Source organism: Pleurodeles waltl, chromosome 8 (genome assembly GCF_031143425.1).
Source record: "Pleurodeles waltl isolate 20211129_DDA chromosome 8, aPleWal1.hap1.20221129, whole genome shotgun sequence".
Lineage (NCBI taxonomy): Eukaryota > Metazoa > Chordata > Amphibia > Caudata > Salamandridae > Pleurodeles > Pleurodeles waltl.
The window spans coordinates 884,056,698-884,128,786 of NC_090447.1; positions in this window are offsets into that span (position 1 = coordinate 884,056,698).

A 72,089-nucleotide genomic window follows, 5' to 3' on the forward strand; every position below is an offset into this window, starting at 1 on the left:
CAACGCAGTGGAATAATACAACTATTCATTTCTCTAAACAGCCATTATTTAAACAGTACAACCTAACATGTGGCTGTGCAACTAGATCCAAGACCTCGCTAATGTAAGGCCTACAATTATTAAAGCAAATACATCATACGTAATCATTAATATAACATATTACTACATTAATCTAAACATAACCTTGTTGTTTCATATTAATAAGCAATTAATAAGAACACTTTGTGATTTCTGATGGCCACTCAGATAGACACATTTTTCAAGTTGTGTATTATTTTTCTATATTAATTCATTTTCTATGCAGATTCATAATTCACAATAAAATAAACATTCACAATCCCTCCTCTGGTGACTGAATATGTCATCACACTTACACCTTCCCACACAAATTTTTGCTCTGCTAAAATTTGTCCTCCCTATCTCTTTTAATTCTTCATCCCCTTTTCAAATTTTTCCCTGAGCAGTTTTCCCATTTTATTTTCTTCCCTACTCTGAAAATGTTTCATTTTCTTTAACTTAATCACATGATACAATTTACATATTCCCATGCTCCAATTCAGCAAACCACAATAATCAATATCCCTTTGTATTATTTTCAATATTATCCCCTTCCCTAGATTGCCAAGCCAATTTCAAACAGAAGCTAATCCTTTGCCAACTTTTTCCCAAACTCCGGGTTCTTTCAGCTCTTTCAAATCAGAACTATCATTAGTCAGATTTCTAAGTAAGCTTCTAATTTCTTTACTACTATCGGTAATATACAAGCAACAAGGCCTAGAGTTCAACATTTTGCAAACTCCGCCATCCTTTGCTAAACAAATGTCTAATTCAAGGCGGTTCTGAAGATTCATAGATCTTACCGCAGCCATTTCTGTATCCATTAGGATCATGGCTCCTGAAACATTTGTCAGCATGTTATCCACAATAGTAGACAACTTCCTAATTTTTATAGTGTTTGGGATAACTTCTACTGAAGGAATTATTGCTCCAAATATATCTCCAACTATACGAGGAGTTTCTCTCTTTTGTCTAATGTGATGTAATTCAGACATTTTTCGGTAACTTTTCCAAGTCCTTAAGTTGAAATATCTTTGGGAAAACTATCCCTAAGTAACATGTGCCAACCATCCTCTTGGAAGACGGTAATATGCATATGTTCCACAGATGTAATGAACTCCAGGAATTGACGTATCCTGTCCATTCAACATGAACGTCCATTTACTCTGAAGCAAAAACACATGTCTGCATTCACTCATTCCCACAAACAACATATCAGTTCTAGATTTAGGCCTCTATACACAAAGCTTTCCTACGTGTTGTGCATCTAAAGCTAACTTTCCTTGTGTCTTTATTTCACTAAATACATAATAATTTCTAAATGTCCTTTTCTCTAAGCCCTTTCCTAATTTCTCTCCTGTAATGCCTTTCTTCTATCATCTGTCTGATCTAAGAATTTATTTTCTATGGTTGTAAGCAAGCATGTAAGGTTGTTTCTATGCGCATAAGCTGTACCAAATGTCAATGTAGGCTCAAAGAATCCTCTCACTAATTATATGGCGTTCTCCTTAGCTACTCTACTCAGGTACTTTAATATAGGGACGAACGAAAATACGACATCATAATTGGAATAGAAATACTTAATATACTCCTGGTTATAGAATCTTGTTAGAAATAGGCTACAACTTATCCCATAAGTAAGGGGCAAACTATGATAAGTAACTTCTTCCTCAACTGATGAAGGAAACTGCGTGCAATCATAACAATCTCTTGCATCATTGTCTCAGCATACCCACTCAATAATTGATAGCAAACTTTAGAAGACAGTTCTTCTTGGGCATTATCTATGTGCAAATATTTCTCAACTAATCTAAACTTCTCTACTTCTGTGAGCGCAATAGTTGTCTCTAAAGCTGAGGTATGGGGGCCACACTCTTATCAAAAAGAGTCATACCCACAATCAACACCAAACATAGGGGGTCATTCCGACCCTGGCGGTCCATGACCGCTAGGGCGGAGGGCAGCGGAAGCACCGCCAACAGGCTGGCGGTGCTTCCTGGGCGATTCTGACCGCGGCGGTAAAGCCGCGGTCAGAAAAGGGGAACCGGCGGTTTCCCGCCGGTTTCCCGCCGGTTTCACGCTGGTTTCCCGCTGGCCCAGGGAATCTGCAGCGCCGCCATGGGGATTCCGACCCCCTTCCCGCCATCCTGCTCCTGGCGGTAATTACCGCCAGGAACAGGATGGCGGGAACGGGTGTCGTGGGGCCCCTGCACTGCCCATGCCAGTGGCATGGGCAGTGCAGGGGCCCCCTAACAGGGCCCCATAAAGATTTTCAGTGTCTGCTTTGCAGACACTGAAAATCGCGACGGGTGCCACTGCACCCGTCGCACCCCTTCAACTCCGCCGGCTCCATTCGGAGCCGGCTTCATTGTTGAAGGGGCTTTCCCGCTGGGCCGGCCGGCGGTCTTCTGGCGGTCGCCCGCCGGCCCAGCGGGAAAGCCGGAATGGCCGCCGCGGTCTTTCGGCGGGAACCGCTTGGCGGGCGGCGACCGCCGCGGTCAGAATGACCGCCATAATATCATGCATACAATCGCCAAACCAATACCTATATATCAACACCTATTCTGCCTAACCTGCTGGCTAAGGCTACTCATGATCTGTAAAGAATCAGAAAGTAGAAGAGAAAAATTATAACTATGCAGCAAAAATCAAAAACAAAATTCTTCGGTCTTTTTTTCGCAGTTATTTACAGCTTTCAGTCTTTCTTCCAGGATCCTTTTGTCAAAAATAAGTAGCTTGTCAAATTCTGTTTAGCAGCCTGTCAAATCAGGTTATCAAAAAGTCTTTTCTGGTTACTTTCAATAGTCTTTTTTTGCACTTTCTCAGACTTACAGTTCTCAACAGCTCAGTTCATTTATTCTCTTCAAGTGGCAAAATATTGACCTGGATTGACTCAATCAAAACAAAAAGACGAACATTCACTCTGCCAATCATTTGTTGTTGCATACGCCCATTCAGGGCCAGCGTACCTTTTGATTTGCAATCCTTTTTCTCTTCAATTTGCGGTCTCCATTTAACTCTCCATAATTCAAATCCTCTCTCCTTGTCGTGTCTTCTCCTTTCTCAAGTGTTGTCACTATGATTTTTCTTTTCTATTTTTTTGTTATCGGCCACCTGTCTCCTTTCAGTGGACCTTTCGTTAATGCTCTTTTTAGTGTCAGACTTGTAGTTTCTCTCTGCTCTGCAGGGTCTTCTCTGAACGTACCTGCAACTGGTTCAGGAGGAGTCATGCCACATTGGCTTTGATCCGCCTCAACTCTTTCCTCCTCGGGGTTTGTTGTTTGCTCTGTTTGTCTCTCAAGACCGTCTGCTTCTGGGAGAGACCTCCTCTGACTAGACTCTCTTGCTGCCTCAGTTGAGGTTGGTTCACTTCCACTTTCCTGTGGGTCTCCTCCTTTGTCTCTCACAGGAGTGGCTGAACCGCTTCCAGTTTGCTCAGATTCAGATTTAGTCCCAGTTTCTCCTTCTCCTGTCTCCAGTTATGGAGATTGTCTGGACGTTGTTGGTAGTCTCAACAACTCCTCTTTATTGTCCAACGGGCATGCCACTTTTCTCATCTGGCTTGCGTGGATCCAATTCAGAATGCCAGTGTACTTCAAAGCAGTGATAGTGATCAGCACTACCTGGTAGGGACCCTTTCACCGAGGCTCCAAACTCGTCTTCCTCACGTGCTTTCTGGTCACAACCCAGTCACCTGCTCTCAGGGTGTGTCCTTGAACTTCAGAAGGTTGCAGTATGGTGGCTTCCATCTGACGAGAGAAAGACCGGACCACATCAGCCAGACCTTTTCCATAGTTCCACACCATATCATCCGTTATGTTCACAAGAGCATTTGCAGGAACCACTGGAAAATTTGTTACTCTGCCCATGAGGATCTTATGCAGTGACCGCCTTGTCTTCCTGTCAGGTGTGTTTCTCATTGTCATCAGAATTAACAGTAGTGTGTCGAGCCATTTCAGATTCATAGACGCACACATTTTCACCATTCTTGATTTCAAAGTACCATTCAGCTGTTCCACAAGTCTTGATGCAACTTCTGCTTAATGTTTAAAGCTGAACATAGTAATTTAATTACTTGATTGTTGAAGTGACTTCCTCTATCTGATTCTAAAGACACTGGATACCCAAAACGTGATATCAGTTTTCTAAGCAGTAACTTTGCTACTGTCAGGCTGTCATTTCTTCATGTAGGGTAAGCTTCAATCCAATGGTTAAAGATGTAAACAATCACCAACACATATCTCAATCCTCCACACACAGGCATCTCTCAATACAATCCATCTGCAGTCTGCTGACTGGACCTCCTGCTCTTCAATATGGCTCAAATTGACCATTGTCCCTTTGCCCATATTCATCTGTTGGCAAATGATGCAACAATGGCAAACTGCTTCAGCAACCTGTTGAAACTCTGGATTGGACCAAGTTTGTTTAAACACTTGAATCATAGCATCCCTCTTAGCATGTGCTTGGCCATGATAATATGTAGCCATTAGTGTTCCATAGTTCATCTTCACGCTCAGCACATTTCAATTTGACCCATGACCTTTTTGGTTCCCTTTCAGCATTATCCTGCAATGCTTTCAATTCTTCTAAGGAATCTATGACATGTAATACATAACTTGGGCACATCTCGTCTTCTTCAGATAGCAATTCCCATTTATCTTTGAACGATATACAGTTCAATACGCAAAACCTTGCAACTTGATCCACATATCCATTTCCATTGACCCAAAATCTTGTGATTTCAGGTGTGCCCTGCATTTCACCACTGCAATCTTTTCAGGCATTTCAATATCTTTTAACAATTCATGAATTCTCTCACCATTACTGATTGGTGAACCAGAAGAGGTCAGGAAACCTCTATGTGACCACAACTGGCCAAAGTCATGTTAATATACTCCTCAGAGCCAGGATGCTTCAAGAATACCAGAAATTATGCACACTGCATATTAGTGTTCCCGTGCTATTTCTTAAACAGGATCCATTGACAAAAATAATTTAGTCATTTTCCTCCAATCAGGTATCTCTAATATCAGGTCTCGTTTTTGTGCACAGATCAGTTACTTCGAGACAATCAGTTCAACATCTTCCAATTTGTCAATTTCAACATTCTCTTTTGGGAGTAAGGTTGCTGGGTTAAGCACTGTTCACCTTTTCAATTACATATTTGGGGACCTCAGGATGCTAGTTTCGTAAGTCAGCCTGGCACCTGTAAGGTATTGCGTTTTGGTTTGTGTAAGTAAAACTTCAATGGAGTGAGGGACCATTATTGTCAGGGGTGTCCCATAACAGTGCTCTCACTTTGAGTGAGGCTCAGTCCAACCGCAGCTTCTGAACACAGACACCCTGGTAAAGCTGCTGCACCAGGGTCCAAAGTAGCCAAAACATATGCTACTGGGCGTTTACACCACCATGGGCTTGGGTCAAGACAGGCAATGAACATGCATCACTCTCATGAAAAAACAATGTGAAGGGTTCTGTGTAGTCAGGCATTCCCAAAGCCTGGGCTTTGCACAGACTTTCTCTCAACTCAGAAAATGCTTTCATACAGGCATGATCTAACACTATGGGGCATATTTATACTCCGTCTGCGCCGACTGTGCGTCAAAACTTTTGACGCACAATCAGCGCAAACGTTGCCCTGTATTTAAACTTTGATGCCCGAGCCCGCGGGTGACAAAATTCCGCCGTGTCCGTCATTTTTTGGATGCGGCAACCCACCTTGCGTTAATTATATGCAAGGTAGGCGTTCCCGTCAAAAAAATGGCTTAAAGGGCCGTGCGTCGTATTTATGCTTTCAGGCAAAAATGACGCACGCCCGGGAGGCGGAGCCAGAAAATGACGCACAGCCCGATTTGCATAAAAAATTAACGCCTGGGTCAGGGCAGGCGTTAAAATGGGGCAAACACACCTGTATTTAATCAGAACACACAGAACAAACAGCAGAGCAGCAGAGCAGCAACAGGGAGCCATGGAGGTGATACTAATCCAGTGTGCACGCAGACGCAGAGCCCAGCAGCAACAACAGCAGCTACAACAACACCAGCAGGGACCCCAAAGGCAGCGCAGAAGGCAGGAGAGGATATTCCACCCAAGAACCACCCTTCAGGGCCTCAGGGAACACAACATCATCCAGAGGTACCGGTTGAACTGGCAGGCCATTCAGCAGCTGCTGCTAAACATTGAACAGCAGTTTGCCCCCACTTTGGTAACACCCCGCACCATCCCAACAGAAACAAAGCTGCTTGCCGTACTACATATGCTGGCAAGTGGCTCTTTCCAAACAACTGGTGCCCTGGTTGGCGGAATATCACAACCATCATTCTCCGCCTTTTTGCTCAAAGTCCTGGATGCCATCATTCGACTGACACCCGCCACATCTGCTTCCCTAACACACTGCAGAAGCAGCAGGAAACAAAACAGGGGTTCTACCTCATCAGTGGCTTCCCACACGTCCTTGGTGCAATCGACTGCACACATGTACACCTAGTGCCACCTGCTGCAACTGAACACCTCTAACGCAACAGGAAGCACACACATTCCATCAACGTGCAGGCCATAGTCGATCACCAGGGATTGATCACCAACATCGTGGCTAAATATCCTGGGAGTGTACATGACGCATACATCTTCCGTCTCTGCACCATCAATGAACACTTCCAGGATGGACGGTATGGCAATGGACTACTTGTTGGTAAGTACAAAAACCTACTTATATACACAGTGCACAGCAACCCTGTAGGACACACAACACATACACCACAACAGCAACATGTGAACAGGAACACACTGAGGTCGTGACATCGCTCGCCATGTTTCTTAAGTCACCATTGAACCTGTCACACATCGGAAATTACTGTACAGCCTAATGTTAAGACGTCAAAGATCACAAAGTGTGGAGTGGGTTGCCTAAATGTCACCTTACAAATTGTAAGTGTCCCAATGACCTTTACATTAATCCATTGCATAAGTTTAAAGGTATGGAATGTCCAGGCTACATTGATATGAACGTGTTAACAACACTGTCAATTTTAACTGTGCATGGAACTATCATCTCACCCCCAGTGAAGACACACGGACACCTGTATCACAAGTCACAATGCTAGGGAGGGCACACTGTACTGCAAATCCCAAAACATACTGCTAACAAACGGTTAGCAGACAAACACTTGTTCAGCCAAGGAAACAACACAATGCAGATGGTACAGCCTACAAGCATAGGATGCCACATTAGTACACAAAATAGTCACAGACAACACAGGACAACGACTGCCATTAAAGGTCTTTTCAATAGTACCAGCTACATCAACATGATCCCATTCATTTTCTCTTGCAGCTGATCAGGGGTATGACATCCAGCCATGGATTATGACACCATTTGGCAACCCAAGTACTGCTGCAAAGCTTGCATACAACGACGCCCATAGGAGGACACGCAGCATTGTCGAGCGGACCTTCGGCATCCTCAAGTCAAGGTTCCGCTGCCTCGACATCACTGGTGGTAGCCTCCTATATCCCCCGAGATGGTCTGTAGGATCATCCTCACATGTGCAATATTGCACAACATTTGTATCAAAAGAAACATTCCCCTCTTGGAACCAGAGCCACACATGCCTGAAGAGGAGGAAGAGGAGGATGCTGGCCTGCAACAGGAGGGGGAACTACAGAACACAGCCGCTGGTATACGCAGGCGGCAACAGATTGTAAATAATTTCTTCTGAATATGATCACCTTCACCACTTAAGTTAACAAATTGAAATAAACACCTATTCTAATCACCATATCATGGTCTGGCTATTCCTTTTTGTACACCTTCATCTCTTCTTTTCAGAATAAGAGTGTTGCCTCATGGAGCATTGCTGAGATACTGAGTAGGACACGGAACATCCCAGAGCTAATGTGATGCCTAACATACAATGGTCACATACACACACGCTCTTAATGACATATATCATGTACATATCTCCTTTGAAGGCCAATAGCAGAGGACCACAACTATTTCACACATACATGTTGAAAGCAAGGTCCAACGCAGCATATGGCACACAACTAAGACACCATCACTCAAGAAGGGGAAAACAAGCCTCATACATGAGGCAGTCAATTTGCTTTGGCATCAGTAACAGGAATGCCTGACCAGACCCTTGACAGCAGTAAGTCCAACTGCATCCATTATTTGCAAGGACTATCTGTGACTAGAGTTCCCTAAAAGTAAACATAGACAGCACAAGTGCCACACATATGACATGCATTGCGCACATGACATTCCATGTACATGTCAGCCCATTTCCTAACTCCTGACACACCCATGCACCTGGTCACAACCCACCTGTCGGAAGAGGTCCCTGGAATACTAAGATGTGTACCCTGATATTACCACCTCTACAAACACAGACCAACATTAGCAAACCAGTGTGCTACACCCTTTCCTATGGTATGCCAAGGTCATAGAACATCTGACTGCAAGGACGTGAGGTCAATTTATACACTGTCGTCTAGTTTCAAAGCCCTGTTAGCACATGTAGATTGCTTCCCCTTGTGAAAATGTATGTTGGCCCTTAGAATGCAAGTCTCACCTACAGGACTGGTGAGAAACAGATGAAGCCCACACCTGTGATCATCTCCACGCACAACACCCATTTAAAAAAGCACTGCCCCTGATGATGCCTGGAACAGCATAGGAGTTGCCATTATGTCAAATACACCGTCAAGCATTGATACTAATTAAGCCGTGTAACACAGCCACTGGGTTCATTTGTCACCTTCAAAAACACAGGACAAACACAGTTTGACATGTCAGCTCTCTAGTTTGTCCTCAAAACAGACTTAGTCAGACCACTGATTACATAACTTGTCAAGTAACTGGATCCTGAATCACCTTGCATTCTGTCAGCCTGACTGGCAACTGTCTGTGCGTCACACTAAAGTATCCCTGTGTCTACATATGTTCCACACTTGCGTTAGCAAACCTCTCATTTATCAGGGGGCATTGGGCATGGGCTTCTTCCATGCATACACAAATACATTGTATAGCATCATCTGCCTTTTAACTGTACAATTTGAGTTACATCCTCTTGGAAAAGCAAAATTCATGGCCCATCCCTTGTCTGGGTTGCATTTATGCATGAATGACAAAGTGTGACAGTGTTCCAGGGCCGTAGGCAGGGATTGGGTATGGGGCTTTCAGCACAACCAGCAACCTCTGATAATGTCCATGAAAAATACACAAATGTCAGGACCATGACAGTTCACACACAGCATCACAGTGCGCACAACATAGTGATGGGCCGTGTGTGGTGAATAGCTGCGAAAATAATCAGCACAGAGGCTATGATGTTCCCAGATGCAGTGGGAAGTGCAGAGGACAACCTGTGTACAAATGTTGTAATGACACCTGCCAGAACATGACACCTGAGACATTATCTCACTCGGCACACCAAGGTTGCCCTGTTGACTGTCTCATTACACGTCTTTAGTGACAGGGTTGGACCATCCACATGTTGGTTCACATGTCCACATCTACTTTACTCACATTGATCAACCAAGGATACTCAGTAGATACAGGAATAGCTGCCACTGACTCATGGACCGAACTGTGACAAATTACACTCCAAACAATATACAGGATCATCATTGGACCACACACATGAACAAGACACCTATGTGCAATTGATCACTGGAAATAAGTGGACACGTGCTGTCTTGTATGCTGGTCCACCACAGTCACTTGATAGTTGGGGCTCACTTCTATGGCCTCAACTGCGGTGTCATCATACATATGAGATTCACCCTTGTCTGTCTGTGCAAACAACATGGTACCCACTTCCTCAATGCATGTGTATGACTCACTGTGGGATTCTCCAAGTAGTGCCTAGGAAGCTCTTACCAATACTCTAGGACATAGGATGTAGAAAATGTGGACCATTGACATGAACAAGCATCTGCCATCCATCTGGTGCATGCTATGTCACATGTGGTGTCTACGTGACCCTAAAACTTGGAAGTACACTTTACGGGTGTTGTTACATGTAAGACTAACACATGCCCTTGCTCATTTTCAATTTGACGTGCATCTAAGGATTGGACACATGGACGTCACATTCATACAACCATATGTACAATTATGCTTCATGTGATACACACACACTTGGTCAACCAACACATTAGTTGTCAAAGCACACACTTTGAGCCAAAGGCATTTAGGTATTGTACATATGTGCGTCACATTGCTATCCTCTCCTAATGCCAAACATGCACAATTTGTTCAACACATATATGCAGGCCACACTTATGACCATCTATTGCGTCAGCCAACTGTAAAAATACTGTGAAGGGTGTAGTGGATCATGTTCCGCTGCAGTATGATGTCACACATGTGAACATACACCATCAACACCATACTGTCTTCAATTAGCCAATCTCTGATGTGTTCCAAATGTAAAATAACCAAAAAACAAGTAAAAATGCTCCAAACCAGTTAATGCACTGTAATTTTGACGTCCCTAGCGGCGTGCGTCATTTTTTGACAACCAAAACTGTATTTGCGTCATTTTTTTGACGCACAGGAGTGAAATTTATCCCGCATCCAGATATTTGTACAGTCCATGTATCATTATGTGGATGCGGGTTAATATTCACGTCTGTGCGTCAAAAAAAATGACGCAAATACAGTTTTGGTAAACAAACAATTATGCATAATGCGAAAAAGGCGGACTTTTCATACAGGCAGTGATGTAATAGGATATCCTGTTTACAGATCATGTACAGTGGGTGTACTTTCACTTTGCAGTCTATGATCCTTCTAGACTGTGTGGCTGTGTAGAGAGTGTTGTCCTGAGATTTCGTGCTTTTTTGTCCTGTGTGCTATCTGTAAAGTCCATTTGTGAAATAAATATTGTTTGTGTATACTGTACTACTGTGTTTTGTCTACATTTGTCCATTTATCTTGTGTTTTTCTTGTTCGTGGGAGTCTGTTGTGGGTAGTGTTAGTTTGGGGATAGTTGGTCTCTTTTAGTGTTTAGGTTTACTTTTTTTCTGTCTTTGTACCCCTACTTTCCCCCTTTTCCCCTTTCTATTTCTTTTACCCCTATTCCATATCATGACTTATAAGTATGTCTGGTAGGCCACGTCTTGGAAGGATGGGGGAAGAGGAGTTGGGGGGCTTCATCTGGCTGGTGACGCATTTCTTGCCGCTCATGATCCAGGCAGGTGGCAGGGTGATACAGGGGTATCCGACAGAGGCGCGCAGAATCTGGTGGGGAAAGGTGCTGCATCACCTGCAGCGTGTGTATGCCAGCCAGAGGAGTGACCACCAGCTGAAGCACCGGTGGGCTGACCTCATCACCAGGGAGCAAGATCTCTTGGACCACCCGGGAATCATGATTGGTGGCACTGTTGGTGAGTACGAATTATGTTAATGTGCACGATTAAATGCTCTGTAGTGACATGAGGGGATTAGTGCAATGTCTGCCAGCTAACTTGCTGACTGTGTGTAATGCTGGGGAAATATAAGGGGATCATTGATGCACTATGGCAAGGATCACAATTGCTAGCTGTCAGGTAGCATGTGCTAAGCAAACTTACAGGTTACTTTTCCATGAAGGAAATTGGTGCGGCCTTTTTGTCAGAACAGCTAACAAAATATGAGCCAATCATGTCTATATCGGGTACTATTGACAGAGAAGTACAGATGTACCAACATTTAGGCCAAATATGTTGACGCAATTGATAGACTGACTTTAGAATCACTACATGATGCTGAAAATGAGTGCTGCCTTCACGTCAAGTGATAATAGCAAAGTGGCTCAGACATATGTCTCATGTGAGTCTGGTGAGTGTGGAAGGAAAGCGTTCACAGAAGTACTATGAATGTGTGGGATTATTGTGTTCCTTGATATTTTTGGATACATGTCAGTTCTTGATTTGAAAACATTGTGAAAAGGTGTAAGGTGCCCTAAGCTAACATCTTAAGATGTTTGTTGGAATTAGTTGAGCCACAATCCAAATATGGATGGCAGTCCAAGTGTATGCACATGGCCTCACATCTCCATGGTTGGTGCAAATCAATAGCTGGGCCACATCAATTGACTATACTGTAACAACAGGATGGCTTACAAAAGTCCGTGCCCCTCCCTCTGTACATTGGGCCTATGTGCAATAAATGTGTCATGGCCACAAGGCATGTTTGAGTGGTAATGCAGTCCTCAAGTAACCAGGCTTTGGATGTCTCTCTTGGATGCACATGATGAGACGATTACACTCCATATTTTTTAGTGCTCACCAATTATGGGGCATGTTTGCAACCACATGATAGTTAGGGCCAATGTATGTGTGCAGATATGTGTGTAACTGTCACAGGAGACCCATGCTATGTACAAGTTGGCCGTGATATATCAGATCCAGTACCATCATGTCTGAATGGCTGCCATTTCATTATTAAGCCTACACATTGTAAATGTTTATGAAATTGTTGCACTGTGCACAGATTTTGAGCACATTTCTTCCTTCCATACCTTACAGGTGGACCGGCACCCTACACTGTGGGAGAGGTGGCGACATTTGAGGACCCCGACCACTCCAGTAAGTGTTGATATGTCTGTTATGTGTTGTGTTTGCTGGTTATGGACTCGTGTGAGTTGGACGCTTGGCAAGGTGTGATGCGTTGGGCAAGCTTTTCTCTTGTTCCATGAGTGGGAATGCAGTTCTCACATGTTTTGAGTTTGCCAATGCGTATCCAATGGTATCATGTAGGGATTGTAGGACATCCCTGTAGGCCCCACTGTGAGTACAGGGGATAGTCATGTGTATGACACTTGTGTCACCAAGAGTCGCAATGGAAGTCAGCCCCAATTTAGTCAGCCTGTCAGACCCACATTCTCTAACATTGGTAGAGCTAATAGCATCTGCTTCCCTATTTACCTACGTTATTTTGAAACTGTAGGTAGAACCGTCTAGCAGCATGTACTTCCACATGTAGTGCAACAAATATGTGGAACCTGAGTGCAATGGCCTAGGTGTGCATGCAATTCATGATCATGGGTGTTCTAGCAACTCTGTGTCTGATGTAAGTCAGGCCTCACTGGAAGTATATGTTGTGTACTAAGTTCTGCATTTCCTGACATGTCTGACCCTATGAGTGCTCTAGGGTTTGCTGACTCCTAGTAGTAGATAGAACTTACCTGTGGTGTGTCTGTAGAGACAAACATGTGTGGAGTTTCCTATACAGTCCTCGGTGTACCTGTTGTGGGCAAATTATAGTTGTGCATCCACCTCCCCGCCTCAAACACGGCCATGGGTTTGTGAATGGGGTACCTAGTACTGATGCTACCAGTATGTTACACATACATGTAAATAAGTCACGGTTTGGTTGCATACTAGTATACACACTCAGGTTTGGCACTTGGTACTATACTAGCAAGTCCAGTTACAACTTGCAGACCATGTGGCTTTAGTTTTGCTTTCCGTACACTGACATTTGTAGCCCAGCTTTTGGCGGAGAATATGCAGCATGATTCTTAGATGATAACTGTCAGAACTCAGATTGCAAGTCAAGGCCAGTTATTACCCATCTTTTAGGTTATGGATGTGCTTTGTGTGATGTGACCTTTGTAGTCTGGCCTGCCATATACTTCCTCAGGGACATTCAATGCTCTGTATTGTGATATGAGCTGTTACAAGTACAGTAGATGTAATGTCTGATTAACTTGCTGTGCCATTTCACACAATGCAGTTACTAATGTAGAATATCTGCATTTGTCTTCACAGCTGCTAACATGACTCCAGACCAGGTCCGTGAATTTCAGCGCCGGGCCCTGCGATATCAGCACATCCTGCTGGTGGAGTCGGGGTTCCGGAGGATGGCCGGCGATATCGCCATGAACGGGCCTCCGGGGCATGGCGAGCCTTCTCACAGGGTGGGCCTACTTTGCTCACCACAGCCACCACCAGCACAACCACCAATCAGAGCCAGGTGGCCCCACCCACAGCTGCCACTGTTGGTCCAACATCTGCTGGACTTCCTGGCCCCAGCATTGCCACCAGTGCAGGACAGCCCACTAGGCCTGGCACCACACCCACACAGACCTCCTGTACCGGTACCCAGACTGCCACTGCTCCATCTGTTGACCCTCCAGCCTTCAACAGAATGGAACATAAGATGGACAAAGTGCTGCGCAAGTTGAGCCACCTGAACGGGGACGTGCGGCACATTAACCGGCGAGTCAAGGACATTAAGAGGACCCTCCGGAGGCCTACCTCTAGACACTTTTTTTGATGGACATGATTCCCTCCCCTCCCTCCTCTTTCCTTGTTCTTATAGTTAGTGGGCTTAGGGGGCTTAGTGTTAGGTTAGTATAGGCTGTTAGTTTAGTTAGTGTTGGTGTGTGGGGGGTCCTCATTCTTTATATTTTTACTTATTAAGTGTGCGGGTGGGTGGGGGGGGCTATGTTGGGGTTCTTGTGTGTTAAAACAAAATATATAAAAACATTTTTTTTAAAGGAAAATGCCAAAAAAAAATATATTTGTTTAGGATAGTATAGTATGTGTTTAGGTTAGTATGTGTTGTCCTCCATGTGTCCCGTCTCATAAGGGGGGTGTGGGGTAGATGTTTAGAACGTTTCATTACATGTGATAAGTGTAGCTTAGGTTAGTTAGGGACAGTTGTGGGTAATGAGTAGTCAGGGTAGATTAGGGTAGGTAAGATTTTTCCTTCAGTTTCCTCATCTGTGGTTAGCATTTAATAAATATTTGGTAACCCCTTAATAGTATGTGTTGAATGGTACTTGATCGTGGGTTTGGATTCTGTGTACATCAATTTGGTACTATAACATCTGTGTCCTATGCTACAAACAAATCTCAACTGAGCTGTACGATTGGCAGCTAGCCCCGAGCTACCTTGCAATGTGTCGACCCTTTGTTGCAACCACCAATCACAGTTAATATGGATCCCAATGTGTTTCTGTTGATAAGTGTGTTTTCAAAGTCACTAACAGTGCTTCCAGACTTGATATTGGGGAAACAGTTTTAGGTCTGACTGCAGTGTGATGATCATGCACACCCTTTTAAGATGATTTCTCATTGGCAATCTTGTATTCTTGTCTTCATGACCCTCATACATCATTTGTGACACAGTTCGGCATGATTACCTATTTGTATGTTAACTCAGACACCTTCATTTTTGCAGTTTTTGTAGTGATTACTTAGATTAGTGTGGCATGTTTATTGTGTTATTTTTGCATGTTTACAACATTTTGCGACCACTATTTGATGACTTAGTTATCCCCTGAGGAAGCATTCTTCTGTCCAACACAGCATGGTGGTATATGGTTTCTCACTTCATCTGATTTGTCCCCAGGAAGGGCAGAGTATGATGCAATCATGAGCACTGTGCAGAATTCTCTGACTACATATTATCAGGACAGTTGTATTGACAAGCTACGTAATTTGACAGTAGGCACATTTCAGTTATCTACTTCACAGTTGATATGTCACATTACCCAGAGACAGATTTGTGTGTAAGTGCTATTTATTGAAACGTACTGTAGTGCTATCTGTACATTGTCCATGATTGTGAGTCCATTATAGTGACATATTAAATTGTGAACCAACACAAGGGGTTACGGAAATGCTTTTGACATGCTGGGGTTGATGTTTCAGACAGTGCAGAGGGACAGGATTTGGCAATGAGTAGGAGAGAGACAATCACTGGGCTGGGTGACAAGATATACAGTGGTTTGAAGAACAGTGCTCGAGTAAAGTTGTTGCAAGACTGGCAAGTTACAATGCGAAGGACCTTTGTAAATGTGGGCCATGTGGCAGGGACTAGTGCTTCTGGGTCATTTTCCTTGTGAATGTGATCTGTTCCATGTCTTCTTCTTCTGATGTGTGTGTTGCCTGCTTTGTCCTTGTTGTTGTTGGTTGTGAAGGGGCAACACACACCTCGGTATTAGAAGACGTGGAGTCAGACATCCCAGTCGCTGCTCCCTGTGAAGGTCTTAAGGGCAGTACTGCAGCAAGGAGGGTCTGCTGGTTCTTGAGAATAGCAGCCACATCACAATGGTAGGCAGCCAGGTCGGCCCTGAGGGAGTCATGATTGCATTTGTGCATGCAGTGGAAGGTTTGGGGTGCGAGGTGTTGTGGCAACTCCCTTACTGCAGTGGTGAATTCCTTGACAGTTTCTTGTAGTCCTTGCAGTATGGATGTTAGGGCTTGCATAGCTGCTGCCTGATCTGCAGATGACATCATGCACGAACGCACCCCCTCAAGGCTGGCTGCCATAGTTTGCATCCCCACCCGCACCTCCTTGGCCAGCTCCCGCTGTACTCCAACTACAGTTCTCTCAAAGCTGGTGCCAGTGTCGTCTGAGTCCTCAGCTGTATTGGAGCTGGCAGGTCTTACAATTGGGTTGGTGGGTGGATCCTCTGCGATAGCTGCTTGTTCTGTGCTCCTCCTTGTGACTGAAGGTGGGGTCTGGAGGGTTTCAAGGACCTTTTGGATAGTCTCCTGGGGAATGTTTATCGGCTCGTCATCCATGTCATCAGGGAAATCTGGGACAGGCATATCCGCAGAAGGTCCATCTTCCTCTGAAATGAAACAGGGTACAATTAGTGTGTCTATGTTGTGGCAATTTTGATGTGACGTGCCTGCCTTATGATGAATTCACTTTGTGATATTGTTTTGTGTTAATTTCTCCAGTCCTTCAGATGGGCATTCTTCCAGGCCTATGGCCCACCTGTGTGTCACATGTATGTTATTGAGTTATCAGACTTGTCAGCCTTATCACCTCTAGGTGTTGATTTATGCCAAATAGAGAATTGCCACCTTCTTTTCCTACTCGACCCTCCGTGTACATCCATTCTCATGGTGAGACCTTTCACTGGCTGTGGGTGTACTGATGGCCCTGGCAGCACACTTAACAATCTGGACCTGCCCCAATCTCTGATTGTTCACATCCACTTAAATGTAATTGACATGTGGCATATCCCATGCATGGCAATGTTATGATCCGATATGGATGTTGACATTGTTAATGTGTCCTGCTGATGTTGGGGAATGTGTGTTACATTGGATTGCCCTGATAGTCGTATCAGTGTCCTATTTCATCCTCTGACTGTGCAGGTGTATTTCAGTGACCAGTTACATGTGTCCCCTCCTCAATGCTGTTGTCTGAGCAGTATGACATTTGGGATGTTGCCTTGTTACCCAGGCACAGGATGGACCCTGACATATGCAGCATGGGTGTGTCCTTAGTGCTGTGTAGCTCCTATTGTTGTTTACATTGGCTGATGTTTGCGACAACTATGGGCATTGACATTTGAGAGTACTGGGGCCTTTGTCTTGTTTCTGGGGATTGTTGCTGTTGTCATCCTTAACCCATAATTTAGGTGTGTATGTATCCATGGGGAGGTTACTGCCATTGGCTACTTGAGCTGCATACAGAGCAGAGGTAGTAGTGGCAACTGTTGTCGCAGTTACATTCCAGTTGTCAGTATGGCTAGAGGATTGCTAATAGGGCCCTAGTTAATGTAGGGGGTATGTTGGCTGACGTGTGTCAGGATGTCAGTTTGACGTAGTGGCCTTACCTCCTTGCGTGGCTTTCCCTTTGCTCCATCGTTGGCATGACAGCATGCCCCATGGGACTGTTGTTGGTGTTGTGTAATGGTGTGCCCCAGGTCTTCTCAGAACGGACCATGCCCCCTTGCCGTGCCCCTTTACCCATGCCACTCCATGTATTAGATGACTTCCATGCATTTAGTGTTCGGTATCCCCCCCCGGTTGTAGATGACATTAATACATTATAATTCCCCATGCGACTTACCCTGCATGTGCGTTGTCTCCTGGTAGTCTGCGCTGTCTTGTCCTTGAATCCCTGTGACGATCTCCTCAAGGATGATGGCTGCGACCATCTCCTCCATGTGGTCCTGCGCTTGCAGTCATGCCAGCGTTTCTTGCACTCGATGACTGTTCTGCGTACTTCAGCCACACTGTTAATCTTGTCGACAATTTGTTGCCATATTGCCTCTCTCCTACTAATTGGCAACTTTGACGTGACAAACAGTTGGTGCTGGTGTTCCGTCACCTCTTTAACCAAAATTTCCTGCTCCTCTGCACTAAAGCGACACTTTCTTTTCTTCTTAAAATGTCCTGGTTCTTGTGGCGGTCCTCCTGGCTGGTTCCTGGTCTGCTGTCATCTTCCTGGGGTCTGTAGTGGCACCTGGGATCCATTTTGGCTCTCCTCTGGTGAAATGGCTGTGTTCGCTGTTTTTTTCTGACGCTATTGTGTCAAAAAAAAGGCGCATATCCGGTTTGCAGTGTCATAAATCGACCCACAGTCATTTCCGCCGTGTTAACGTCGTTTTCCTTTACGACTTGACGCCGCGGTGTGCGTCAAAAATAATGACTCCCACCTGTTGTTTGCGCCGCCGTGCATCAAAGTATAAATATGACGCCGCACGGCGCACCAAAATGGTGTTAGTTGGCGGTAATATTTTTGACGCAAAACTGCACCGGCGCAGTTTTGCGTCAAAAAGTATAAATATGGGCCTAAGTGATCAGTGACTTCTTTGTGAGTCAGCTTCTGCAATGGCTTTGAAATTACCGAAAAGTTGGGAATCCACTGGCAACAATAGCTTACCATTCCCAAAAACATCCTGACATCTCTCTGTGTTGCTGGGAGATTCATCTGCAATATGGCTGTGACCCTTTCTTTGAATAGTTTCCTAATTCTTTTCTCAATTAGGTGAGCCAAATATTTCACTTCTTTCTGACAGTACTTTAATTTCGATGGGGGACACTTTATTACCATTCTTCCCTAAATGATTCAGTATGGCAATCGTATCATACTTTTTATTCTTCTTTTGTCTTGGATGCAATCATCAAATCATCAATGTACTGTACCAATGTTGATTGGAAAGGCATCCCCAATGAGTCCAAGTTCTTTTTCAAGATCTGGTTGAAAATAGAAGGTGACTCTGAAAACCCTTGAGGAATTCTACACCAACAGTAAACGCAATCCAAAAATTTGAAACAGAATTTTTTTTTACTATCCTCATGAAGAGGTACAGAAAAGAATGCTTGTGACAGGTCTATTACGGTGAACCATTCAGCATTGCATGGGATCTGAAACAAAATCACTGCTGGATTTGGCACTACGGGGCAACATTTAATCACAATGTCATTTACTTTTCTCAAATCCTGAACAATTCAAAATTTCCCACAGGGCTTTCGCAATCCCATTATCGGTGAGTTACATGGACTGCACAATGCTTCCTTTAAAACACCTTGCTTTACAAATTCTGCAATTATGAGTGCAATTCCTTCAGGTGTCCTGTGTCACATGGTACAGAAGGATCTGGGGAAAAATCACATTTGGCTTGACTGGGACCTTAACTGGTTCAACACCTTTTATTAGACCAATGTCTTTTCCTGTAAAATCCCATACTTTCATTTTAACTGTTCCCTGTAAGTCAGAAGGGAGATCTCTCAATGTGAAAACTGAAAAGATGATAATCAAAGGGTACTCTTCATTCACTATGTCACAATCTGATTCTGGGGTCGGGTCATCTTCATCACCACTGTTTGTCTGAATTCCAATTCCCTCATTTGAGCAAATAATTTAACATCTCCAGTCTCTTCCTAGTTAGGATACTAGACTCGAGTCACAAACTGCGAATTTGTGTAATCCTTTAAAGTTGCTCATTTTAACCTGAACTGGTTCTGTAATTGGATTGGTCAAATATTGATTCAACAATCCTACAATCTGGACAGTTTTCCCTGAAAAGGGCAAGTTTGGAGCTTTTGCAGTTCTTATCGTACAGCGTGTAGCTCCTGTGTCAACTAAGAATGAAAATTTGTGACTCTTCCCTTTACATATGGACCTTTCTGATCTATTTCTAGGGAAGCTGCTAACACACATTCCTCTTCATCAGAACTCTCACTCACCCAATCATCGTTTATTCCATTCTCACTGTGTAACGGGAATTGGTGCACTGTGTTATTACTCTGATTAAACCTTTGACCTCTGACCTGCTGAGGAAGCTTCACATGCGGCTGCTCCATTGGGGCTTGAGGTATTTGCATTTGCTGTCTAGGTACCATATGAATTGGTACCTGTTGCATGGGATGAAAACCTTGCATCTGATTCACATTGCTTTGAAAATTTGGATTATGACCTCTCATTATCGGTCCTCTCATGTTTCAGAGAGAATTGATGTTGCTTATTTGCTGAACAACACCTTCCTGTACTAACGTCGGACACTCCGGCTTCCGTTGTCTGAGCCCTCTGCAAGCGTAACATGGCAACAATCTCTTCATTCCCTGCACATCATTCTGAACCACTACAGTATTCAAATTAGGACTACGATTTCTATTTCCAATTCCTCTACAACCTCTACCTCTTGCTTGATTCTGAAACACCACATTTCCCTGCTGCTGTTGCTGCAGAAAATGTCCCTGCATTTCAGTTTTTGCCACTTTAATCTTCATCACCATTGCTTTCTCTTTCAACTTTCTCTGCTTCAACTCAATCTTATCACTACAGCACTTTGCATACTGCAATACGTCATCAATCGGTTTTGCCTGCCAGCAAATCAAATAACTTTTAATCATCTGGCTAATTTCAGGTCTCAATCCTTCAACAAATCTGAACACAAAATGAATCATGTCTTTTGGCTCAATCATTTCTTTACCGCTGTAATGTTTAAACGCCTACAACAGTCTTTCATAATATGCATATATTGACTCATTCGCCTCCTGGGCTGTCCTGTCTACTCTCAGGAGTCAATGTTCTTGGGCGAGATTCTTGTTTTAAAAAATTCAATCACCTTATAATAATATTTCATTACGCCAGGAGATCGTGCACCTGTTGCTGGATCTCTCTTAGGTTCTCTTGTCGGCCAATCTATGCTCCTCTTGCATTCAACCCATAGGTCTGTTGGAGCTACTATCTCTAAAAGGGTGTTCAAATCCTCCCACAGGCAGTTTGTAAGTTTCAAAAACCTGTCTGTCTGTTGGTACCATTCTAATGGCTTCTCTCTCAACATGGGGTAATCATTTGTAAACAATAGAATGTCACTTCTGCTCCAAGGGTCAGGGACAAAATTCTCTCCTGGAATCTCTCTCATTGGTACAAATTTTACTGGGTTCTCAACCTGCTGCACAATTGCAGTAAGATTAGCAGAATCCAATTTCCTTTTGTCTCTTTTCTTCACCCATCTGCCTTCCCATTTGTCTAATGCTCCCTATGTTTGAATGCTCTGAAATAATTCCCTAAGGTGAATTTTAATTCCCAGAATTCTCATGTTTTCAAAATCCTTTGAATCAAAATCAAATCTGTAACTTCTCTTCAAGTGCTTAGTTTTCTCAACCTCTGTGTCATATTTCTCTGCTAGGTCTGCTAATTTCCGATGCCCTGTTCCTGCTTTGTTAGTAATCAGCTTGCATAAGTATCACAACTAATTTTCTTTGAATATGTCAATCATGTCTAATCCCATGGTTCCCTTAATCAGGTCTTTTGCCTCCAGTTTAAGTCGGGTCAAATTCAGGGCACTTTCTCCGTTAGGATCTCCTTGAGTGCTACTCAATCTCTCTAAACATTCAGTCACTTGTAAGGTAACATTGTGAATTACACCTGCTACTTTCTGTAATGTCAGATTCTGGGTTTCTGGCGTCACCATGCCTGGATTTGGACATATGTATGATTTCACCTCATTATTCAGAGGAGTCCTGAAAGGGCTTAAATCATGACCTGTTACGTCAGATGTCGGTCTCATGGGAGTTGTCAGTCTTGCATTTGCGTTATATCTCTCCCTTTATACATTCGGATTCAGAGTCTTCTGCTCACTGTTCTCCTTATTTCCCTGGGCAAACAATGGTATGACTTGACCTATGGTAACTGGTACTGACACTGCATCTGGGCTTGGTCTGACATTTGGCTCTCGTGGAGGCACTACTCCTGATTTGTTGAGGTGAACATTTCTGTCTATGATCCAGTTATAGGGGTGTATCTTGGAACTGTCTTTGTATTGGGGACATCAAGTTTGGGATGGACTCTATCTGGACCAGACTCTGCTTCTGGTAAACCTGTCCTATCGGCACTATCAAGTTTGTTGCAATATACACAATGGGCACATCTGGGTAAATTCTGGGAATATTCATCTGCGGCATCGGCCTTTGAATTTCCGAAGTAACTGGAACACTATGACTAACCTGTATCTGGCTCTGGGTTGATGCAACTGATATTGGAGCTGTAGGGTTAACACTTGTGTTTGAGCTTCTCTCAAGTGCTGCACATGGCGCGGGACGGTTTCTCTATAACTGTAAAATGAATTCATCATCATTGGACTCTTCATTGTGTGTCAAAGACTTTCTAGATCCTGTGGATTTCTGCTCTTTGTTATTAGAAGGATACAAATCCCTCTTTCTAGTGCTCTTTCTAGCTTGTTCGCACTCTCTTGTGTAATTGCAGGAAACAGCTTAATTCCCTGTAAAGTCTCAGTTCTCCAAAATTTCTAATCACTATCCCATCTAGCCTCTGCTAGTGTCTTTTCAGCTTTTCTCATTCTTCTGTAGAATTTCAATTGCTCTTGCTGTCTAGCCACTAGTCCCCAAATTGCTAAAGTTTCGAACTATGTTGGTCTCAGAAGAGGTTTCAAATCATACAGTATTCTTCTCAAATTCTCTAAGCTCCCATCTTTCTCTGTCACTTTATACCATTGTTTTAGCCAAAGACATGGCACAGCATCCTTCTCTTCTAATACAATATAGGTGGGTGTACCTTCTGGTGGTGTAATTTCTCCTATACTCGTTGAAATATACGTATCTCTACCTAGGGCACTCTTTAAAGCTTTGAAAATGTTCATTTTTGGTTATTTTATGCTACCGTCAATCAAATCACGAAGTGACTTTCAATTCCAAAATCCCTTTCACCGACCTTCTCAACCGATTACGCTTCATAGTTGTCTGCCAATTCTCGCTAACCGACCTATCCCAGCGCGGCTCTAATGACATCACACTCATATGTACAGCAGTTGACAAAGTCTTGCGGTTTGTCCTCCTAAACTCAGATTCACACTAACCTAATGCAAAGTTATTGTGAGCACTAAACAAAATCAAAACACAATTTATCCACTTACTATAGGTAAGGTAACACAATTGCTTTAGAAACCGTACAGATTTTTTACTGATCGCTTTTCGCTCTAGTAGCTACTATTTTTTTCTCAGTTTCCCTGATTAACAAGCAAAATTCGACCCGCTAATTTTACTCTCAACTGATCAGTGGGTCTGTCCTGGTGAATATAGGACTCGCCAGATCTCAGTTGAAAACCTTTAACTCACTTTAACACGCACTCTCAAGTTTGTCAACAACGCCCGATTGACATATTAAACCAGACAAATTACAATGAAAACCAAGTATCTCACACACTTTTCAATATACTCTGGAGTCTTAGACCTTGCAGGGCCCATAGAACAACAACCCTGTGGACAATTTTTGAGAAAGCACCACACACATGTGAAGTTCGATGGCTTCTCTACTCTCACACTTCAGAGTATGCAAACTCCTTCAACTACTTCATTCGGAGTACGCAAACTCCTTCAACAACTTCATTTGGAGTATGCAGACACCCTAAATTCTCACAAATATCACAGTTCACCTGTGATTTGCATTAGCTGTGCAAGCACAATACCTTTTCAATTCACACTGTCACTAGAACGCCAAGAACATCCTCAAACAATCATTGGCAAGCTTCAAGGTTCTGGGAAAGTCATTCTACGTTCTTAGGGACACCTTTTCTCTCCACTTTGTGTCATCGAATCTGAAAATCAGAACTTTCACCAATTTCTGATACCCAATCTGCAAATTCTTTTCTCTTTAGGGGATTAACCATTACCCTACTACAATCTCTGGGTACCAGCTATTTCTCAGGCAGAACTTTCGTTCGTGGTGGCCTCTTAAGGAATCTAACCATGTTCCAGGCCTTTATGACGGGCTCTTAAGGAGCCTAACCATCCTCTGCTACCATCTCTGTTAGCGTGTCTGACTTTATTTGGTTTCTTCTCTTTAGTTTTTAAGGGGACGCGTTAGAGGTTTGATGGATCTTTTGACTGCGCTTAGAGAAAATCCCACCATAGGACTCAGTTCCAATACCATACAATAACAATGTCAATCAATAGAATCATCAGTCTATGGAGTCAGTAATTTCCATGACCATGACCCCTTTGGCCATGAATAACCACACCTTTATGTAAAAGTTAGAATGTTTATTTCCCTATAATAACAATGCTAATATCACATAACTTAATCTCAATATCAAATGATAAACTTACAGAAACAACACGGGTTGACCAAATCTCCTAAAGAAATGCAATTTAAGCGAAGCATGTATAGTTACTGTGAGAAAACAGGGCTGATTGCAGAGGCCCCATAACTTTTTGCCCCCATTTTCCTCTTTTTGCTGGTGTTTTCCTGACTTTGATGGTGCCCTGGGTACTGCTAACCAGTCCCAGGGCCTGTGCTCTGTGTAAAATGGATATGCAAATTAGGCTAATTATAATTGGCTAAGTTAACCTACCTGTAAGTCCCTAGTATATGGTAGGGCATGTAGGTTTAGGGACCACAGCATAGGTGGTGCACACCTAGGTGCACTGCTGAGGTGCCCAGTGTCATTTTAAAGGCAGGCCTGCTTTGCTGGCTGCTTTTAAATTAAAGTTATATGCAAATTCGACTTTGGAATTAAAGGTACTTCCAAAGTCTTAAACTACCTTATTATTACATATAAGTCACCCCTAAGGTGTGCCCTATGTGCCCCTAGGGCTGGGTGCCATGTAACTATAAGCAGGGACTTTATAAAAATAGATTTATAAGCCGTGGTGAGGTAAAAACAGCCAAATTCGTTTTTCCCTCATTGAAGTAAATGGCCTTCATAGGCTAGAATGGGCAGACTTTATTTTAAATTTTAAAGTCTCTTTAAATGTTACATACCAAGAATTTGGTATCAAATTGATTGTTGTAATAAATCCCACAACTTCCAGTTGTTGGATTTAATATAACTTGTCCAGGTAAAAAGTTTAGACTTTACCTAAAAAGTTGCCAATTTCAGCTCTGCATTGTTTTTGCAGCTGTGCTCTGATTGGCCAGCCTGCAGCAGCTTCTGCCAGGCTGCCTTGATTAGGTGTGAAGTGGCCTGGCTTCACACAAAGGAATGTGCTTGGGGGAGAGAATCTCCCCTCAGCAGATGGTGAGGCAGGAAGGGGGAGGGCTGCCAAACTGGTCTTCAAAGGCAGAGAAGGACATTTGCAGCACCCAGCAACACCCCCACATCCTGCAACCCCAGACAATTAGGTGCCCCCTTGATTAGATTAGGAGAGGGCAGGAGAGGGGTGTGTTTATGATTTTTAGCCACACCAGTGGGTGGGCTCAGCCAGATGTAACCTCCAAAAATCAGATTCATCCATGTTGGATTTTTAGAGACTGTTGCCTTCTGGGATGGATTTTTGCCACACTTCCCAGGAAGTGGTCATCACAGGGGGACGACCCTGTCCCTGATTGGAGAACCAGGGCCCCCCTGCTTTTCACCCAGGAGCAAGGATAAAACTGGCAGACCTGCACCCACGCCTCAGATCCCCACCAAATTTCAAGAAGAAAGAACTTAAGGAGAAGAAGGACTGCCCTGCTGGACCCCTGGCCTGCACCTGGAACCTGCACTCAGAAGGACTGCACCAGCTGCACACTTGGGCTTCACCACAAGAAGGACTTTGCCTGGCTTCAACTGGTTCAAGGAGGGACTCCCTGTTTGCTACAGGTGAAAAATTGCTAACCAGAGTCCCCTGCACCAACTCCTGAAGAAAGCGACCAGCTGACCACTGTCCAGTGGCCAAAAAGGAGTTTGCGCCAGGTGCATTCTGGGAGTTGAAGTCCGCACCCCCCAAGGACCATCACAGAACTTCTGGACCCTTGGGGTGAGCTGTGGACCCCAAAAGAACCTTAAAAGAACATCTGGGTGAAGCCCCAGAAGTTTGGAAAAGATTTGAGAATTTTTGGAAAAAAGCTCCAGAGAGGGACCGACCCGCAGCGGAAATTCTAGCCGGCTTGCCTCAACCGCGACCCGGCCTGACTTCGTGGTTCGTCCCGGTAAAGAAAAACATCCAAAAAAGAGACTAAGTCCGAAGGTAAAAAGTTGACCGGGACCTCCCAGCCATCGTATCCGAGAAGGGCTCCATGGACGTCGGATCAAGATCCAGGTTTACCCCGGTCGAAGGATTTTCATCTCGAAAAAACGACTAAGTCCGAAGGTAAAAGTCTCCACCGAGGAAACCCACATCGCGTATCCGGACAAGGGCTCCAGGAGGTCGGATTCAACTGGCAGGTTCGTCCCGGAGAAGAAAAACTTCAAAATAAAGACTAAGTCAGAAGGTAACTTTTTAACCGAGGCCTCCCGCGACCTGTAGCTGAGCAGGGCTCCATCGCGGTCGGCCTGAAACTTTGACTTTGCCCCGGTCCTGGTGCAACCAGATGACCCGATTGGCGCTTTTTGTTTCTAAGCGCTAGAAAAATAGTAATTCTTTAAAAATTCATATCTCCGGTTCCCCTGAACCGATTTTAATCGTTTTTGTGTCATTTTAAAGATAAAAATATAAACTATTTTTATAAATTGGTTTTGGATTTTTAAACTGTTTCCTGTGTTTTATTTAATTACTGTTTTGTGATATTTGAATGCTTTACACTTTGTCTCCTAAGTTAAGCCTTGACGCTCGTTGCCAAGCTACCAAGGGTTGAGCTGGGATTAATTTACTGAGACCTAACTGTACCTAGGTGGAGGTTAGTGGCTTGTTGCTAGGTGTAGGTACCTACCTGCCCTACCAATAACCCATTTTCCAACAGAATTGGAAGCAGCGACGGGATCCTGTACTTGTGTTCAATATCACGTTACAGTTTTAGGTAAAACAAATTAAAAATCCTTTAAATTGTCCTAGTGCAAAAATTGTTTTTAATTTTTAATTTGGATTAATTTCAATTATTGAATTTTTGTAATTTTTCTAAATTCTTGTTTCCAATTTTTGCAAAAAGTTTTTGTTGACACAAAACTAGGGAACCATGGAGCTTGATCTGGCTAGCCTACCCACACTGACAGTAGTCCAGCTTAGGGGGTTGTGTATTGAAAGAGGGTTGCCTGCAACCACTGATCTCAGGAAGCAAATCCTGATCACATCCCTGATAGCATGGGCTGAGGCCCAAGAGGTAGAGTCAGAAGAAGTTCCAGAGGAGGGAGAAAGAAGGGAGGATGCAAGCTCTAACCACTCAGGGGAGGGAAGGCATCTGAGCCCAAGTGAGGATGAGGAAGAACGGTCCTCAGTAAACACAGTCACTAGGGGCAGATCCAAAGCTAGTGGTGGGAAGGGGGTCCTTTCAGGAGGAGAGAACCCATCCATCAGAGAAAGAGAGCTGGAGGCCCAGCTAGCATACATAGCTTTGGAAGCAGAGAAGCTGGCCCTAGAAAAGAAAAAGTGGGCATACAAAGAGAAAAGAGATGGAAGCAGCGATAAAGAAGCTGAGGTGTCCATGGGTGGGGGAGTTTGTCCCATATTACCCAAGGGGGTGGTTCCTGCTTTTGTAGAGGGGGATGACATAGATAAGTGGCTGGGGGCCTTTGAGAGGGCACTCCAAATGAGAAGGGTTAGGCCTCAATACTGGGGTTCCCTTTTGTGGGAGTTGGTCCCCAACTCAGGGAGGGATAGGCTTCTGACCTTAAGGGGGGAGGAGGCAGATTCATACCCTAGTATGAAGAGGTGCTTAGCCAAGAAGTTTGGTCTGACCCCAGAGCAATATAGAATGAAGTTCAGGGACACCCAGAAGGTCAGTACCCAGTCTTGGGTTGACTTTGTGGACATTTCACTAAAGGCACTAGAGGGCTGGATTATTGGTAACAAAGTAGATACTTATGAGGGGTTATACATTCTGATCATGAGAGAGCACATCTTGACCAATTGTATCCAAGAAAGGTTACGCCAGCATCTAGTGGACTCTAAGCAGACCAACCCTAGAGAGCTAGGGGAGGCAGCTGATGAGTGGTTGAGAACCAGGGTGGTTGTCAAGTCCCAGGGGGGAGACTCCAAGAAGGGGGGGACAGGTCCCCAAAAACCTAAGGAGGGAGGTGGTAAGCCCACCACAGAGACTCCCTCTGTACCCCAGAACCCTAAGAAGGAGGAGAGTAAATCCCACTCTGACCAGCAGAGACAGTTAGACCCAGGGTTAAAAAAGCTCTTGGACAGTAGGGCTTGCTTTGACTGTCAGCAGACAGGTCACTTCAGAGGAGATGCAGCCTGTCCAAAGAAGGTGGTTAGCACTGGGCTGTCCAGTGTAGCCATAGAGGAGGATTCCTCAGATGATGAAGTCCTCCTAGCATTTAGCTGGGAGACAGGACCAGATGATAAGCTGGTGATCCCTGAGGGTGGGAGTAGGCACTTCCACCACATTCAAGTGAATGGGATCCCTACCACTGGCCTGAGAGACACCTGTGCCAGTCACACTATAGTGAGTGACCGGTTAGTGACCCCAGACATGTATGTCCCAGGAAAGACAAAGAAAGTCAGGATAGCCACAGGGGAGGTCACCTCCAAACCTGTAGCCATAGTGCCCCTAGAGAGGGAGGGTATCCTTGACTGGATTAGGGTGGGAGTCAGTGCTGACCTCCCCCTAGATTGTATCCTGGGCAATGACCTCCCAGAGGTGAGTCTGGTCACAGATGGGGTGGTCGCCCAGGGCGCCCCCCCAACCCAAAGTCCTGGGGAGTCAGTCCCTACAGTTAGGAGACAGGGGTCCCCAAGAAAAGGAAAGAAGAAAAGGAAGGGTAGGCCACTCTTAAAGAAAGTTCCAGGGAGCCAAGGGCCCTCTGCCCCAGTAAGGGGGGAGCCCAGAGTTGGCACTGGTAAGGCCTCACCTGACCCCAAGGAAGTCCTGAGTAGTCAGGCAGCTGTCCAGATGCAAGGTGTTGCCCCTGCACTGACAGAAGGGAGAGTGGAAGGAGGGTGTCTGCCACAGGAGGTGGTAGCCCCCCACTCTAGACAGCAAGAGGGGTGCCAGGACCCCAAAGATGCACCTAAAGCAGCTCAGCCACCTGTCAGTGGAGAGCTTAGGGTGTGGTTCTGGGTACTGACAGCTGTCAGTAGCCTCTGCTGGGTGCTAGCCTTCCTGGCAGCACTGTACTTGGCCTGGGAGGCAGACCCCAGGGCCAATAGCAAAGTAGGCCCCCTGACCCTATTGGTCATGGTGGGGTTGCTCAAGTGTTGGGTGACCTCTTTGGGTAAGCTAGGTGTTGCCCTAGCAAAGTTTGGAGTAGGGGAGGTGGGCACCTCACTACCCAAGTTGGCAGAGAGAAAGGAGGAAGACCCCCCTAGAGGAAAGTTTCAGTTTGAGTTGGGTCCTTTTACTGTTGGGATGGCTTCACTACCCATAGGGAGTGACCCTGACAAGATATAAGGCAGAGTAGGCCTTGCAAAGGGACAGCCAGTTTTCTTCACTGTCTTCCTCGCCTAACAAGCCAGGAAGACTCTCCCAGGGTTGGGCTGAGTCTCCTGGGCGTGTGGGCTGGGGGGGGGTTGTGTGAGAAAACAGGGCTGATTGCAGAGGCCCCATAACTTTTTGCCCCCATTTTCCTCTTTTTGCTGGTGTTTTCCTGACTTTGATGGTGCCCTGGGTACTGCTAACCAGTCCCAGGGCCTGTGCTCTGTGTAAAATGGATATGCAAATTAGGCTAATTATAATTGGCTAAGTTAACCTACCTGTAAGTCCCTAGTATATGGTAGGGCATGTAGGTTTAGGGACCACAGCATAGGTGGTGCACACCTAGGTGCACTGCTGAGGTGCCCAGTGTCATTTTAAAGACAGGCCTGCTTTGCTGGCTGCTTTTAAATTAAAGTTATATGCAAATTCGACTTTGGAATTAAAGGTACTTCCAAAGTCTTAAACTACCTTATTTTTACATATAAGTCACCCCTAAGGTGTGCCCTATGTGCCCCTAGGGCTGGGTGCCATGTAACTATAAGCAGGGACTTTATAAAAATAGATTTATAAGCCCTGGTGAGGTAAAAACAGCCAAATTCGTTTTTCCCTCATTGAAGTAAATGGCCTTCATAGGCTAGAATGGGCAGACTTTATTTTAAATTTTAAAGTCTCCTTAAATGTTACATACCAAGAATTTGGTATCAAATTGATTGTTGTAATAAATCCCACAACTTCCAGTTGTTGGATTTAATATAACTTGTCCAGGTAAAAAGTTTAGACTTTACCTAAAAAGTTGCCAATTTCAGCTCTGCATTGTTTTTGCAGCTGTGCTCTGATTGGCCAGCCTGCAGCAGCTTCTGCCAGGCTGCCTTGATTAGGTGTGAAGTGGCCTGGCTTCACACAAAGGAATGTGCTTGGGGGAGAGAATCTCCCCTCAGCAGATGGTGAGGCAGGAAGGGGGAGGGCTGCCAAACTGGTCTTCAAAGGCAGAGAAGGACATTTGCAGCACCCAGCAACACCCCCACATCCTGCAACCCCAGACAATTAGGTGCCCCCTTGATTAGATTAGGAGAGGGCAGGAGAGGGGTGTGTTTATGATTTTTAGCCACACCAGTGGGTGGGCTCAGCCAGATGTAACCTCCAAAAATCAGATTCATCCATGTTGGATTTTTAGAGACTGTTGCCTTCTGGGATGGATTTTTGCCACACTTCCCAGGAAGTGGTCATCACAGGGGGACGACCCTGTCCCTGATTGGAGAACCAGGGCCCCCCTGCTTTTCACCCAGGAGCAAGGATAAAACTGGCAGACCTGCACCCACGCCTCAGATCCCCACCAAATTTCAAGAAGAAAGAACTTAAGGAGAAGAAGGACTGCCCTGCTGGACCCCTGGCCTGCACCTGGAACCTGCACTCAGAAGGACTGCACCAGCTGCACACTTGGGCTTCACCACAAGAAGGACTTTGCCTGGCTTCAACTGGTTCAAGGAGGGACTCCCTGTTTGCTACAGGTGAAAAATTGCTAACCAGAGTCCCCTGCACCAACTCCTGAAGAAAGCGACCAGCTGACCACTGTCCAGTGGCCAAAAAGGAGTTTGCGCCAGGTGCATTCTGGGAGTTGAAGTCCGCACCCCCCAAGGACCATCACAGAACTTCTGGACCCTTGGGGTGAGCTGTGGACCCCAAAAGAACCTTAAAAGAACATCTGGGTGAAGCCCCAGAAGTTTGGAAAAGATTTGAGAATTTTTGGAAAAAAGCTCCAGAGAGGGACCGACCCGCCGCGGAAATTCTAGCCGGCTTGCCTCAACCGCGACCCGGCCTGACTTCGTGGTTCGTCCCGGTAAAGAAAAACATCCAAAAAAGAGACTAAGTCCGAAGGTAAAAAGTTGACCGGGACCTCCCAGCCATCGTATCCGAGAAGGGCTCCATGGACGTCGGATCAAGATCCAGGTTTACCCCGGTCGAAGGATTTTCATCTCGAAAAAACGACTAAGTCCGAAGGTAAAAGTCTCCACCGAGGAAACCCACATCGCGTATCCGGACAAGGGCTCCAGGAGGTCGGATTCAACTGGCAGGTTCGTCCCGGAGAAAAAAAACTTCAAAATAAAGACTAAGTCAGAAGGTAACTTTTTAACCGAGGCCTCCCGCGACCTGTAGCCGAGCAGGGCTCCATCGCGGTCGGCCTGAAACTTTGACTTTGCCCCGGTCCTGGTGCAACCAGATGACCCGATTGGCGCTTTTTGTTTCTAAGCGCTAGAAAAATAGTAATTCTTTAAAAATTCATATCTCCGGTTCCCCTGAACCGATTTTAATCGTTTTTGTGTCATTTTAAAGATAAAAATATGAACTATTTTTATAAATTGGTTTTGGATTTTTAAACTGTTTCCTGTGTTTTATTTAATTACTGTTTTGTGATATTTGAATGCTTTACACTTTGTCTCCTAAGTTAAGCCTTGACGCTCGTTGCCAAGCTACCAAGGGTTGAGCTGGGATTAATTTACTGAGACCTAACTGTACCTAGGTGGAGGTTAGTGGCTTGTTGCTAGGTGTAGGTACCTACCTGCCCTACCAATAACCCATTTTCCAACAGTTACACATTCTAGGATTACAGTACAACTCAATAGCAAGAATAATTGCACAATAGAAATAGCATACATTTAGATTCAGCAAAGAAATGACATCAACTGTTGTTAATAATTGGCAGACATCTTCTGTGAGTCTCCTCCCTAATCCTCTGATTAGAATAGCATGGTTGAGCTTCATGCAAAACAATTTAGTCAACACAAATTTGGAAAACATCTAGCTATGGCTCTATCATAATTAGCAGTTGGTACCTAGGAACAAAAGACAAATTACATCAAACGATAACATTTCACTATACCTTACCTCAATATGGATCAGCAAGCTGCGATTGTCTTTGCCAATTGGACATCTATTCGGTCAGCATCAGCATTGGAATTTAGCAAGAAGGTTAATGATAGAATTCTCCAAGTAAAGGATCAAGGCGAGTACACCTCATTGGTGAAAAAGGAAACAGAAAAGTATGTAGAATGGGGATAATCAGAATGGCGCTTCTCAGCAAAGGATTATGAAAAATGAGCTCTCTTGTCTCTGTGCAGTCCAGCTAAGTAAAAATTCTCTAGAACTCTTCCCAGTCAAAGAATCGTATGTTTACATTTAGTCAAATGAAAGTAGAACTTCATATCTAAGATATACCTGAACTGTCTCTCGCATGTAGATGATTGGCTCCTCTTCTACTGTTCCCATTGTCAGATTTCGTCAGGTAACAATTTTGCATCTCTCTGTCCTTCGTTTAGTGCATCTATTGTTAGCTCCTGGGAATATTGCTTTCACACACAATAAACTTTTACATTGAGAGGACCGCTAATACAACATATTCTAGCAAGCAGTTCTCATTTGAATAGAAAATCGTCTACTAGTGTTTGGTTAGTGCAGTGGAATAATACAACTATTCATTTCTCTAAAAAGCCATTTTATGTTAATTATTTAAACAGTGCAACTTAACATGAGGCTGTGCAACTAGGTCCAAGACCTCGTTAACTTAAGGCCTACAACTACTAAAGCAAATACATAGTATGTAATCATTAATATAACATAATAACATACTACTACATTAATCTAAGCATGAGCACGTCATTTCATGTTAATAAGCAATTAATAAAGACACTTCGTGATAACTGGCGGCCACTCAAGTAGGCACATTTTCTAAGTTGTGTATTATTTTTCTATATTAATTCATTTTCTATGCAGATTCATAATTCAGAATACATGAATATTTATCAGTAAAATTCAGCGTTCACATATCTATGCACCGCTGACATTATTCGATATTAGTGCTGTTAATTAGCATTATGTAATCGTTCCCACAGGCTGCCTGCCACACCACAATACAAAATCCTACATCACTGCGTTCTAACCTTCAACAAAGCCAACACAATGTTACATAAAATAGTAATTGACTTTCAGAGTGTTGTTGGAACTCTATTGGCATAAGAACGCTAGCCCAGCATGGAACTTCCATTTGAAAGACATTGGGTGATAAGGGCCAACTAAATTCCAATGCAAAATACTATCCAGAGCTGAGTGGATAAAGTTGATTTTCAACATTGCAGAAACTCTCCTGGGCATTGAGTTCCACTCAAAGGTCAAAGAGGAAGTGCAAAACACTTGCCATCTTCTCTTATCAGTAATTTGCTGCATATCAACATGCTGCCTGAGGCAAGGGACCAGGCCCCCTGACCGCCTCTGGAGCTGCAAATAAAGGAAACAAGCATATTCAAAGCCAAATAAGTCTGTCCTATATAAGATATATTGGCTTTGGCAATGTGCTTTGCCATATTGTGCACCAGCGTGGCTAGTGTCCATCATGGCTTAAAGTTAGTGGTGTGGAGTGTCCGAGTGGAGTGGGGGAGTAGTGTGCCATAAAGTGGGTTGTGGGGCTGTCGCAGAGTGGAGTGGGGGAGTTGAGCGTCGTAGAGTTGAGGAGAGGGGATTAGAGTTCAGTGGTTCAGTGGCAGAGAGTGTCGTAGAGGGGAGTAGAATAAGGTGGAATGGGTTGGAGTGGATTGAGATAGTGGGTTGGATTAGATTGGAGTACAGTGTGGTGGATTGGATTGGGGTAGAGTGTGTGGATTGAGTGGAGTAGAGTGGATGGAGTGGAGTGGGGTAGATTGGTGTGGGGTGGATTAGATTGGAGTGTGGTGGATTGAAATAGGGTGAGGTGGATTAGATTGGAGTAGATTTGTTTGGCTTGGGGTGGGTGGTTTGGATTGGAGTGATAGGTCTGGGATGGGGTGGATTGGACTGGAGTGGGGTGGATTGGATTGGAGTGGGGGATTGGATTTACGGGATTAGGATGGGGTGGATTGGATTGGAGTGGGGTGGATTGGATTGCAGTAGGGAGGACTGGATTGGAGTGGGGTGGTTTAGATTAGATTGGAGTGGGGTTAATTGGATTGGAGTGGGGTGGGCTGGATGGACTAGATTGGAGTGGCGTGGACAGAACTGGTATGAGGTCTGGGGGATTAGATTGGGACAGAGTGGGGTCGCCATCCTCGCACCCGACATCGTCTTCCTCACTGAGACCCGACTCAACCCCACATCCTCCCCAGACATTGCCACAGCGATCCCAACAGATATAAAATCACTCACCAGGACCGCACCAACAAACCAGGAGGAGGAACAGCCGTCATCCACAAAGAGACCGTTCATTGCACCACCAACAACACCACCATTGCAACACCACGACCGACAACACCACCAACCCCATGGAACATCTCAAATTTAAGCTCCACTTGGATGACAAAACAACCACCAGAGGCACCCTCACGTACCGACCCTCAGGCCCGGGCTCCTGCTTCTGCAACTCCATCGCAGACTTCATTGTGCCCCTAGCCTTGGACTCCAAGGACTACATCTTCCTTGGCGACCTACATTTCCACATCATCGACTCCAACAACAACAACACTGCACGCCTCCTCGACAGTATGAGCAGCCTCTGGTTGACCCAGATCGTCCACGACCCTACACACACTGCAGGACACATGCTGGACCCCATTTTCACCTCCAGCAACCGAGTCAAATACAGCCATGTGACAGAACTCACATGGACCAATCCCTCCATCATCCACTTCAACATCTCCAGCCCCTGCACATCCACTCCCAAGATGACCAGAGCCCCCATCAGAGGTGGAACAAAATCTCAGAGACCAGCTGGTTGGATGCCCTCAACTCCTCCAACCCCGTTACGGCCACCAACCTCAAACAGGGAGTGAAAAACTTTACCGCCTGGATCACCAATTGAACCAACAGCATCGTCCCCATCATAAGCAACAGTCGGAGAAAATCCTTCAAAAAGGCCAGCTGGTACACCCAAGAACTCAGAACAGCAAAACAAGTCAGCAAACAGCAGGAGAGGAAATGGTGTGCCAGCAAGGACACCTCCGACAGAGCAGCCTTCAAGACATCCCTCAACCTGTACCATCACCTCCTTAAGGCAACAAATAAGTCAGCTCTTGACACGCGCATCAAAACCAATGCCAACAACACCATGGAACTTTTCAACATCATTAAGGAATTCTCCAACATGGGTGTCAGTGTAATCTTCGAACCCTAACCCACACCTACAGACTTCCTCAACAGATACACCACCGTAATCGACACAAACCATATACTGACCACCTGGAACATCCTCTCCACCCAGGACATCACCTCCACCATGAAATCCATCCACTCTGGAGCTCCCACAGACCCATGCAGCACTACATCTTCAACTTTGGAAACCAAAGGATCACCCAGAAGCTCACCACCCTGTTCAACACCTCTATCAATACCATAACATTTTCTGACACCTGGAAACATACTAAAGTCAGACCACTACTCAAGAAACCCTCCGCCGACACCAGCAAACCCAAAAACTACTGGCCAATCTCCCTTCTCCCGTTCCCAATGAAGGTACTGGAAAAGATCATCAATAAGCACTCATGACATACCTGGAGCAAAACCAACTACTTAATGCCTTCCAATCTGGCTTCCGCAGCAATCACAGCACCAAAACTGTCCTTATCGCAGTCACTGACGACATCCGAGCAAAACCCTCCTCGACCGAGGACAAACAGCGGCTTTGATCCTCCTCAACCTCTCGACAGCCTCCAACACTGTATCCTACCACATGCTGATTAAAAGACTCCACCATATCGGCATCCAAGGGGACGCACTCAGATGGATCACCTCTTTCCTCACCAGAAGAACCCAGAAGATCTACCTCCCACCTTTCATCTTAAAACCTGAGGAGATCACCTGCGGTGTCCCCCAGGACTCATCCGTCAGCCCCACATTCTTCAACGCATAAATGACACCGCTGGCCAACATCATCAGATCCCATGGTCTCAACATAATTTCCTATGCATACGGCACCGAACTCATCCTCTCACTCACTGATGACCCCCTCCCCCACCAGAACCAGCTTCCAGAGATGCATGACAAGCATCGCTGATTGGATGAAGATTAACTGCCTGCAGCTGAGCACAGACAAGACGGAAGGGTGGGGTAGATTGGACTGGATTGGGGTGGATTGGATTGGGGTGGATTGCAGTGGGGTGGATTGGAGTGGGATGGGTTGGATTGAGCTCTGGGAGTGGAGTGGGGTGGACTGAACTGGGATGGGACAGGGTAGATTGGGGTGGATTGGAGTGGGGTAGAGTGTATGGAGATGAGGTAGGGTGGACTGGAGAGGGTAGTTTGGATTAGGTTGGGGTGGTGTGGGCTTAATTGGATTGGAGTGGGGTGGACTGAGTGAGGTGGATTAGAGTGGGGTGGATCAGATTGGGTGGGATGGATTGAATTGAATGGGGTAGATTAGTATAGGGTGGATTGGGTTATGTGTGGTGGATTGGATTGGGATGGATTGGTTAGGGTGGAGTGAATTGGATTGGGGTGGGGTGGGGTGGACTGGAGTGGAGTGGGTTGTGATGGATTGGATTGGAATGAGGTGAATTAGATTGGAGTGGGGTGGACTGGATTGGAAAGGGGTGGATTGGATTTGTGTAGGGTGGGCTGGATTGGAGTGGAGTGGGATGGGATGGGATAATTGGAGAGGGGTGGACTGGATGAGAGTTGGGTAGATTAAGGTGATTGGGGTGATGTGGGAGGATTGGATTGGAGTGAGGTGGATTGGGTAACAGTGGGCTTGATTGGAGTGTGGTGGGGTGTACTGAGTGGGGTGTGTTGGATTGGAGTGTTGTGGGTTGGATTGGAGTGGGGTGGGGTGGATCAGACTGGAGTGTGGTGGATCGGACTGGAGTGGGTTGGATTGGACTGAGTGGAGTGGATTGGACTGGCGTGGAATGGGGTGGGATGGATTGGATTGGGGTGGGGTATATTGGATTGGAGTGGGTTAGATTGGACTGGGCTGGATTGCGGTGGATTGATGTGGGGTGGACTGTATTGTGGTGGGCTGAATTGTGGTGGATTGGATTGTGGTTTAATGCACAATTATGTGTTGAAGCATCATTTCAGAAATTACACATAATAAAGAATCAATGTCGCTTTGCAATATTGAGAACAAGACAATCGCCATCTTTTGAGAAGAGCACCCACAGGGAAAAAAACCAAAAGAAAACATGAGTGAAAAGTGATAAATGACGACTTGGCAAAATAAAAGAAAGTTAGCTATAAAAAATAAAACTTCGCAATTTGGTTTGTCCTGCTGTGCACGTTTTTGACAGTCACAAGCCTTCTGCTTGCAGGGAGCTAGAAGTTGAAAAGAACTAAATAGTACCTCAAGCACATCGAGAGCAGCAGACAGGCACTGATTAAGTTGAATCAATCAGTGCTTGGTCCCTGCTCCACTCAGAGGAACGGAAATGATGCCAGGCCTGCAGTGCCGAATTATGAGGCTGTGAAGAAGAGTATCAGAAAAGCCAACAAATGGTAAGCAACAGGTGGGCTCAAAGCAATTTACTGTACACAACAGTGTTGCAAGTGAGAAGCATGTGCTAACGCATGCACTTGCAGGCTCAACCATAAAAAAACAGTCCAGCTGCTGCCCTGACAGGCCCATTGGCTCACCAGTTACTGGTATTGCATCTCAGGCCTGCGCTTGCTTGCTTGTCGTTCCCCATCCATTGCAAGCTGGGGTAGTACTGAAGGGAAGTGTATTTTAAACAGGTCAGTTAACCCCCTATGCCAATTAACACTCAGAGAAAGATTTTGGTTGTACAAGCTGCTGTAGTCTTCATTTTCCAAATCATGAAATTAAGGGGGTGAATATAGGGCCTGAAAAGAACTAGTTTCAACTACCCTTTTTAATTACTGCCGGTGCCAGAACTTACAGGGCCCGGATCACTTAAAGCCCCGATAAATACTAGCATGAAACTTAGAATACACATAGATAATAGTCATACACCAAAGGGTGGAGAACATTTGTGGTCTGTTCTGAACAGACAATTCAATATTCTATCATTTCACCCATCCACACACTCATTCATACTTTCATCCATTCCATCTACCAACCCATCATACCAACCCACTCAATACATCCACTACCCATTACCCATACATTCATCACCCACCCACTCTCCACATTCATTTATCTATCCAAACCAACCCAACCAACTCATTTGCCCACTTCACTTAGTCATCCACCAATCCATCCATTCACCCATCCGCACACTCTTTCATTCATTCCTCCATCCACCCATCCGAAAACACACACTAATCCGTCCACCCAAACTCAACTACACAAACTCATTTATCTACCACACCTAGGGGCACATTTACGAGCCCTTTGCACTGCTGCTGCGTCACCTTGCCACGTGGCCTCATAGATATGGAATAAGGCAATGCAGTGCAAATCACTGTGTTGCCTTCCTCTGCCCAAGGGAGGTGCTCCATGGGCATTGCAGTGGGTGTTTCCACGTAACACCCATGGATTTTGAAGCATCCCCAAATTTACAAGATCTTGTAAACCTGGGTAAGTGCCAAAACCTTACGCCTACCCAGGGGAGGTACAACGAGGAGAAATATTTTATTTCTCCTTGTTTTTTTCCTCTTTCTATGTGTGCTGCATTTTTCAGCACACATAGGAAGAGGAAAACGCCTCCCAAGATTGTTTTTGTGCAGAAAGGTGCCCCTTCCTGCACAAAAACAATCCTGTCTACAACACAGACACCCTTGCACTATGGTGGAAGGGTGCCTGCAATGGTGCTACGCTGCCAAAACAGCTCCAGCACAGTAGGAAAGAACAGGGATATGCCATATGCCATTGATACAGTGCATTACTGCCCTTTCCCTTTGACGCAGGGTGATCATCCCCCACCCAACAACTCACTCCTCAACAAATCCAATCATCCATCCATATATTCCCAGACACCAACCCACCCCTCATCAAATCCAGCAAGGCCATCCGCCCTATCTCAAGTTGGTCCCCTACAACAGACTCCTTTGCTCCAGCTTGTTCATCCCAGGGTACTCCATCTGTACGCAAGCCACGTCTCTCTCACACACATGCTCCTTTTTTCCCCATCTATTGCACCTGAGATTGCTTCTAGGATTGAAACGTTTACTCTTAAAGGGAGCTTTCCTATCCCCACACCTCAGCTCCCTCTGCTCCATAACTAGGCTTAATAAGAGCATTTAATGAAACAAACTGCTCTGAGCCCACTGGGGTGAGCTTCACAAATGGTGTCTCGCCCAGGGTATTTACACAGTAACCGGACTGCATGTGTTTACTGCCAGTGTCCGCCTTTTAAGTTAAGGCTGCTGCGATTCCTGAAGGGTAAGGGGCACGAGGCTGGTTTCACATGAACACGTGGGCACATGTGAGGGCTGCAAGTTTGAGACTACCATTGTGCGCAATCTGGTAACTGCACACAGGTAGCCTGTACAGAGGGGATTCTGCACAGTTGGATATTGACCTAGGTTAGGCACTTTATTGTAGACATTTGGGAAATATCTGCCTTAGAGTGCAGTTTCATTTCCTTTTGGCCTACAAAGAGCAGCAAGATATCAAGCTGGGGTGAAAAGTATGCACCAAGATCAAAAAACCCGTCCTAAGCAGATATTTGTCCACCTTATGGGTCATTCAGAATTGTCATGATTCTATCTCGCTTAGAGGATCAGAGCCCAGGACTTTCGTCACCCTGCTAGGCCAATCTGATTACATTGCTCTCCAGCAGCTGGAACAAAGGCCTGGTGGAGGATGGAGCTGGTAGAGTGCCACTACCCCCCCCCCCAGTTGTGGTGGGTCCTTCCACCACTCCCTGTGCTTGTGTCTGGGGAGAACAGGGCAGCCGCAGCAAAGAAGACACTCTGCCCGCATGGAGCAGCCAGGAAAGAAGCATGCTGCCAGCTCCTGTGCCTGCAGAGGGATGCTGGCCGGGCAGAGAGACTGCAGGACAAACCTTGGGTCAGCTCCCTGATCTGCCTCCAATGAAGGAAGCCATGCCGGGTGCCCGGATGGCATCGGGAACCCACCAATTAAACAAGAAAAGCAAAAATAGAAAACAATGAGGAAGCCACATGGCACCAGGCTGCGTGGTAACTACAAAGGAATGCCGCTGAAGCTGTCTAATGGAAATTCATGCTCCCAGAAGGGAGCGTTCAAGAATGCACTGCGGGAAAAATCGACTACATTTCTGGCTGTCAGGGGCAGCACCAACTTTAAAAATAGAGCGTGGGAAGCTGCAGCAGTGCAGGACTCCCTGCCCCCAAATGAAACTGACAAAGTACTGACTTTAAGTTACATGATCAAAGAAATTATGTTCCCCCTGGCTTTTTAGCCAAATGCTAAGCATTCTTCACACTAGAACTTTTGTTCTACAGCCTGGGAGTGCAGTGATCTCTATTGGTTAGTTCACTGGCTGCATGTTTTTGGCCTAAGTCGGTCAAAGAAACGCACAGACACATGTAATGTGATTTTTACAATGTTTTGTTTGCTATTATTGTTGATGTCAATGATTGATCATGAAAGGTTTCAATGCTTTATTAATTATATTAATTCCAAATGGTTACCATGCTTTATTAGTTATAATGAATGCAGATGTATTTCAGGTTTCTGAAGTCAGTGGTAGAGTGATGAAAAAGGACATGTGATTCTGTTCTTTAAGTGTGATAATATAGACCGAGTCCTCAGACCTGTTTCAGTTAAAGCATAACCCTCACATATGGTTATGTGCTATATTGCATGGGAGGGGGGTACTGTGACTTTTGGGGTCATGACCATTTTGGCAAATGTAATGTCATCATAGGCATTTCCATCAGCCTTATGTATATTTGTAAATTACTGCATAGTACAAAGTAGTGTGTTTGTATTTGTAATAAATGTACTTTTCCTTTTCTAAATAAAAGCACAGACTGGACAATCATTCATTGAGTTTTATTGCTGTGTGCTAGTGAATGGTGATTACTAACCCACAACACCTGCCCTGGGTAGGCCTTGGACTGCTCTGCTTCGTTACCCTGAGACAGTTAAGCTATACAGTGGGGTGTTTGATTCCAATTGATGGGATTATTGTGGATCCAATACTAGTGCAGTTCACTCAACTAATAGCCTGTTTCATTACACACAGCACGGCTGACAGTAAAAGAATATTATGATGTGGTCAACGCTGGCTGCATCGTAGTTCTTTTTGTATTTTTACTTTCAACCATGCTGCACAGCAGCCATGCGGCTGTAAAACATGGCTAAAATCATTGACAAAGCTAACAAGCATTTGCAATGCAATGGGTCTCGTGTTTGCTCAATTTAGAGCCATTAATTGTAAATTCCTAACTGGACTTTTCTTGCCACATAAATTTAAAATGAAAAGTAAAACAGTTGACATAAGCAAGTCAGTTCAATGCGCCACAGCCGCCATGAGCATGAGAGCAAGAGTAATTGGCTCCCTGCGTAAATGTCTAGAAAGTATCATGGTTGGGATGGATGGCAAACCAAAACCGGAGGAGGGGCTGTCACACACTGTAACAGGAGAGTGATGTAGTGTGATGGTCAACAAAAATGTTCACTTAGTGAAATTGTCTGGGAGAGAACTCAGCACACAAAGGAGGGATATTTCACAAAATGCACCAATAAAGATGAAGCATTTAAGACAAGCACAACAAAGAATGAATAGCATTAATGGGTGCAGTTAAAAGCCCACAGAGAGATTACAACAGGCTAGAGCCCTTGCACGCTCGATCCCTAAAAATAGAGCTATTTAACTTTGACAATGCTTTCTTGCCATACTGTACAGCATCAGAGATGCTGTACAGCATGGTTGAAAGTAAGAAAAAAACAGCCAGCATAGACCGCACTATAGCACTTTTTTTATTTTCGGTCATGCTGCACAGCAGCCTGCTGCTCTACCAGGTTTAAAAAAACATTGACAAAGTCAATAGATCTTACATAGATGAGACCTATTAGCTTTGTAAATTATATTTTTCAAAAGCAGCTCGATTTCCTTAAAGTAAACAGGGCTTTCTTAAACAAAATACGTTTTTTTTAAAGGTTACAGAGAGAGTTGCCTTGAAAATTGTACTACAATTCACACAGAGAGACCCAAAGGGAACCATTCTCTTTTGCATATAGGACACCATCTCAGTTTGAGAGCAAGTAACTTTCTAATGGTTTGCAACCAGAATTCGGCACCCAACAAGCCCCTTCAAAATTATGATTCGGTAACCATTCAGAAACCCATTTTAGGAGTTTGGAAAAAATTTAGGGACAGATGTGTCATGCATTTTGTGATGGATCGCAAGAATGCATTTTGGTATGTATGAAACCCAATTTGTGATTCGGTAACTTGTTACTGAATCGCATATTGGAATTGTGACTACATATCAATTCGGCATTAGGAAGGGGCATATCAAGGGTGTCCCTTGACACGCCCCCAAGGTAACCTCTCCCATTTGTGAATGCATGTGAAAACATTTTTTAAGAGCAGGCAATGGTCCCACGTACCACTGCCTACTCCTAAAAAATGAAAAGAAAACTTGTCTTTTTTTTTTAAACGCATAACATTTTCCTTTAAGGAAAACGGACTGCATTTAAAAAAAAAAAGATTGCTTCATTTAAAAGCAATCACAGACATCATGGTCTGCTGAGCTCAGCAGGCCTCCATCCCTGTGATTGTAGCCACTCACAATGGATCACAAATTGCAACCTACCTCATGAATATAAATGAGGTAGGTCGATTTGCGAGCTGTTGGGAATCGCTAAATGAAACTCCTGGAGCTTCATACATTTAACTAGCGATTACCTAATTGCGATTTACAAAAAATCGTAATTAGGTAATCACTGTTGGGAAAATTGATACTTCTGGCCCTTACTGACTTCTAAAATGGGTTCTTGCACTAGACATAACTTTGTTTGCGGTCACAAACATCAAACATTGAATCCGAGTGTCTAAGACCGCAAAAAGGGTTTGTACAGTGGGCTCAATTTCCTTTTTCATCGCGGCTTTCTACCATTCTTACGCCTTTCCAAAATTTCACTCCTTTTGTTTTTCTCCCCTGTTTTTTCTCTCTATTGCTCTGACTTACAGACTGATGAAGAAAATAAGGGGCATATTTATCCTCGGTTTGCGCCGAATGCGCATCAAACATTTTGACGCACATTCAGCGCAAACCGTGTACCATATTTATACTATGATGCCCGACCCTGCGGACGTCAAAGTTCCTCCATGTGCATCATTTTTTGGATGCAGGAAACTGCCTTGTGTTAATGACATGCAAGGTAGGCGTTCCCGCCCAAAAAAATTACTTTAAGGCCTGTGCGCCTTATTTATACTCCTGCGCCATTTTGACGCACAGGAGGGGGCAGGCCTTAAAAAACAGTGCACAGCCTGATGTACGCCATTTTTTAACGCCTGGGTTAGGGCAGGCGTTAAGGGACTCACTTCCATGGTCTCTGACTATGGAAGCAGTCCAGTGGTGCCCTTCCCTGCCCCCAGGAACACCCCCTGCCACCCTTGCCCACCCCCGGTGGACACCCGTGGATGGGGGGACCCATCCCAGGTAAGTACAGGTAAGTTCAGGTAAGTATTTTTGTTGTTGTTGAGTGGCATAGGGGGGCCTAATTTGGGCCCCCCTACATACCACTGTGCCCAATGGCCATGCCCAGGGGACAGCTGTTCCCTGGGCATGGCCATTGGGCAAGGGGGCATGACTCCTGTCTTTGCTAAGACAGGAGTCATTTCATGGCGGTTGTGTGTCAAAAAATGGCGCAAGTCCAGTTTGAGCCATGATTTTTTACTCAAACCTGACTTGCACCATTTTTTGACGCACAACCCCCATTTTCTCCTACGCCGGCGCTGCCTGGTTTGAGTCATTTTTTTTTTTCTCTGACCAGCCTGCAGCGCTGGCTAACGTCAATCCTTAAATATGGCGCCTGCATGGCACGTAGGTATGGCGTTAACCGGCAGTACATTTTTTGACACAAACCAGCGTCATCGCTGGTTTGCATCAAAAAGTATAAATATGGGCCTAAGTGCGATCTCCACATATAAATTCCAGTGCTCATTACCTGCACATATTAAGTACAGCCTGTGCAATGTTCTCAAGACACTACTTTTAAGGCCTGAAAGTTAAAGGACTTTGAAAGAAACCCTTGTCTTTGGCAAAAGGCGCCATTCTCATTTAAAGTATATTTAAAATTCATAGTGGGTAACTCATGTGGAATTGTCTGCAGTGAGGTATAGGTATTTATTTGTCTGTTGGAAGGATTAACTATTGAGAACTATTATTCAAACTTGTTGGTATTTGCTTTATGATGTAAAGATTTTGTAACACTTTAAAGGTGCAGCACCTCATGGATGTGACAAAGAAAAAGGTCTTTGAAACCTAGGACATCTAAGTTGTAAATGCAGTGTCATAAAGTACCTCCAACCATTAAACTGACACAGGAATTCGCAGAAAAATGTGTTTGTCTTAATACTGCCTTATAAAACTATAATATAAATGATTATAACATTTGGTGTACAGTTGGGTCTTATTTGGTGCACAGTTGGGTCCATGCAATACTGTGGGCGAGCAGTTAGGCATATCTTGGAGATGTGTTAAGCTTTTTGTTGTACTAACAGAATCAGTAAATGTGGACAATATCTCGAGACCAATTCACAAAAATACTTCAGATTTCTATAAAGTGTTTGAGACCAATATCATTAATATATGGTAAGTACTTTTTTTGTTCTTATTTTTCAAAGTTTAGCAAATATAGGGCCTCATTACGAGTTTGGTGGTCTGCAATCGCTATGGCAGTGGTGGTAGTCCAACCACCGTCTGGATGGTTGTCAGACCGCTGCATTACGAGTCATGCTGGTCTATGGAACAAAGACTGCGGCAATCCCGCCTGCATTGGCAAGCAGCATAGACCACCACGGTCACAAGGCAGCACAAACAGACCGGCAGAGCCTGTGGTGCTTCCAGACGCATTATGAGGTTGCACACCGCCAATGTAACTGTGGCGGTCCAACCACTACATTTTAGGAGGCAGAAACGGACAGTGTGAAGGGAGACACTCACCTGCAGGCAGCCTCACACATCCAATGCTGCAATGGAGCCCATCACACATGTTCTGCCATTGTTGTTGATTATTGAAGGAGCACAAAATCAACACCACCATGGAGGCAATCGACCATAAGTACACACACACCTACCTGTGTCATTAGCCTTAGCAACAGATCGTAGAGCCATCGTCCACATCATATGGGGGGTCACGCTGTGGGCCAAGTAAAAGTCTTGTTGTGTACACAGTCCAAATCATACTTTAAGTTGGACACAGTCACAAAACGCCCCCTTTGGGCAGCTCACTCACAGTGCACAGCAACACTACATTAAAACACACGTCAACACATCTCAGGCACAGTGATAGTGAAGACTACACACCATTCTCTCCCACATGACCAACAACACACAAACATCACATCTACCTCTATAACTCACACACTCACATTCCACACAGGCAAGGGACTGTTGTTACATGCAACACATATATGTATCAATGTGGCATGGAACACAAACAACACTCCCAGTATACAGCCCTGCAATGGAGACACACATCACACGCATCACAGCACAATGGAAGGACAATGACACAATAGCTAGAGAGACAAATAGATAAAGAACACTATGCCAACAATATCTGCACAATGGTGATGGGGCATCAGGAGCTTTCATCGAAGGAGGCTGCACTGGGGCACATATCACTGTGTATAGGCCCCTAAAACAACATGTGCCCAGGAAATCACCCTACACGTGTCTCAGGGTCAAATAGTACTAGACCCAAATGTCATGCCCATCCACACAATGTGGAAGTGCAAGTCAACAAAGCACATACAACTCCAACTACATAAAATGAGCTGCAAGGTACACACAGCTAAACGGATACATGCACAGTCAAATGCAAACAAAGCTAGCACTGCAAACTCCATGTCTGCACAAACCAAATTCCAGCTGACACACATCAGATGAATCCATAAGCCATATCAGGGGACAAGTCTAAGACTGTACATGCTCACATTGGACAACACAAGATGAAATACTTACCATAACAAACAGTGCACAGTGCCATGACACCACAATTGCATTTACACCCATATAACCATACACTCAGCATGTACCCTTCTCTCGGGGAACACCAGAACTTCCCACACAGTCAGATACTGCAAACAACAGCAAATGGAGCAGCAAGCAGGCTCAAACACACACAACTGTGGCCACACAGCAGAAGTCACTAAGGAGCAACATTAAGGTAGGAAAGGAATTGCCGGACAAATGTATACCCAAAAAGGCCAGCTGTTTGGGTTTAATAAACAATGAATATTTGAAGTACAAAGGCCATTGACCAGTCCAATATTAGCACAGTGTTGTGCCTAAACTTGACTCCCATCTGCCATGGAACCTCCACAGGAAGGGGCATCAATGAGGCAGGCAGGCACCTCAGAGATTAGCTGGGGGGATAAGATTTGAGAGGGGGGTTTGGGCTTCTGAGGGGTGATCTTTTTGGGAGGAGTGGGCTCTTCCTGGGGGAAGAGGTATGGGTGCTTGGAGAGGTACAGGGGAGGCCAGGGAGTTGGAAGGGAGGGGCTGGGTGAGGGCCTCTTGGGTTTGGGATGGGGGAGAAGGGAACAGGGGAAAGGTTCAGGTCAAAAAAAAAAAAAATCTTAGGGTTACAGGGACGGTCAGCAGAAAGGGGTCGGATTTTGGAGGTCGAGGGAGTGGTTGTGTGCTGTGTTGATGTGGATGTCGTTGGTACATACTTCTGGGAGGTATGTCTCTATGTGTGTGTGAGGCTGTTGTGGTGACTATGGGTTGGCTGGATGTGGTGGATGGCAGTGTGTCTGTAGTTGTGATGTCTGCGAGTGTGGTGCCTGTGGTGGATGTCTGGGGTGGGTATGATGGGTGTGGTGGATGGGTCAGTGACTGTTGGTGTTGTGCATGTGGGTATGCCTGATGTTCTGTGTGTGATGCTGGGGGTAGTGGAAGTGTCTAGGGAAGTTGTGACTGTTTTTGTGTCTGTGAATATATGTTGTTTGCTTGCGTGCCAGTGTGTTTTGTGGTGCTTGTGTTTGTGTGTGCTTCTCTCGTGTGTTGATGTGGATGTGGGAGGATCTGCCTATGTGCTTTGGTTAGGTAGGGAAAGAGGGTATTTGGATTAGGAAGAGGGAGGTAGAGGGGCAACGGAAGGTGAAGTCGACTGGCTTCCATCAGTGTGGAGGCCAGAGCCTGAAAAGATCTCTGTAGGCCAGCTATTGCATCATGAACGCCTTTCAGAAATGCGTTGGTTTGTTGCAGTTGAGTGGCCAATCCCTGGATGACATTCACAATGTCTGACTAGCGTACAGAGGTCATTCTTAGGAGGTCAATAGCCTCCTCACTGAGCACAGCAGGGGTAATGGGCTGAGGTGGAAGTGCATGCGGCAAAGGAGATGCCCACCCTCTTGGGTGAGTGGGTATGGCCAACTTGGAGGGTAGCAACAGGTTGCGGACATGGATGTACTGGAGATGGCCCGATGGGTCTGCCACAACTAGGGAGTGTCCGCTGGAGGAGAAATCCGATGATGATGAGGATGATGCTGCTGTCTCCCCCGTGGCACTCTCCTTGCTGCCACTGGGTCCCTCTGCGTCAGTGGTGTCTTGACCTGAGTTTCCATGGCCACATGCTTCCACACTCAACTCTGCCCCATCTCCTTCACTTGCTGGAGCTGATGCTGCAAATACAAAGAGAAATAGGGTCATCACATGTCCACGATCACACCTGAACAACAGCTCTGATTAGCAAACATTACTGTTGGAAAATGGCCCTCTCTGAAGGGTCATCTCAAACTTTTTGCCTTCCTCCTCTTCTTTTTCTGACCTCGTTTTTATTGGCTTTGGGACTCTGGGCACTTTACCACTGTCAACCAGTGCTAAAGTGCCTGTGCTCTCTCACTAAAATATGGTAACATTGGTTCATACCCAATTGGCATATTTAATTTACTTGTAAGTCCCCAGTAAAGTGCCCTACATGTGCCCAGGGCCTGTAAATTAAATGCTACTAGTGGGCCTGAAGCACTGATTGTGCCACCCACATAAGTAGCCCCTTAACCATATCTCAGGCTTGCCATTGCAAAGCCTGTGTGTGCAGTTTCACCCCCACTTCTACTTGGCATTTAAAACTACTTGCCAAGCCTTAAATTCCCCTTTTTCTACATATAAGTCACCCCTAAGGTAGGCCCTAGGTATCCCATAGGGCAGGGTGCTATGTAAGAAAAAGGCAGGATATGTACTTATGTGTTTTACATGTCCTGGTAGTGAAGACTCACAAATTAGTTTCTCACTACTGTGAGGCCTGCTCCTCTCATGGGCCAGCATTAGAACTGCCCTTATATCTTTTAAGTGGTAGATTCTGATTCGAAAGGAGTAGCCCTGTCATGTTTAGTATGGTTGGAATGGTAATAAAAAATCCTGATTACTTGTGAAGTTGGATTTAATATTACTATTTTAGAAATGTCACTCTTTGAAAGGGGGCATTTCTCTGTATTTGATGACATCTGTGCCTTACAGCCTGTCTCCAATCAACGCCTGGTCTGTGCTGGGTGACAACTCCCCTTGTGCATTCCACCCAGAAAGCCATAAAAATAGAACACTCAGTCACATCTGCATTAATCTGCATACTCAATGGGTCTCCCTGGGCAGGAAAGGTAGAGAGGCTCTCTCTTACACTTCAAAGGCCAGTGGCCTACTCTCACACAAAGGACTGATAACCCCCTGCAGGGATTCTGGCAGACAGGACTGGGCTGAAAGGGGAACTTGTGCATTTTGAAACCACTCTTTGATGTTTCCCCCACTTCTATGATATTTTTGGGTGTGTATACTGGGTCTCTGACCCCACCAAATCAGACACTTCTGGACCTACACGTGGACTCTGTTAGAGGGACTGCTTGCTGCCCAAAGTACTCATCTGGACTGCTTTGCTGAGAAGGACTGCTGCCCTGCTTGTTGCCCTGCTGCCAGCTGCCAGCTGGCCCCTGACTCTACTGGAAGGACTCTGCCTTTCCCACAAGTGCTCTCCAAGAACTTGGATTGAGCTTGTCTCCTCTTTTGAAGTCTCTGGGCACAAAGACTTCATCAAAATAGAAGAAAACCCTTATGTGTCTGAAAATCGATGCAGCACCTGCAGAAATCGATGCAGCGCCTGCATCACAGCTGAAACATCACTGCATTGTCTACCAGATTGATGCAGCGCCTGCTCCTTCTTACCAGTGCATCAAGGATTTTCATTGCATTGTCCCTGGGTGTCAAAATATCCCTGTATTGCATTAGGGAACCAAGGCTGCACTTCTGGAAATCAGTGCACCCCTTTGTAGCGTGGAAAGAAACAACGCATCATCTGTGCCATGCCAGAAAATTCGACTAAGTGCCTTATTTTTCCCAGCATCTCCTCGGAACCAAGGCTGCGCTCCTGTAAATTGATACATTATCTTTTGCGTGAAAAGAAACAACGCATTGTCTGTGCCATGCCGGAAAATCCAACACAACACCCTATTTTTCTATGCCTCTCCTCCTCTGTGACCCCATGCGCCTTTATTTTTGGAGCATGTCAGGTACTGTATGTCACAAGGATACAACCACTGATTCTTAAGGATTGAGACTCATTTAAACCTTTAAAAAGTCATATCTTGACTTGTGCATATTAGATTTATGTTGTTTTGGTCTTATTTTATTCAGATAAATATAATCTATGTTCCTAAACAGGTGTGGAACACGTTTTGCATTGTTTTCACTGTGTTACTGTATGAGTTATTCTACAAATACCTTACACATTGCTTTCTAAGTTAAGCCTGCTTTCTCTATTCCAAGCTACCAGAGGGGAACATAGGATAATGTGGATTGTGTTGTGACTTACCCTGACTAGGATTGTGGTCCCTACTTGGACAAGGGTATATACTTCTGCCAACTAGAAATCCAATTTCTAACAATCACCACAATGTCAAGTTGGCATCAGCAACAAATTTCACCTAAGTGGCCCATACATGTGCTGTACCATATACATGCATGCCATCTGAACTGTCAACAGTTGATCACAGGAAAATCAGGATCTCATACAACTAAAATTGCACGTCTGAAGTTGTGCAATCATAGGAGACACCATCACCCTCAAAGCCTAGCCCAATGGAGCAGACCACAATCGCCTGTTGGCATACAATAGTAGGCCATCACAAAATGCATTTCCACAGATCCCACAAGGTCATGCACACATCTCTTTGTCACGTACCTAATGACCTAACAATGAGGACTGATGATACAAAATCATGACATGTTGATAACAACAGTACAATATCCTGGAGAAGGTGAAATGGAAATACCCATGTCACACTCTAACCATATCAGTTCCAGTACAGCTAATATTTGTCCCAAAAGAGTCAAGGAGGTAGTATTCATGTTGCTCGGATAGGCCACACATGTGGCATGGAAATGAACATTGTAGACATCGTGTGCAAGAGGTCAGGGAGGAATGTCCCCAAAATACACAACACAATGAATCAGCAAGCCCCAGGGTAATCACCACGAATGTCTGGCATCCCCTACAATGACATACTCCGAGTGCTTCAGCAGAAGCCATTAGACCATTGCATGTTAGAGAGGCACAGAAATTTGCAAGGACTTGTAGAAGGCCCTCAACATTTTGGCCAATGGGAAGCTACATCACTGTCTCCATTTTGCTAATGCAATCCCAGATGTCTATCTGAGGATGAATGCGTGTACCCAAACACATTTGGGGGGTCATTATGACCCTGGCGGAAGGCGGAGAACCGGCGGTAAGACCACCAACAGGCTGGCGGTCTTACTGTGTGGAATTATGACCATGGTGTTTACCGCCATGGTCATCCGCCGGTTCTCCGTTCCGCCCGCTAGAGCGGAGACGACCGCTGGGCTGGAGACCTGGGTCTCCAGCCCAGCGGCCATCACTAGACCGCCGGCGGTATTTGGACCCGGCTTACCGCCGTGGATTTCCAGCGGTTTGAACCGCCATGAAATCCATGGCGGTAAGCACTATCAGTGCCAGGGAATTCCTTCCCTGGCACTGATAGGGGTCTCCAACCACCCCCCACCCCCACCGACCCCCTCCCCTACACCACCCACCACTCCTGCCACCACCCAAAGGTGGCAGGGCCCCCCTCCCCACCCTGACCCCCAACATCACATCACCCATACCCACACGACACGCAGGCAGGCAGGCACCACCTACACACTTACACGCACACACGCCAACATACATGCCTACATCCACACACACAGTCAGACATGCACACCCACATTCAAACATACACGCACACATTCATACAGCCATACCCACAGACATACACGCACTCATTCCCATACACACAACACCCCCGCAGGCATACAAGCACTCACACACCCCCTCTACATACACACACGCACACCCCCATGCACCCACACAACACCCCCCCACCCCCCTCCCCTCACGGACGATCGACTTACCTGGTCCGACGATCCTCCGGGAGGGGACGGGATCCATGGGGGCAGCTCCGCCGACACCACACCGCCAACAGAACACCGTCACGGCGAATCACAGGATGTGATTCGCTGGGCGGTGTTCTGTTGGCGTGGCGGTGGAGGTGGAGCAACCTCCACATCCCCGCCTACCGCCAGTATGGCTGTTGGTGGCTCTCCGTCCGTAAAAGGACGGAGACCTGCCAACGGTCATAATAGGCCGAGCGGCAAACCGCCACCACTGGCGGTCTTCCGCACGGCAGTCCCTCGGCGGTCTTCAAAAAAGACCACTGAGGTCAAAATGACCCCCTTGATTTCAACATAACTGCAAGTCACTCCATGATGTATACCAACAGTCAGATTACAAACCTTAACCGTTATGCATGCAGTGCACTTATCCACCTGATGCCACATCAAGGGCATAATATTCACATTGTAGCACTAAACTCTAGGCCTCCCTGTCATGTCCCTCGATGCTACTGTAGTTGTACTTGCCAAATAACATGCTATGACGGGTGAGGGTATGTGTTAGCCAATAAACAATAGTGACACACTCCTGTCTGTGGTACAACATGAAATGTATCCCTATTGTAAATGAACTTTTCCACAAACAGTTTACCATGCACATATATGTGAAGGAACACAAACATCATCCCATCAACATGTGTAGACCATGCATGAAAGTGCAGCTTACAAATGTTGTCTAAAGAGAAAGGGACACATGCTGACATGTAGGCACAAGGAATGTTGGCAACATTGATGGAAATCATGTCAATGGATGTTCTGCACTTACAAAGGGAAAGTAGTGACCTATAACTGCATCAAAGAACAATGCAAGCCCCATCACCTTCACATTACAGACTGCAGTAAGGCACTAGCACCCATCATATGCTGAAGAAAACTAGCTTCGGGGTGGCAGATGCCAACATACGCACTTACCCAGACACATGTCAGAGGACAGTGATCCAACACCTACCTACCTTTGGCCTGAAACACTGAGGAGCAATGTTCCCTTCCTTCCCCCATCGCGCAGGCCCCTTTGGCAAGCGCGCACGTTGCCACGTTCTTGCAACGTCGCTCCCTGCATCATGCGGCAGAGAGGACGTCAGCGATGCGTCTACAAAACAGACACAGCGCGAGGACAGGGTCACTCTTTGCCGCCGAGCAGGAAGGACAGGAAGGACATCTTCAGGACGAAACTGCTTTCAAGCAGGTAAGTGTATTTGTATTTCGCTTTCGCGTTGTCGGCATAGTTTGTGTGTTTTTCAATATGTCAAAAATGTTTGATTCGAACTGTTATATTGTTTATAATTTAAATTGGAGTTCGTAGAGACTGCAGTGGGCAAGGTCAATATCCGTTTCAAGTTTGTGTCATTTGTTTGTCCCCCTAAATCCCTGATACACTTTGTCCTTGGTGAGTCTAATGTGACCCAGACCAGTTTTTGTATTGTCCTATGCGGAATTGTAATTGTCGATGAAGCCACTCACCTAAACTTCATGTGGTTCCAATGGGGTGACGCTGTACCTTTTAGCCATCCGAGAACTATCCTCAGTGGCAGTTTGTGAAAAACTGCACTGGCAACAGTACTCAAATGGAAGGGAGGTTGAAAGAGAGACAGGAGACACTCCGCAGGCCAAGATTTGGCTTTTGGTTACTAGTGAGTTCCACCACTAGGAATGTTGTTTTGTGGTTTAGGATTGTTCTGCTAATGACAGGATAATTAGTACAGGATTACAACTTCCTCCTCTTGAACTCACACCTATGCACTGTTGAGAACTCTCCCAGACATTTATCCTGATTAACAAGAATTCACATTTCCAGTAAAGTCTTAATCTCTCTTGTGAAAATCACAACATGTTTGTTTTCGAACAGCTCAATAAATGAAATAAAACGTTATAAGGATACTGGGCCCACTAATGGCTATGTAGTCCTTGTGGTAAACCACAAAACCACAAAACCACATCTCTGTCCCCCCTTGCGAACCATGTCTTTACGGACCTTTTGTAAGTTTGTTAAAACTGAACACAGTTTTCTCTACCTTAGCTTGTGTTAGGTGCTATAGATTTTCACCTTGTACTCTATCATCTCCCAATAAATACCCTGCCAATCCTGTTTGACGCAGTGGAAATTACGCCAAAACTGTGTCACAAGCTTCTTCAACACAGATCCGGTTCTTTCTCTTGACCGCACGGCATTTCTTTCACTATGGTGGTATTTGGGGTCTGAATTATCCTCACTATTCCTTGGGAGTGTAGAAGTCTATCCAGTCTCCAGCCTTCCCCCAACTCTTTTTCTAGATACAGATGTTTGCATGACAAGATTGGTTGTTTTTTCTGCTGCTGATTTTATAGCCACGCTACTTCTCACTAATCTGTGAGAAACCCTGTTCTCACCTTGTTGATTGTGAATGACACTTTAGTGTGTCTACCCCATCGCTTCACCGTGTACTGTGCAACCATTCTACTTAACAGGCTGCTATAGGCCTATATTCACACACTCACCCATTCCTTTGCCCCACCTGCTGCCAGTCACAAGTTAGAAAATGGGAGTTGTTTGATACGTGGTTTTTATTAAGTTTTTTGATGGCAACATGGGCATCTGGAGTTTACGTCTCACTGGCTGTAATTCACCATCACAGAGGTTTGGAGTTCAGAACTGAACCAAGAGCTTAAGACCCCTCTCATGCTAGCATAAAAGGATCCTATATAGGCTTCTTAGGCAAATGCTACCTTTTTTTGACCTAGTTCTTGAAGGTGTGTCTCATCAGAAATCTTCTTAGTAGGACAGCCAGACCTGCCACCCTGCATGGATCTTTCTCAGACTCCATCTCTCCCCAACTTTATTTTATCTTCCAAGAAAAAATAGTTTCAGGAAGTCTTATGATACTAATGTGGCATCACAGGCACCCAATGAACTTTCCTGTACACTTAAAAACTGAATCTCCAGCACATGCTACTTCCAAAAAGCTGTTTAGCTCCTCATCATGGGTAGTAAGCGCTGTATAAATACAATGTATACAGCCTTTGATCTCAAACAAAGATCAGAAGTCACATACTATATCTTCCTTGAACAAAACAACGTATAACCAAACAAATCCCTGCTTACATGCCATTCATCTCCACATATGAGCCAGAAAGGAGACAGCAGGGGGCCCAGTGCAATAGAGATGGGTGACTGAGTTAAAAAACAAGTGATGGATGGAATGCTGAACATTGTCAAACATTCACCCCCATGACAGTGATCTGGGCCTAAATCCATCGTTTTTTTGTTGCCCATGCCATTCCAGTTTGACCCAGCCATTTGCAAATCAGTCTTGACCATGTTCCCCATGGGAACAGTCCAGCCTGAACTGCTAGGCCAGGTCTTCCCTGGAATGGAAACAAGCATCCTGGGACCGGTTTCGGGGTTTCACCCCTCATCAGCCAGGCTAGCTTGAATCCAGTGGCATGGGAAGCACAGGACCCACGTCGGGGCATACCCTTCCCACTTAGGGCGACAAATGCAAAAATAACAAGTGATGGACGGAATGCTGAACATTGTCAAACATTCACCCCCAGTACAGTGATCTGGGCCTAAATCCATTGTTTTTTTGCTGCCCATGCTATTCCAGTTTGGACCCAGCCAATGTTCCCTGTAAGGCGCGCGCGCACCCTTCCTTCCCCCAACGCGCAGGCCCCTTTGGCAAGCGCGCACGTTGCCACGTTCTTGCAACGTCGCTCCCTGCATCATGCGGCAGAGAGGACGTCAGCGCTGCGTCTACAAAACAGATACAGCGCGAGGGCAGGGTCACTCTTTGCCGCCGAGCAGGAAGGACAGGAAGGACATCTTCAGGACGAAACTGCATTCAAGCAGGTATGTGTATTTCGAGGGCCTCGGGGCACAGAAAGCATCAGTGAAATAAAAACTTGCCCCTTGCGATCCCTGACCGAGACCGCAGACTGCAGGCATGCAAGCACATTTCTTGCTTCTGCAGTGTAACACCTGCCTTTAAATTCACTCGACCTTCAAAGGAGAAGCCATTGCCCAGTTATGGTTTCATGCAGTTCAGATTTTGTTTTATCTTTGTTTTCCTTTTTTTTTAATTATGAATCACCAGATTGTACTTAGTGGTACTTGCTACATGCTGGACACCAGGGCTTAGGTAACCAGGAGTGGTTAAAAGGATGGTAACATTTTTCATATCTGAAGAGACATTTGAAATTTTTATGAAACCTACAAATCTGTGACACGTATGCCCTTTGCTACAATTGAGAATTTGACTTGGTACAGCTATTTCATTTTGGGGACTGAAACTATTGACTTTGTGTATTTGATTATTTGATAGTAATGAGTTTTTTTTAATTGGTTGCATGAGATCTTATAGGGAAGAGGTAATGAGTAATGAGATATTTAGAGAATGCAAGTAATGGGATGTGCTATGCTTTAAAAAAATCTAAAATAGGTAATTTATTTAACTTAACGGTGTATTTCCTGAAAGGGAATGCAGTTTAAAATCAAAGAGCAATCAATCAAGTAAATATATATAAAAGTTAGCCATGTCACAATGTTATGCTGTATATTCCTCCTTCTGGCCATCATTGTAGGAGGCTGGCCTGGCTTGTAGTGGGTACCAGAGGTACTTACACCTTGTGCCGGGTCCAGTTATCCCTTATTAGTGTAGAAGAGGTGTTTCTAGCAGCTTAGGCTGATAGAAGGTAGCTATAGCAGAGCAGCTTAGGCTGAACTAGGAGACATGCAAAGCTCCCACTATACCCTGCTCCCTGCTCCCACCCCCTCCCCAGAGTCCTCCCTCACCCGCTCCTGCCCCCGCACATATACACGCCCACACGTGCACTCATATACACACATGCACACACGCATACCAACATCCACTTACGCATGCACACATACATTCCACACACCACAACATACACCAACAGCCCTTGTCACATACAAGCATTGACAACACACAACACTCACAATCACTCATTCACGCATGCATCCACCGCGACTCACACCTGCATGCACGCATTTCAAAAGGACCAGAAGCCCGCTGTGAACTGAGAGCTGTACATCAGAAGAGGTTCTCATTTTGTGCAGAATAAACATGCAGTTGTTGTTTCCCTTCCTCCGTCGGTCCCATGTGTGTCTTTTGCTCGCAGCAAATGCTTGAGGCAGAACAATAAGCCCGGCCCCAAAAATGAGTGCCGGTGCTCAGCACCGGAAACAACAAGCACAAATTAAGCACTGCTTTCTAACTGTGAAGGCATATAACACCAGATAGGTACACTCAGATATTTGTTTTTGGCCATCTTATTGGTATTTATCCATATTTTTTTTGTGTTTTGAGAATAAATGGAGTAATAAAATAGTATATTGCTATATATATTTAAGTGATAAACATGCCCTCATACTTTGATGCCTGTCACATTTTAGCAAACTAAGCTTTAAGATTTAGCAAAATGTAATGTGAATGTAACCTTTTTTACACTGGTTTCATGGGGGACAATTTGTTCAGAATGAAACCAGATTTGTGTTTTTAACCTTCTACTGCCCACGCACATTGAATCTGGAAGCAAAGTACAGCAAAATAGCATTAATTACTGCAGTGTTTTAAATCACATTGTTGTGTGTCATCAATGCAAAAAATAGAAGGTGGTGGGTTATTGCGGGTATGTAACTGAAGGCAGTGTCACTCACGTCAGAGCTTTACGGATGTAGAATGTGAATGCTCATGGTTCCAACAAATTCTTACGTCTTAGTGATGAGAGCTCCCAGGGGGCTGGATAGCTCTCCCCACTTTCAGCTGGGGGGGGAGGGAGACACATGTTAGACCTGACGGCCTTCGGGTGGTCATCCCACAACTTTTTGCCTGCCTCCCTCCACTTTTGTGACTCTTTTTTTGCTGGTTTTAGGACTCTGTGCACAGTGCCCCTGCTAACCAGTACTAAAGTTCATATGCTCTCTCCCTTAATCATGGTATCTTTGGCTAATTCCCAATTGGCATATTTTATTTACCTATAAGTCCCTAGTGAAGTCCACTACATGTGCCCAGGGCCTGTATATTAAAAAAAGTAAAAGGCAGGACTCTGTGCCGAATTAGCATGATTCTTTTTACGTTAATTCGTTGCAAACTTAATTCCACAGCACACTTTATTAAATCCTCTAATGTTGCAGTCAGAGCAAAAAAGTAATCCTTAATCTCCAGGATAAAATAAGCAGCAAATTGTAAGAAGACGTAAGCTTCTTCTGTCGTTGAACCCACAGCAAATGTGACAAGACAACAACAAGACGTAAAGGCACCTTCATTGCTCATTCACCTTCTGAATGGACAGAACACTTTTTTTTTGTCCACTTGCCAGAACGAGCCAGTAGGCCTAAAAATGGCTCACCCTTATAAATCCGATTAGTCATAGCGAGTGGCTGAGCAGATAACTTGAGGCCTGTAAAGGCCGCATCATCGAAGGTCTAACGCATGATGTAGGTATCCAAACAGACGATAATATGGAACCAGAGTTCATCTCAACTGAAAGCCCAGGTAACTACTCAATTGCTCTGGAACTGTCATGCGTAATGTTTTTGTAACTCCTATAGCCTAAGCTAAATATCTTCTTTCCAATTACAGCCAGTCACCATTTGCATTTGAACAGGCAGGCGTGAGTACCAAGGAAGACCAGGTAAATCTGTAGACGTTCCAGGTGGGATTAAGGGTCTCTACATAAATCACGTTCATGATCCACACCTTTGCTTCTATTACAGGTTTGTCGGACCGAGCAAGTTAGAGATTTGAATGGACCGACATGTGTAGAAGCATAAGGACCAGGTAATTATTTGGTAGGTACCCCATCTGGGTCACCTGGCCCATTATAATAGGACAACATGATGTAACCAACTGTTAACCATCTTTTCTTTTGCTGCAGGCATCTTAGACAGTACTGGTCATTATTTGGTAGATTTCACTTGTGATGCACCTAGTACATTATAAAATGAAAACATTCTTAAACCCTTTTTTTGTTCTTTTGCAGGCTTCTTAGACAGTTCTAACATTGGTTGGAAAAGGCAGACGTGACTACAAGCAGAAAGACCAGGTAAATATTTAGTAGTTTTTCCTTGCAGTACATCTTGAACACAAGCATGTGCTGTAACCATGTTTTTTCTTCTATTGCAGACATCTTAGACAGTGTTACATCTACAGGCAGGTGTGAGATCAAACAGAAAGGCCCAGGTAATTACTTGCTACATTTTCCAAGAGATAGCTCAGTCTTTTCTGGTAGATTGCATTCAATAGCATAAAAAACAACTTTAAATAATGTTCCTCACTTTAATTAATGTCCTTTTTTTTTGCAGGATTTGCGGCACAGTAGGCTCAGACTGATTGCCACCAAAATGTTCAAGCGCAAAGCTGTGACTTCATCAGAGAGCAGTGCTTCACCACAAAGGAAGAAATGCTGTCTTGTGTTCAAAGAAGAATGGCTGAAAGAAATTGTGGAGACTGAGACACAGAAGTCCAGGAGCAAGGTTTGCGTACAACTGGGAGAGCTATTTCTATACAATCCAGAAGTAGGCCTGATTTGCAAAGTATGTGCAGAAGCAAAGATCGCAGGGGACTTTTCTACTGGGAAGAAATGGAGTGATAGCTGGAAGCTGGACTACTTGAAACGCCATACATGTAGCAAAGTTCATGAATCTGCTTTGGTGACACTGAGAAATAAAAGTGCTGCTGCCAGGCTGGGTTTTGGAGTGCGCACCATGCTAACGGAAACCACCAGTGACAGTGCAAACAGACTAGAAGTAGTTGAACGGCAAAGATCCCTGCCTGAAGAGATAAAGATTCTCATCAACAAAGTGTTGCTAGCAGTCAAAATGAACACATCAATGTTATCTGTTCAAGACATCCATGACCACGTCACATTGTATGTGAAGATACCAGACAGCTGGAGGAGCAAGAACTATGCCTTTGAGTTTTTGGAGGCCATCAACAGCGTAATACGCTCTGACTTCATGGCAGAACTTCACAGTGCTCGGTATCACACATTGATAATTGATGAGAGCAAAGATATTTCAGTTACAAAAATGCTCATCCTCTACTTCAAGTTCCGATCTGTAACATCAACAGAGCACAAAACAGTGTTTGGGGGAATTGTAACTCTGAGTGCATGCAATGCGGAGGCTATCACTATAGCTGTAAAAGAGTTCTACACTGCCAATAAGCTGGACCTTATGAAAATGGTCATGTTTACATCAGATGGTGCATCAGTGATGCTGGGAAAGAACAATGGTGTTGCTACCCGCCTCAAACAATCCATTCCTCATCTAGTTGAGCAGCACTGTGTTGTGCACAGAGAAGATTTGGGAGTTGATGATGCCTGGAAAAAAGTGCCGATGATCAGGGAAATTGAAACATTACTGAGGACTGTCTACACTGTGTTCTCCCCCTCACCTTTAAGAAACTCCAAGCTGGACGAAATTGCTTTGGTCACTGAATGTGAAGCGGTCTCCTTTCGGCCACTCAATGAGGTGCGGTGGCTTTCAAGGCATTTTGCTGTTGGTGCACTCTTGCGTAAATATGAGGTTGCTCTCAAATACTTTGATCATGAAAGAGTTGAGGAGAATGACCCAATTGCTAAATATTGCTTCAAAAAACTATCGGACTCAAACTACCATATTTCCTTTGCAGCACTAAATGACATTCTGGGTGAACTTGCATCTTTGTGCAAGTTGTTTCAGAAAAGCTCTTTGACCACCGTTGAAGCTGTACAGTATGCAAGCGCAAAAATTACCCAAATAAAGGAAAATTGCTTGGGCGAGACTGTCTTTTGGAGCGACACAGTAAGAGATCTGATGGCTTTGTGCAGAGAGGACCGAGAGTATGATAGTGAGCCGATGTTATCTTTCATTAAACTTCATTGTGAGCACATGGAAAGAAGGTTCCCAGAAGATGAATTGAAGGAAAGGACAAGCTTTGATTTCCATACAGTAACAACACAATCACAGTTTGATTTTGGGACTGAGAAGGTACAAAGACTTGTTGAGAAGTATAAGAAGGTCTTGGTCCTGGGTGATTGTGACACCCCTGGTGATGTTGTTCGGCAGTACAGAGATTATAAATATGTGGTGGCAGCGCATATAAAAAACGGATTGTTTAGGACCTTTCAAGACATGGTGAATTTCACCCTGCGGAATGCTGCACAGTATAGTGTTGTATCTCAGCTTGTTGATATCTGTGCAACTTTACAGGCTTCAAGTGCAGACTGCGAACGAGGATTCAGCCTCATGAACTCAATCAAGTCCAAATTAAGAAACAGACTAGAGGAGAGTCACCTAGATATGCTGATGAGGACAAAGGCTTACCTCTCAAATGGGAAAGTTGATTTAGACCGAGTTTATCAGCACTGGAAAAATGGCAAGGACCGGCGAGAAAAACAAACATGTCACACATCTAACGTTGGCACCTGACTTGTCTAAACTCTGATGCAGCTACTCCTACAGTCCGTGTGTGGGTGGGGTAGGAACCTTTCTCAGCCTGTATCTTGGCAGGGGCATCATGGCATTCATCAGCAGTGTGTTCATCAAATTGTAAATGTTAACCAATTGTACAACTGGCTGTATTTGATGTGCGGGGTCCTCTGCAGCACTCTGAGAGTATTCATTAAAGTTTCATAATGGTTCAACCTCCTGATTTCTGTTTTCTCTAACTGGGGTGTAGGTGGCACTTAACAGGTCATGTCCTTGGGGTGTGCAACCAGGTCACAAAACTGCCTTAATGCCCTATTGCATGGAGCAATGATATACCTTTTTTGCTTTAGTGGTATGGAGAGGCTAATGCCAAAGATCTTGGCTAGTTATGCGCTGCGCGCGCGTGAATGGTCAATTTCTTGGCGCACGTATCCTTGGCTGCAGCGCACAGAGACCGCACACTGCCGCACACAGTGGAAAAAAAATTGAGGGAACATTGCTGAGGAGTAGTGGTCTGCTGCTTAGAAATTACACCCACTACAGCAACAAACAGTACATGATTGATCAATGTACACAGCCATGTGTGGTCCCTGCAGAGCAAGTGGTTTGTAGATTCCTCCCAGTTGTGTCCTAGGTCCTGGCTCCAATAGGCAAGACACATCAGTATACAACACATGACATGTCAACATAAACAATCTCTCATCTACAGTGTGACACATGTCTCATCCCTAATTGTCAGTGGGAGCTATCAGAACCTCACTCAATCAATTGGCAATTGGACAGGCAGGAATATGTCCTGCACTTACTCCCTTGTGGCTGCTGTACTGCTCTCAAAAGCCCATCAAGCTCCGAATAGGTCACCACCAGGATTAGGTGGGGTCATGGTCCAAAGGGCACCCCACCCGCATTGGAAGGACAGCCCCAGCTTGGCCTCCACGATTTTCTGGGCTCAACATCTCAGGTCCTTCCACCTTTTTCTGCAGTGGGCGCTCCACTGGCTGAAGACCCCTAGGTCCACATCTTCTTGGTGATAGCTCTCCAGATCCACTTATTTTGTTGGGTGCTGACCTGCATGAATGCAAAAGACAAATCAAGAGATTATGGGGGTCATTTTGACCTCGGCTGTCTTTTTTGAAGACCGCTGATGGACCGCCGTGCTTAAGACCGCCAGTGGTGGCGGTTTGCCGCTCTGCCTATTATGACCGTTGGCAGCTCTCCGTCCTTTTACGGACGGAGAGCCGCCGTCAGCCATACTGGCGGGCGGTGGGGAAGTGGAGGTTGCTCCACCTCCACTGCCACGCCAACAAAACACCGCCCAGCGAATCACGTCCTGTGATTCGTCGTGGCGGTGTTCTGTTGGCGGTGTGGTGTCGGCAGAGCTGCCCCCATGGCTCCCGTCCCCTCCCGGAGGATCGTCGGACCAGGTAAGTCGATCGTCCGTGATGGGAGGGGGTGGGGGGTGTTGTGTGGGTGCATGGGGGTGTGCGTGTGTGTATGTAGAGGGGGTGTGTGAGTGGGTGTATGCTTGCGGGGGTGTTGTGTGTATGGGAATGAGTGCGTGTATGTCTGTGGGTATGTCTGTATGGATGTGTGCGTGTATGTTTGAATGTGGGTGTGCGTGTCTGACTGTGTGTGGATGTAGGCATGTATGTCGGCGTGTGTGGGTGTAAGTGTGTAAGTGGTGCCTGCGTGCGTGTCGTGTGGATATGGGTGATGTGATGTTGGGGGTCAGGGTGGGGAGGGGGGCCCTGCCACCTTTGGTGGGTGGCAGGGGTGGTGGGGGGTATAGGGGAGGGAGTCGGGGTGGGGGTGGGGGGTGGGGGAGACCCCTATCAGTGCCAGGGAAAGAATTCCCTGGCACTGATAGTGCTTACCACCTTGGATTTCATGGCGGTTCAAACCGCTGGAAATCCACGGCAGTAAGCCGGGTCCAAATACTTCCGGCGGTCTAGTGACGGCCACCGGGCTGGAGACCCAGGTCTCCAGCCCAGCGGTCGTCTCCACCCTGGTGGGCGGAACGGAGAACCGGCGGATGACCATGGCGGTAACCGCCATGGTCATAATTCCACAAAGTAAGACCGCCAGCCTGTTGGCGGTCTTACCGCCGGTTCTCCGCCTTCCTCCAGGGTCATAATGACCCCCTATGTTCACAAGTTCAATCACAAATGTGTGAGTCACATACATGTCAGTAACATCAAGCTAGAACTTTCCTATTTGACAATACTCCCCAAGTGTGACGCATGCAAGCCAAAAGGTACAGGGTCATGAATACAGACATACATTTTCCAATCTGCAGACTAACCCACCACCCTGCTTAGGCCCTACAATGATTAAGAAAGCTTACTATCATCATGTGGGACATGCTCTAGCAACCTGGCTGAGATGTGAGCCACTATGAGACACATCTCACCTCTGTGGCTTCTGATGGGTACACTCTTTAGGCATGAATGGAACAACAACACATTCACACTCTGTGAGGATGACTCTCTGCAGACAGTCAGTACAGGCTACTGCCAGAGTACAAACTCAAAAATCACACATGGGTAACAATGAAGGGACTGGCATGGTGGGTACAGAAAGCATCTTCCCTGTCCATGTGTGGACATGTGGACTAACAAATGCATACTCATGCCACTTTAGGGTGTGGGCTTCTGTGTATGTGACTGTACCACAGAACACTCCTTTGGACATATTTGTCCATCCTACAGAAATGACATCCAGTAAACAAAGGCATGTGTCGTACAGTTTCTGCTATGTGACCAGACTACTGAGTCACATATCATGGCTTCCCAGGAATCAACACAATGTCTGCACTGTGAGACTGGCATTTATGTAATAAGCCTGTAAAGGACAAATATGACCTGTGGGAAGGTGACAACAGGGCTGTGGGAGTAAGGGACCTGCCATGAGTCAAAGACAAACATTGACAATGAGGCATAATGCACATATGGACTAGCTTAATGACTTACCTCTGTACCCATCCCTAATCTAATCAAAGGAATGAAACATTCTGAGCGGGAATTTACACCAGAGCCTCATATTGCCCACATGACAGGATATGCTGGGGTACAGGGAGTGGGCACAGTGCCACAGTTGCAAAGCCACAATGACTCCACCCCAGTCTAGACTAGGACCCAGACTGGGAGATGCAGGTGTCAGGCCCTGGTCTCTGCAGGCTGAGTAGACTAAACCTATGTGATACTCCATTCCCATCACTTCCATGCATGACAGTACTTAATGTAGCCAACAGCTTTTTGGCATATGGTGTGTGTGGCAACCTGAAGGGCACAGTGAGTCATTATATGCTTTCCCAAACAACAGTTTATCAAGGACAGAGATGTTTAGAAATCTCTGTGGCACCATAGCCATTGATCACATTACTCTCAACTGACTCATACAACATGCATACTCAGCTCATGCTGTCATGCACATACATGTTGTCTCACATATAAAACAATCATGAGGTAAGAGATGTCAGTAGATGGCTGTAATGTTACTTAACCATCTGACGCATATGCCAATGGATGTCCCTCTGCAGCTCCTTACTCTCCCAGAGTTTTGCAAGTGCCAGGCCTATCATGGCTTGGGACTCCTGACAGACCCCCAAGATGTGGCTGATAGTGTCCTGGCTAGGACGATCCCCAGTGGCCTCACCCTACTGGCCCACAACATTCCTCACACGCACCCTACCACCCTGGGCCCGTGCCCTTGCCATAGGGTGCCCCCTCTCACTGGTTCTAGGACCATCATTATCGAAGGTGTGGTGCTGCAATTCAGGATCCTGGATGAGGGGAGCAAGATGGTAGACACTCTCCTAGGGACACAGGTTGGGGGGCTAATGGCTGCCTGTGATGTTGAGGCAACAGGCCTAGGAGGTGTTGACCTGGCCACAGTGAGACTCACAGTTGGGGTCTGACCAGTTTGTCCAGATGGGCCAGAACAATCCCCCATGTCCAGGCGTCAAGGAGTGTCTTCTTCACTGAGGGCTGCAGCCATTGGGATAGTGGCAGTCTCTTCTATGGGTTCTGTGTGGCCAGTGACAGCTCAACCTGTTGATGTGAAAGATACAATGTTACTGGTTGTATTGTGACATCTACCGCCAAACGTTTACAGTGACATTTTGCAAAGCCCTTGTACATAGCTGATTTGCAGGTTATCCTATTGTGACAGGTACCCATGCTATTGGTTGTACTGACCTGACATTTGTGAAGCATGCCAATTCCATTTCAGTCAAGCAGCTGCTGAATTTTGCAGGTCATTAGCACTTGGGAGGATGGGCAGATATTTACATTGTGCCATCAATGCAGGCAAAACAGTAGCTGGGCAGGATGTTGCTTTGATCATTGTGAGGCCTACTTGATTGTTATGCAGGCAGACCCTGGACTTTGTTGTATATGTGATTGGAGTTGTTCTGTGTTCAGTGCATTGTGAATGTGTCTGCTGCCAATACCATTGTGGTGATGCATCTTGAGTCCTTTTGGATAATTTTTGTTGTACACTGGGTGAGTTGTCCTTCCTGTCCTCAATAGTTTCATCTTGGGTTAGCGGTTAAAGAAAAGATGCAGCTAGGTGGCCAGACACATCTCAGAATTGGGCATGATCTATATCTTGGTCCCTCCTAGGTGAATACAATTCAAATAAGAGTGAGCAGGCAAGGGTTTTTGGACAAGTGACAACTGTTCTACTATTTGGAGTCACTTGATAAGGGCCTATTGGGCTTTGGCGTCATGTCACTTCCTCTACTTCTCAACAGTTGACAAATGGTATACTCCCAGGTGATTAAACTTAATTTGAGAGTTCACTAACAGATGCATTGGGGCAAGTTAACACTAAGCTGGTGATTGGAGTTAGCAAAACAGGGCCTAATGGGCTTTGTAGTCAGGTCACTCCCTCTACTTCCCAATAGCTGACAAATGATATACCCTGAGGTGAGTACATTTAATTTGAGAGTTCACTAACATGCACTGGGGCAAGTGGACACTGGGCTTGTGATTGTAGTCAGCAAAACAGGGGCTATTGGGTTTTGCAGTCAGGTCACTCCCTCTATTTCCCAACAGTTGACAAATGATACACTCCCAGGTGAGTTCACTTCCATTGTGAGTTAATGAACAAGGGTATTTGGACAAGTGGACAATGGGCTTGTGTTTGGAGTTGGAGAGGCAGATCCTCCAGGCCTTAGCAGTTATTTCACTTCCTCTACTTAATACACTTTATAAATGACACCCCGCCACACACACATGTGAGTACACTACATGTGTGAGTTCCCAAACATTAGTCTTTGGAGAAGAGGACAATGGACTGGTGGTTGGAGTGACAGTAAGAGAGCCTCCTGGGAGTTGCAGTCATGTAACTCCCTGTACTACACACTATACAAATGGTTTCCTCCCAGGTGAGTACACTTCAATTGATAGTTAAGAAACAGGGGTCTTTGGAGGAGAGAACACTGATCTAGTGTTTGGAGTTAGAGGAACAGTGCCTCTAGAGAGTTGAAGTCCTGTCACTCTCACTACTCCCCAATACTTGACAAATGTTATCCCCCGAGGTGAGTAAATTTCATTTTGGAGTTGACAAATAGTGGTCTTTAGAGAAGAGAACACCATGCTGGTGTTTTGAGTTACAGATACAGGGTCTGCTATGAGTTGCAGTCATGTCACTCACTCTAGTACACACACTTGACCAATGTTCTTCCACTAGTGCATACAATTCAATTCAGAGTTCACTTACAGATGTTTTTGGGCACATGAACCCTGTGCTGGTGGTTGGAGTTACAGACACAGCGCAGCTGGGAGCTGCAGTCATGTCACTAACTCTAGTATACACACTATACAAATGGTATCCTCCCAGGTGAGTACACTTTAATTAAGAGTTAACAAACAAGGGTATTTGGAGAAGAAAACACTGGTCTAGTGTTTTGAATAATAGTAACAGTGCCTCCTGGCCTTAGCAGTCATTTCAGTCCCTGTACTACACACACTTGACAAATGTTGCCCTTCCAGGTGGGTACCCTTCAATTGGGAGTTAACATACAGGGGTATTTGGAGTAGGAAACACTGTGCTAGTGGTTTGGTTAACAGTAACAATGCCTGCTGGGAGCTGTAGTCATGCAACTCCCTGTAATACACACACTATACACAGATGGTTTTCCCCCAGGTGAGTCTGCTTCAATTGTGAGATGCCAGACAGGAGTCTTTGGACAAGTGGAAAATGGGCTGGTGAATGGTGTGACAGTGAAGATGGCAAAAGCTGTGAAGTAAGCATGCATTACATGGTATTTTTGTGACATATGTTCGTGTTGTGACATACAAGACTCCACTCTCCCAGGTATTTCTGTCAAGCTCTCACCATGCAGGATGGCCAAGAGCTTCTCCCCCCAGGAATTGAGTTGTAAGGGAGGAGTGGGAATGCCACCGCCAGTCTTATTGGCCTGCAGCTAATGCCTGGAGACCAGGGAATGGACCTTTCCTCTGAGGTCATTCCACCTCTTCCTAATGTCCCCCCTTGTGCGCAGGGTGGGGCTTACAGCATTCACCCTGTCAACCATCCTGTCCCACATTTCCATTTTCCACCTGAAAGGAGTGTGCTGGACCTGTGCTCCAGACAGTTGTGGCTCTAGTCTTAAGATTTCTTTCACCATGAGTCTTAACTCTTCATCTGTGAAACGGGGATTTTTAAAACGTGCTATGGTGGGAAAAATGTGTCTGACCGCCAAACTCTTAATGAGGCCCATAGTCTTTTTGTGCGTAATTACACACCATAGGAATGAAATGGAACACTTTTAAAATGACATATGAAATCCGGCAATGCTCTCACAAGTGTCACCTATTTTTAGGTTGAGGTCATCAAAATGCCCTGTTGGCCAGCCAGAGAAGGTTGGGCGGTTCCAGGTTCAAGCGGGAGCAGCTGCTGAAAGTCTTGGAGCTGGTGCGGAACGGAGAAGGGGACCACTTGGAAACACACTGCACAGATGGACTTAAAGGTAAGTCCCGTGTGCCCCCTTGGAGTGTGGAGATTGCAAGGGGTTAGGGACCCTTAGAGCACAGCTGGTTTTCCGATGCAGGAGCCAGGGAGGCTAGGTGCAGGGCAAATATGTCAGCCAAGAGTGGTGCGCCAGGGAGTCCTTGGAGCCAGGTGCAGGTCACTTGGAGGAAAGATTGCAGGTCAGCCGGGCCACTTTGGGGGGTGGTTCTTGGCTGTCCTAAAGTCCCTCAACTGGTGCTTGCTTTTGGTCCTTGGAGAGTCGGGAGTGGACTTTGCTGCTGGCTGTCCTATGTTGGGGGTCCAACACCCCAGGCAATGGGACGTCCCAGGCTCTGAAGGTTGCAGTGCCACTAAACTTGGCACACTGGTAGGTTTTGTCATTTGGGTCTGTCATGTGGACTGAGACCGAGCTGCTGGGTCTGGTTCGCTGGTCAGCAACTGGTCAGTAAAATGGACATCACAGGTTTCTTGCTTGCAGATTACAGGAGAGTGATACCTTCACTCTGAGGGAGGTTCTTGGCAATTTGCAGAAGGCTGGAGGTGATCTGTTTTTTTTTAGAGCCCTTCAGGTTTCTAGGCACCACTTCAGTGGCGATTGCCGAGTCTTAGGAGCAGCAGGCAGGGTTTAGCGCCTTTTTCTTCTTGCAGCAGGACTTCTGTTCTCGTTCCTCAGGTCTTCTTGTGTCCATCTAATCTGATCTGCAGGTCTAGGGATGCCCACTAAATACTGCATTTAGCGGGAGTTAGTGGGAAATACCTGGTAGTGGCCAATGGGCCACCTTCCTTAGGGTGGCTACACCCACTATGTGACCACTTCTTGTGGGAAGGGGTCCCATCCCTAACCCTGATTGGCTATTTTCCTACCATCCAAGATGGAGTAAAATGAAAGAGAGTGATTACCTCGCCTGCCACACCTGAGGGGTGGTGCAGGCTGGGTGTGGCCACTCCTCCTACTCTGGCCATGTTTTCCTGCTTGTTTTCATGCTCAAAGTGGGGGAAAACCATTGGGCGACCATCTGCTACTAGCAGCAGAGTCAGAGGTCAGATTTCAAACATGGTAAAGCCTTTGAAGCTGACCCCTGATGCAGGGTGCATGCCTGGAGGAGGAGGTGTTACACCTCTACCCAGGAAAGGCTGTGTTCTGGCTCCTAAGAGCAGAGGCTTTCACCCCAGGAGTCCAGACATCTGTCTGGTGGTGGAAGGCCGGTAAAAAAACAGTCAGCAACCATGCCAGAGCTGTTAGGTTTTGCAGGGGGGCACCTGTAAGGTGCCCTCAGGGTACATTTTATAATAAATTCAACACTGGCATCAGTGTGGGTTTACTGTTCTGAGTTGTTTGATACCAAACAACCCATTACTCAGAGAGTCCATCATGTAGCTGGGGAACTCGTAATGACCAATGTCCATCACACGTATTTGCTATGGCTTCCCTGTAAACTTACCATGTTTTAAGGTTTTGCAAAGACACAGTAGGGGCATTTTTGCTCATGCACATATATGCCCTCAAATGCATTATAGGGCACCGTCCCTTAGGGTTGTAATGCCTGCCAGAGGGGTGACTTACCTATAGTGCATGCAGTGTTTGTGGACATGGCACTCTTGGTGAGTGCCATGTCGAGTTTGCAACTTTGAAATACACATTGTCATGCACTTGCAATAGCAGTCTGCATGAGGCTGGTTTGGGGCCTCTCAGAGTGGCATATTTGGTGCTGCAGCTCTGGGGGACCCTCTTCAATACCTATGCCCTAAGTACCAGGGGTACCATTTACCAGGGACTTACAAGGGTGGCTGAAGTGCCAGAAATAGTACACTTTTGGGAAAAGAGATCTGGCCCTGGGAACCTGTTTAGCAGGCGCCCACGACTCTTCCAGTTTGAAACCACATCATTTTCCAGGCAAAAAGTAGGGGGCTACCATGTCAAAAGAGGCCCTTTCTCACACATCCTTCACAAAAAAAGAAAACTTGCATAATTTGAGTGCTGGGATATGCAATGACATCTTTGTGTAAAAAGCTCCATTGTGAGTATGAATGACCACCTGATGTGCTTTGATTCTGTACAAATGTGTGTGTGCCTTTGTGTTTGCATCACTATGAGCACAGCAGTGACCTCGAATAAACAACGCAGGGGGCGTGGCCAAGCCCTACAAGATGGCAGACGTGTTATTTTTGTGCTCCTCCACCTTGCCCATTAGCTCCATGCTCCTGACCCCCCATGGCAGCAAATAACACACCAGCAACCTCATCCGCTGTGCTGAGGAACACCTCTTGGGCCCATGGAGGTGGTCTAGCAATGCTGCAAACGCACCAATGTTGATAAGCAGTGCCCTGCCCTGAAAGATGGGTGGGGCATAATGGAAGACGAAGAGGCCTGGGTCACTGGAACCTGGCATCCCCCAGCTGCACTGTCCTAATAAGATGAGCTGAGTGCCCTGATATGTCACAAACGGACATTGGCCCCTGCTAAATCAGTGATCCGGATCCTGCAGCGCACCTCCTGAGCTGCTGTGGAGACTGGCTGCTGGAGACCACCATGTACTGCAGCGGACACCCTCCCCAGTTCACCTAGTGGGCAGTTTTTGGTGGCAGGCATCTTTCTGTGGGACCACTTGTCTGCTCCAGGGTGTGGGGGCCCAGATGGCAGACTGGGGCTCCATGCCTCTTTGCCAGACTGCCCTCTTTGTCTTCGACCACCTCCTGCATTCACAAGGTCTGAACCCTTGGGGGAGTGTGCTGTCTTTGTCACAAGCACCACCTGGCCCCAAGGCACTATAGGGCTGGCCCCTCCACCCGTAGGTTTCCTGGCTATTGAAACCCCAGACAGCAGGGAATGAGTGGTTCACTTACTTTCACCTGCCCCCACAGAGCCTCAGACCCAGTGTTCGAGCCACTCGGTGGTGTTGCATGTAGCTTACTGCTATGGATAGGGCCGAACACCTTTGTTGGACATTCTTGCTTTTGCTACTGCCCCCCGCTGTCTTGGCAACAACTCTGCCACCATGACTTCATCAACATACCTCCAGCTCATGACTGGGTGCCACGTTGCCCCCCAACATCGCAACTCTCCCATGGCATGTCCATGCTTCTCTTCTAACTTTGTGTGTTCCACCTATTGGCACGGCTACCTCTGGCATGACTATTTGAACCTACACCCCCAGATGGATGTGGTGCAATTGCTGTATTGACCCCTACACACACCTAGGTGTGCTACCACTGGTGAATTGCCTGGCTCACTATTAGTCCAATTGTACCACCTAATCTAGTGGGTCACCAATCGTTTAGCGGCCATTAACATCTAGGTGACTCCAATCTCTGTGACAGCTCCCCAACCCACCCAAGCCATGACAGCAGCATGGGGCAAGAAGGACTACAAAAACAAAGAGGGAGAAGGAGGTTGTGGGGCTGGGCCTGTCGTCCTTATAGCCTATATAACATTACAACAGAGGACCAGCTAAAAGAACTACCACAGGATGGATAGGAAAAAGGATTTTCCTGTTAGAAAAACCCTCACCCACCAGGGCTACCCCTCTCCTGTGGAGAGAAAAAACGACGCACGCCGACCCAACCGGAGAAGGAGAAACGACGCACGGTCTTGCTTGCGGGTGAGAAATCGGCACATCGCTAACCTTTTTCGAT